The 69,480-nt window shown below is 43.7% G+C and overlaps 6 protein-coding genes, 2 long non-coding RNA genes and 1 pseudogene across 15 annotated transcripts in view; 8 read left to right on the top strand and 1 right to left on the bottom strand.

The window, feature by feature from the left end:
* The first annotated feature begins 18,582 nt into the window (after positions 1-18,582).
* LOC147962906 (phosphatidylinositol 4-phosphate 5-kinase 9-like) lies at positions 18,583-19,927 on the top strand. The gene is made up of 4 exons (XM_087537441.1): positions 18,583-18,792; positions 18,877-19,034; positions 19,178-19,349; positions 19,447-19,927. The coding sequence occupies exons 1-4, from the start codon at positions 18,620-18,622 to the stop codon at positions 19,718-19,720; spliced, it is 777 nt and encodes a 258-aa protein (XP_087393567.1). The 5' UTR covers positions 18,583-18,619; the 3' UTR covers positions 19,721-19,927.
* A 2,529-nt stretch (positions 19,928-22,456) lies between these two features.
* LOC147962905 (uncharacterized) lies at positions 22,457-23,368 on the top strand. Of its 2 annotated transcripts, none has more exons than XR_015612252.1 (4): positions 22,457-22,578; positions 22,663-22,817; positions 22,964-23,135; positions 23,233-23,368. It is a non-coding gene; the product is annotated as an uncharacterized LOC147962905 (long non-coding RNA). The 2 variants fall into 2 exon arrangements; XR_015612251.1 differs by having other exon boundaries at positions 22,663-22,820.
* Positions 23,369-26,082: 2,714 nt separating this feature from the next.
* Positions 26,083-27,478, top strand: LOC125524676 (phosphatidylinositol 4-phosphate 5-kinase 9-like; annotated as a pseudogene).
* Positions 27,479-30,002: 2,524 nt separating this feature from the next.
* LOC147962904 (uncharacterized) lies at positions 30,003-30,919 on the top strand. 2 transcript variants are annotated; one of them, XR_015612244.1, is made up of 4 exons: positions 30,003-30,129; positions 30,214-30,368; positions 30,515-30,686; positions 30,784-30,919. It is a non-coding gene; the product is annotated as an uncharacterized LOC147962904 (long non-coding RNA). The 2 variants fall into 2 exon arrangements; XR_015612243.1 differs by having other exon boundaries at positions 30,214-30,371.
* Positions 30,920-34,086: 3,167 nt separating this feature from the next.
* Positions 34,087-39,585, top strand: LOC125524337 (uncharacterized). 2 transcript variants are annotated; one of them, XM_048689404.2, is made up of 7 exons: positions 34,087-34,417; positions 34,912-34,949; positions 35,109-35,360; positions 35,580-35,691; positions 35,839-35,988; positions 38,089-38,143; positions 39,243-39,585. In XM_048689404.2, exons 2-7 carry the CDS (start codon positions 34,927-34,929, stop codon positions 39,374-39,376), a joined length of 726 nt encoding a protein of 241 aa, XP_048545361.1. In that variant the 5' UTR covers positions 34,087-34,417; positions 34,912-34,926; the 3' UTR covers positions 39,377-39,585. The 2 variants fall into 2 exon arrangements, with proteins under 2 accessions (XP_048545361.1, XP_048545360.1); XM_048689403.2 differs by having other exon boundaries at positions 34,906-34,949.
* Positions 39,586-40,633: 1,048 nt separating this feature from the next.
* On the top strand, positions 40,634-46,751 carry LOC125518672 (uncharacterized). Of its 2 annotated transcripts, none has more exons than XM_087536709.1 (19): positions 40,634-42,062; positions 42,380-42,451; positions 42,530-42,734; positions 42,821-42,905; positions 43,003-43,079; positions 43,152-43,317; positions 43,422-43,503; positions 43,596-43,655; positions 43,805-43,857; positions 43,947-44,113; positions 44,315-44,525; positions 44,863-44,920; positions 45,039-45,095; positions 45,177-45,419; positions 45,528-45,592; positions 45,673-45,729; positions 45,826-45,919; positions 46,093-46,233; positions 46,325-46,751. In XM_087536709.1, the coding sequence occupies exons 1-19, from the start codon at positions 40,719-40,721 to the stop codon at positions 46,505-46,507; spliced, it is 3,420 nt and encodes a 1,139-aa protein (XP_087392835.1). In that variant the 5' UTR covers positions 40,634-40,718; the 3' UTR covers positions 46,508-46,751. The 2 variants fall into 2 exon arrangements, with proteins under 2 accessions (XP_087392835.1, XP_048539453.2); XM_048683496.2 differs by having other exon boundaries at positions 40,636-42,062; positions 43,149-43,317.
* A 2,374-nt stretch (positions 46,752-49,125) lies between these two features.
* LOC125523417 (protein BTR1) lies at positions 49,126-52,807 on the top strand. The gene is made up of 8 exons (XM_048688452.2): positions 49,126-49,287; positions 49,530-49,783; positions 49,946-50,031; positions 50,467-50,606; positions 50,955-51,040; positions 51,722-51,856; positions 52,187-52,245; positions 52,346-52,807. Exons 1-8 carry the CDS (start codon positions 49,242-49,244, stop codon positions 52,476-52,478), a joined length of 939 nt encoding a protein of 312 aa, XP_048544409.2. The 5' UTR covers positions 49,126-49,241; the 3' UTR covers positions 52,479-52,807.
* A 10,169-nt stretch (positions 52,808-62,976) lies between these two features.
* LOC125523053 (phosphatidylinositol 4-phosphate 5-kinase 9) lies at positions 62,977-68,007 on the top strand. 3 transcript variants are annotated; one of them, XM_048688092.2, is made up of 9 exons: positions 62,977-63,240; positions 63,794-65,119; positions 65,550-65,717; positions 65,898-66,063; positions 66,320-66,430; positions 66,606-66,793; positions 66,890-67,050; positions 67,155-67,326; positions 67,431-68,007. In XM_048688092.2, exons 1-9 carry the CDS (start codon positions 63,032-63,034, stop codon positions 67,702-67,704), a joined length of 2,775 nt encoding a protein of 924 aa, XP_048544049.2. In that variant the 5' UTR covers positions 62,977-63,031; the 3' UTR covers positions 67,705-68,007. The 3 variants fall into 3 exon arrangements, with proteins under 3 accessions (XP_048544049.2, XP_048544047.2, XP_048544045.2); XM_048688090.2 differs by having other exon boundaries at positions 62,977-63,249; XM_048688088.2 differs by having other exon boundaries at positions 62,978-63,253.
* Positions 68,008-68,850: 843 nt separating this feature from the next.
* The window catches only part of LOC125523054 (protein FAR1-RELATED SEQUENCE 5), a 5,023-nt gene continuing 4,393 nt past the window's right edge, over positions 68,851-69,480 (bottom strand). For both annotated transcript variants that reach the window (XM_048688095.2, XM_048688094.2), the window contains exons 6-7: positions 69,354-69,421; positions 68,851-69,266 (exon numbers count right to left, since the gene is read on the bottom strand). The gene's annotated coding sequence lies outside the window, so the exon portion shown is untranslated. The remainder of the gene's footprint in view (positions 69,267-69,353; positions 69,422-69,480) is intronic.

Genomic DNA, 69,480 nt, shown 5'->3' with positions numbered 1-69,480 from the left:
TGTCGAGTCTTTTCTTGAAAACTCTCAGCTCACGTGGTGTATACATTCGACCGTTGATGATGGTCGCTCCTCCATTTGTTCCCGAGTGCATTACACCAAAATGTCTAGCACACGGGAACGAAGGAGAAGCGACCCCCACAACAACAGTCGGGATTCTTCGTCCTCTCATATATATATATATATATATATATATATATATATATATATATATATGGTGGAACTCTCCCTCACTGATTCCTCTCTGACATTTGCGACCGTCAGTGATGGTAGCTCCTCCTTTCGTTCCCGAGTGCATTACACCAAATTGTCTAGCACACGGGAACGAAGGAGAAGCTACCCCCACGACAACAGTCGGGATTCTTCGTCCTCTGATATATGGTGGAGACTCGACAGACTTAAAGTCAACCCGAAATATCATTTAATTATCTTTTTAAAAGAGGATTTAGCTGGTCTCACCTCGAGGTCGGAGGGGGTCGGTGACGGGGACGACGGAGGGGATGATGGAGGGGCCGGGGGCTCCTAGATTTCTGCGAAAACAAAAACCCTATAAGCTATCAACTAATCATATGCATACGCCTTGCATAGTGCTCTCCAATTTTAGCATTCAAAGTAGGAGTAGTTTTCCAATTTGAGCATTCAATAAGCAAAATCAAATCGCAAAATAAGGTAGTATTCAAATAAGGATGCATTCAATTATAAGCAAAACTACATCATCTCCATGCGTCCGTATATCGTCGAATATTATCACTAATACACCTCGAATACTATCATACATATAGCATCGCCAGTACAGCTAGAACCGTAGCACCCGACGGGTATCGGCGCGGGCGGTGGACACCCAAAGAGAAGGAACCATCACAGGATCGCTCCAGTGAGATCCCTGAAGAACCTGCCAGGTATTGTCGAACCTGCCCTCCAACGCAACCATGTAGCGACGGACGTGCTCGTCCTCCTCGCTGACACGGTGACGTACCACCTCAGCGGTGTCCAGAAGCCTCGGCACCGTCACTCGCCCACGCGACTGCCACCAAACAAGGATCGGGTCAAAGACGGGCTGGCTCCTCACCAACCTACGCCCCCCGGAAGGTAGCACCTCCCAAAACCAGCCCGGCGGAGCCCAGTCCCGGACATGGCCCCTTTGATCAAGCCGGCCTCCTCCGTCGAGTCGACGACGAGGATGCGGGATAGGCATCGTCGACATCGATGCGGGAATAATTGCTTTAACCATAGTTCAACACGTGCACTAGTGGCACGTATTGACCATAATGTTGAGGAGTTTGATTGTAGATATTGTAATTCTCAAGATCAGTACAAAATCCGACCAGATGATTTTTCTCCTGATAAGTTAACTTGGAGCCATCGGTGTAGTGGGTTTTGTCTACCATGTTCCGCACATTGTTTGAACAATAAAAATAAGTTGTCAATGGAAATAAGTTGTCAACTATTTTGAAATAAACAATATAAATTACTTAATAATTAACTATGTTTGAGAAACTCACATAGCGGTAGAACTGGAGGCGTATCAACAAGGACCCAAATGTCCATATTGTCTTGGTCGATGTCAGGATCACCAAGATCCATGGTGACAAGCATACCCTCATCAAAACCATACATCTTGCAAAATGCTTCCCAATTTTTACAACCAAAATGGGTTACGCTCTCAGCATTATACAGATTTACTTCAAAATCCACATCATGATGGGTCCTTAGGTGAATTTTCTTCGTTTCAAAATTTTCATGGTCTTCAAAATCCATCCTCTCCAAGACATAGCGTCTTGCATGGCATGGGATAAGCTATACTCGAATTGTAAAAGATGAAATTACACATTGAAATATTTGAAGTCGTGCTTAATTACGAAAATAACACTTGTCGCTGTTGCGTACCATTTCAACATCGAAGGTCTCCTCGAGCTTAATGCTAAAGCGCCGATCATCGTTCGGGTGAGGCCTGTCGCACAAACCTCGATCATCGTGGCACCAGCCGCACTCCCCCGGGAGACTTTCGTCGTCCGATGACGACATTTCCTACGTTCATAATTCAAAGATTAAACTTGTACAATTAAATATATGTACTACAAAAACTAAATTAGATAATTATTATTCATCACGGGTTGACTATCGGTTTGTCGAGTCTTTTCTTGAAAACTCTCAGCTCACGTGGTGTATACATTCGACCGTTGATGATGGTCGCTCCTCCATTTGTTCCCGAGTGCATTACACCAAAATGTCTAGCACACGGGAACGAAGGAGAAGCGATCCCCACAACAACAGTCGGGATTCTTCGTCCTCTCATATATATATATATATATATATATATATATATATATATATATATGGTGGAACTCTCCCTCACTGATTCCTCTCTGACATTTGCGACCGTCAGTGATGGTAGCTCCTCCTTTCGTTCCCGAGTGCATTACACCAAATTGTCTAGCACACGGGAACGAAGGAGAAGCTACCCCCACGACAACAGTCGGGATTCTTCGTCCTCTGATATATGGTGGAGACTCGACAGACTTAAAGTCAACCCGAAATATCATTTAATTATCTTTTTAAAAGAGGATTTAGCTGGTCTCACCTCGAGGTCGGAGGGGGTCGGTGACGGGGACGACGGAGGGGATGATGGAGGGGCCGGGGGCTCCTAGATTTCTGCGAAAACAAAAACCCTATAAGCTATCAACTAATCATATGCATACGCCTTGCATAGTGCTCTCCAATTTTAGCATTCAAAGTAGGAGTAGTTTTCCAATTTGAGCATTCAATAAGCAAAATCAAATCGCAAAATAAGGTAGTATTCAAATAAGGATGCATTCAATTATAAGCAAAACTACATCATCTCCATGCATCCGTATATCGTCGAATATTATCACTAATACACCTCGAATACTATCATACATATAGCATCGCCAGTACAGCTAGAACCGTAGCACCCGACGGGTATCGGCGCGGGCGGTGGACACCCAAAGAGAAGGAACCATCACAGGATCGCTCCAGTGAGATCCCTGAAGAACCTGCCAGGTATTGTCGAACCTGCCCTCCAACGCAACCATGTAGCGACGGACGTGCTCGTCCTCCTCGCTGACACGGTGACGTACCACCTCAGCGGTGTCCAGAAGCCTCGGCACCGTCACTCGCCCACGCGACTGCCACCAAACAAGGATCGGGTCAAAGACGGGCTGGCTCCTCACCAACCTACGCCCCCCGGAAGGTAGCACCTCCCAAAACCAGCCCGGCGGAGCCCAGTCCCGGACATGGCCCCTTTGATCAAGCCGGCCTCCTCCGTCGAGTCGACGACGAGGATGCGGGATAGGCATCGTCGACATCGATGCGGGAATAATTGCTTTAACTAAAAAAATAAACTAGTTCTATTAATTTCCTTGCTAAAAATAAACTACTTCTATAGTAAAATAAAGTAGTTTTATTAAATCAACTAGTTCAACTACTAATTAAGCACGTACTATAAATAAAATAAAGTAGTACCTACTAAAAATAAACTACTTCTATATATAGTAAAATAAAGTAGTTTTATTAATTAATCAACTAGTTCAACTAAAAATAAACTAACTTTAAATGCACTAACAGTAGAACTAATAACCTAAAATAAAACTATACAGCCTAAAAATGCTATGAACAAAAAACTATGAACAAAAAAAACTATACAGCCTAAAAATGCTATGAACAAAAAACTATGAAAAAAAGACTATGAACAAAAAACTTTGAACAAAAAAATGCTAAAAATGCACTAACGGATCGGGATGGGAAGGTGCTCACTGGGGGCTCGAGGCAGGACGGTGACGAGGACGACGACGAGGCCGGCGACAATGACGGTGACGAGGACGGCGGGCTCGTGGGGGAGGGGTTACGCGCGTGCGCGGCGATGCCTCGGGGAGGAGCAGCGACGGCGACGGCGAGGACGACGCCGGCGGTGGGTCAGGGGCGTGGCGACGGCGTCGGGGGAGGGGCTCGGGACGGCGACGGCGACGGCGACGACGACGAGGAACGGCCTGGCGGCGTCAGGGGGAATGGGAGTAGTTGGGAAATTTTCACAAGTGCTACCTTATATAGCAAAACCAATGGTACCGGTTCGTGGCACCAACCGGTACCAATGCCCACCTACGGTCCCGGTTGGTGCCACGAACCGGGACCATAGGCCTTGTGCTGGCACGGTGCGGTGGGAAGTTTAGTCCCACCTCGCTAGTTGGGAGGGGCTCGGAGTGGTTTATAAGCTTCGCTGACGCCACCCACTCGAGCTCCTCTCTATTGCAGGCTTACGGTCCTAATCTCTACTTTGCCATGCCTGTTGAGCCTATTGGGCCTTCTGGGGGCCTGAATCCTGGCCCATTGTAGGGTTTCTAGTCGTATTCAGGCCGTGGATGTCCAGTAGGTGGCATTTTTTCCTTTTTTTCTTTTTATTTTTTTATTTCTACTTAAAACTAAACACTTATAGTTTTTTAGTGATTTCTTTTTGCTTTTAGGTCACAAAAATTATAAACTTTCTGTTGGTGCCATTAGTTTTAAAATTTGAATTTTTTTAAATGTATGTGAATCACTAGTTTTATGAATAAATTTACTATAAAAATAAATGCTATTAATGTTTTGAACAAAAAATACTTTGTTAATATAAGTTGCATAAATTTTATATAATTTTAGTTTCAAAAATACTAGAGGTTTATATAAGCTTTTTGGTTGATTCCTTTTGCTATTATAGTTTTATAAAAGCTTTTTAGTTGATTCTTTTTGCTATTGAAGAATATTATAGTTTTATTTTAGTTCATCAAAACAGAATATTTTAATTGATTTTAGTTTTTTAGTTGATCATAACAAATATTATAGTTTTATGCATTTTATTATTTTTCATGCATTTACTGCTTTTTTGAGCTATAAGACCCGGAAATTGAAAAGCATTTCAAATGAACTCCGAAAAGGTTGAAAATTGGCATGGTATCATCATTTCACCCACATAGCATGTGCAAGAAAGTTGAGAGGGTTACGGCAAAAACTATATGCACTTCGTGTACAAAACGGACAATCTCTTTCCAAGTATCAGGGTTTCGGACGAAAGCTCATCTGTTACAAAGGGATTTCATTTTTTTTGAACTTATTTGAACTTCATAGTTTTTCTGTGTTCAAAATGCACCATTCAAAGCCACATCATCAATTTTCAACCCTTTCTGACTTCATTTGTTATTTTCCATGCATTTACTGATTATTTTGAGCTATAAGACCATGAAATTGAAAAGCACTACAAATGAACTCTGAAAAGGTTGAAAGTTGGCATGGTATCATCATTTCACCCACATAGCATGCCCGGTATCAGGATTTCATATGGACATGGATGCACTTCGTGTACAAAACGGACAATCTATTTCGAAGTATCAGGATTTCATACGGAAACTCGTCTGTTACAACAGGCATTTCAAATGAACTACGAAAAGGTTGAGAGTTGGCATGGTATCATCACAATAGTTGTGGAGAGAAAGTCTTCAATTTTTTTCGCTTGTGTGCTTAGCTTATTGCGCCATAACCATGGATAATCTTCATCGTTTATCAGGATGCTTGGGTCAACCTTGACTTTGAAGGGAGGAATTTCATGAAACTTTTCATAATCTTCAGACATGTCTGTCTTGCCCTCCACTCCCACTATGTCCCTTTTTCCAGAAAGAACTATGTGGCGCTTTGCCTCATCATATGATGTATTCGCTTCCTTATCTTTTCTTTTTCTCCGTTTGGTAGACATGTCCTTCACATAGATAACCTGTGCCACATCATTGGCTAGGACAAATGGTTCGTTAGTGTACCCAAGATTGTTCAGATCCACTGTTGTCATTCCGTACTGTGGGTCTACCTGTACCCCGCCTCCTGACAGATTGACCCATTTGCACTTAAACAAAGGGACCTTAAAATCATGTCTGTAGTCAAGTTCCCATATGTCCATTATGGAACCATAATATGTGTCCTTTCCCCTCTCGGTTGCTGCATCAAAGCGGACACCGCTGTTTTGGTTGGTGCTCTTTTGATCTTGGGTGATCGTGTAAAATGTATTCCCATTTATCTCGTATCCTTTGTAAGTCAATACAGTCGAAGATGGTCCCCTGGACAACGAGTACAGCTCATCACAAACAGTGGTGTCACCTCTGAGACGTGTTGATGACCCACAAGTATAGGGGATCTATCATAGTCCTTTCGATAAGTAAGAGTGTCGAACCCAACGAGGAGCAGAAGGAAATGATAAGCGATTTTCAGTAAGGTATTCTCTGCAAGTACTGAAATAAGTGGTAACAGATAGTTTCGTGGCAAGATAAATTGTAACGAGCAACAAGTAACAAAAGTAAATAAAGTGCAGCAAGGTGGCCCAATCCTTTTTGTAACAAAGGACAAGCCGGAACAAACTCTTATAATAGGAAAAGCGCTCCCGAGGACACATGGGAATATCGTCAAGCTAGTTTTCATCACGTTCATATGATTCGCGTTCGGTACTTCGATAATTTGATATGTGGATGGACCGGTGCTTGGGTGCTCTTCTTACTTGAACAAGCATCCCACTTATGATTAACCTCTATTGCAAGCATCCGCAACTACAACAAAAGTATTAAGGTAAACCTAACCATAGCATGAAACATATGGATCCAAAGCAGCCCCTTACGAAGCAACGCATAAACTAGGGTTTAAGCTTCTGTCACTCTAGCAACCCACTAGCACCAATCCTGGACTTTGAGACAAGAATTGGATACAAGAGATGAACTAGGGTCTGGAGATGAGATGGTGCTGGTGAAGATGTTGATGGAGATTGCCCTCTCCCGATGAGAGGAGCGTTGGTGATGACGATGGTGATGATTTCCCCCTCCTGAAGGGAAGTATCCCCGGCAGAACAGCTCTGCCGGAGCTCTAGATTGGTTCAGCCAAGGTTCCGCCTCGTGGCGGCGGAGTCTCGTCCCGAAAAGTTCCTCTTGGTTTTTTCTCATCGAAAGACTTCATATAGCAGAGGATGGACGTCGGAGACCCACCAGGGGGCCCACGAGGTAGGGGGCGCGCCCTAGGAGAGGGGGCGCCCCCCCCCCCACCCTCGTGAGCAGGGTGTGGGCCCCCTGGACTTCATCTTTGGCGAGGATTTTTCTTTATTTATTTTAAGATATTCCATGGAGTTTCAGGACTTTTGGAGTTGCGCAGAATAGGTCTCTAATATTTGCTCCTTTTCCAGCCCAGAATTCCAGCTGCCGGCATTCTCCCTCCTTATGTAAACCTTGTAAAATAAGAGAGAATAGCCATAAGTATTGTGACATAACGTCAAATAACAGCCAATAATGCAATAAATATCGATATAAAAGCATGATGCAAAATGGATGTATCAACTCCCCCAAGCTTAGACCTCGCTTGTCCTCAAGCGAAAAGCCGATAACAATAAATATGTCCTCATGTTTAGAGGTAGAGGCGTCGATAAAAATAAAATACGGACATGAAGGCATCATGATTATTCTCATAACAGCAACATATATAGATTTTTTCATATGATTACTTATGTTCAAGCGATGATCTTTTCACCATGCAAAAGTATGAATCATAAGCCTTATTGGGCTCCAACAAACTATAATCTCAGTCATCGAAACAATTGCAAATTATCATAACATCGGAAAGATTCTATGTCAGAGCTTAAAAGCAAGTCCACATACTCAACTATCATCTAGTCCTTCATAATTGCTAACACTCACGCGATACTTGTGGTTACGGAGTTTTAATCGGACACATAGAAAGATAGGGGCTTATAGTTTTGCCCCACAACCTTTTACCTCAAGGGTAATGTCAACAATAATGGTTCATGCTCCCCTACATCCAATTATATATATATATATATATATATATATATCATGTTCTTTCCAACATGCTAAGCTTGCCAAAGGATAAAATGAAAAAGAAAAGGTGAAGATCACCATGACTCTTGCAAAAGGTAGAAGATAATAATAAAAGATAGGCCCTTCGCAGAGGGAAGCAAAGGTTGCCATGCGCTTTTATGGTTGGATGCACAAAATCTCAATGTGAAAGAACGTCACTTTATATTGCCCCTTGTGATGTGAACCTTTATTATGCAGTCCGTCGCTTTTATTACTTCCACATCACAAGATCGTATAAAGCTTATTTCTCCCACACCAATCAATCATACATATTTAGAGCAATTTTTATTGCTTTGCACTGATGACAACTTACTTGAAGGATCTTACTCAATCCATAGGTATATATGGTGGACTCTCATGGCAAAACTGGTTTAAGGGTATTTGGAAGCACAAGTAGTATCTCTACTCAGTGCTGAGAATTTGTCTAGCATGAGGGAGAAAGGCAAGCTCAACAAGTTAGAGGATCCATGACAACATACTTTGTCTCCCGAACCCGTAGGGTCTACACACTTAAGGTTCGGTGACGCTAGGGTTGTGAAGATATGTATATGCAGTAACCCGAATATTGTTCGGAGTCCCGGATGAGATCCCGGACGTCACGAGGAGTTCCGGAATGGTCCGGAGGTAAAGAATTATATATAGGAAGTGTTGTTTTGGCCATCGGGACAAGTTTCGGGGTTATCGGTATTGTACCGGGACCACCGGAGGGGTCCCGCGGGCCCACCGGGTGGGGCCACCTGTCCCGGGGGGCCACATGGGCTGTAGGGGGTGCGCCTTGGCCTATATGGGCCAAGGGCACCAGCCCTACTAGGCCCATGCGCCTAGGGTTTCCATGGGAAGGAGTCCCACTAGTGGAAGGCACCCCGAGGTGCCTTGGGGGGAGGGAAACCTCCCCTGGGCCGCCGCACCTAGGAGATTGGATCTCCTAGGCTGCGCACCACCCCCCCTTGGCCCTCCTATATATAGTGGGGGAGAGGAGGGACTTCATACCCCAGCCCCTGGCGCCTCCCTCTCTCCCCGTTACGTCTCCCTCTTGTAGCATAGGCGAAGCCCTGCTACTGTGACGCCCTGCATCCACCACCACGCCGTCGTGCTGCTGGATCTTCATCAACCTCTCCTTCCCCTTGCTGGATCAAGAAGGAGGAGACGTCTCCCATCCCGTACGTGTGTTGAACGCGGAGGTGCCGTCCGTTCGGCGCTGGTCATCGGTGATTTGGATCACGTCGAGTACACCTTCCTCATCCCCGTTCTTTGAACGCTTCCGCGCGTGATCTACAGAGGTATGTAGATGCAATCCGATCACTCGTTGCTAGATGAACTCCTAGATGGATCTTGGTGAAACGAGTAGGAATATTTTTGTTTTCTGCAACGTTCCCCAACAGTGGCATCATGAGCTAGGTCTATGCGTAGTTCTCCTTGCGCGAGTAGAACACAATTTGTTGTGGGCGTAGATTTGTCAACTTTCTTGCCGTTACTAGTATTTTCTTGCTTCAGCGGTATTGTGGGATGAAGCGGCCCGGACCAACCTTACACGTACGCTTACGTGAGACCGGTTCCACCGACTAACATGCACAAGTTGCATAAGGTGGCTGGCGGGTGTCTGTCTCTCCTACTTTAGTTGGAGCGGATTCAATGAACAGGGTCCTTATGAAGGGTAAATAGAAGTTGACAAATCACGTTGTGGCTTTAACGTAGGTAAGAAGACGTTCTTGCTAGAACCCTAATTCAGCCACGTAAAACTTGCAACAACAATTAGAGGACGTCTAACTTGTTTTTGCAGCAAGTGGTTTGTGATATGATATGGCCAAAGTTGTGATGAATGATGAATGATCTATATGTGATGTATGAGATGTTCATGCTATTGTAATAGAAATCACGACTTGCATGTCGATGAGTATGACAACCGGCAGGAGCCATAGGAGTTGTCTTTATTCTTTTATATGACCTGCGTGTCATTGAGAAACGCCATGTAAATTACTTTACTTTATTGCTAAACGCGTTAGCCTTAGTAGTAGAAGTAAGAGTTGGCGAGCAACTTCATGGAGACACGATGATGGAGATCATGATGATGGAGATCATGGTGTCAAGCCGGTGACAAGATGATCATGGAGCCCCAAGATGGAGATCAAAGGAGCTATGTGATATTGGCCATATCATGTCACGTTTATTATTTGATTGCATGTGATGTTTATCATGTTTTGCATCTTGTTTACTTAGAACGACGGTAGTAAATAAGATGATCCCTCATAATAATTTCAAGAAGTGTTCCCCCTAACTGTGCACCGTTGCGACAGTTCGCTGTTTCAAAACACCACGTGATGATCGGGTGTTTTATTCAGACGTTCACATACAACGGGTGTAAGACAGATTTACACATGCAAACACTTAGGTTGACTTGACGAGCCTAGCATGTACAGACATGGCCTCGGAACACAGAAGACCGAAAGGTCGAGCATGAGTCGTATAGAAGATACGATCAACATGAAGATGTTCACCGATGTTGACTAGTCCGTCTCACGTGATGATCGGACACGGCCTAGTTAACTCGGATCATGTAATACTTAGATGACTAGAGGGATGTCTAATCTAAGTGGGAGTTCATTAATATTTTGATTAGATGAACTTAATTATCATGAACTTAGTCTAAAATCTTTACAATATGTCTTGTAGATCAAATGGCCAACGTAGTCCTCAACTTCAACGCGTTCCTAGAGAAAACCAAGCTGAAAGACGATAGCAGCAACTATACGGACTGGGTCCGGAACCTGAGGATCATCCTCATAGCTGCCAAGAAAGATTATGTCCTACAAGCACCACTAGGTGAAGCTCCCGTCCCACAGAACCAAGACGTTATGAACGCTTGGCAGACACGTGTTGACGACTACTCCCTCGTTCAGTGCGGCATGCTTTACAGCTTAGAGCCGGGACTCCAAAAGCGTTTTGAGAGACATGGAGCATATGAGATGTTAGAAGAGCTGAAAATGGTTTTTCAAGCTCATGCCCGGATCGAGAGATATGAAGTCTCGGATAAGTTCTTCAGCTGTAAGATAGAGGAAAATAGTTCTGTCAGTGAGCACATACTCACTATGTCTGGGTTACATAACCGCTTGTCTCAACTGGGAGTTAATCTCCCGGATGATGCGGTCATTGACAGAATCCTCCAGTCGCTTCCACCAAGCTACAAGAGCTTTGTGATGAACTTCAACATGCAGGGGATGCAAAAGACCATTCCTGAGTTGTTCTCAATGCTGAAATCAGCGGAGGTAGAAGTCAAGAAGGAACATCAAGTGTTGATGGTCAATAAAACCACTAAGTTCAAGAAAGGCAAGGGTAAAAAGAACTTCAAGAAGGACGGCAAGGAAGTTGCCGCGCCTGGCAAGCAAGCTGCCGGGAAGAAGCCAAAGAATGGACCCAAGCCCGAGACTGAGTGCTTTTATTGCAAGGGAAGCGGTCACTGGAAGCGGAACTGCCCTAAGTACTTAGCAGACAAGAAGGCCGGCAAAACAAAAGGTATATGTGATATACATGTAATTGATGTGTACCTTACTAGTGTCCGTAGTAGCTCCTGGGTATTTGATACCGGTGCAGTTGCTCACATTTGTAACTCAAAGCAGGGGCTGCGGAATAAGCGGAAACTGGCAAAGGACGAGGTGACGATGCGCGTCGGGAATGGTTCCAAGGTCAATGTGATCGCCGTCGGCACGCTACCTCTATATCTACCTTCGGGATTAGTTTTAAACCTTAATAATTGTTATTTAGTGCCAGCTTTGAGCATGAACATTGTATCGGGATCTCGTTTAATTCGAGATGGCTACTCATTTAAATCTGAGAATAATGGTTGTTCTATTTATATGAGAGATATGTTTTATGGTCATGCTCCTATGGTGAATGGTTTATTCTTTATGAATCTCGAACGTGATGCTACACATGTTCATAATGTGAGTACCAAAAGAAGTAAAGTTGATAATGATAGTCCCACATACTTGTGGCACTGCCGCCTTGGTCACATAGGTGTCAAACGCATGAAGAAGCTCCATACAGATGGACTTTTAGAGTCTCTTGATTATGAATCATTTGACACGTGCGAACCATGCCTGATGGGTAAAATGACCAAGACTCCGTTCTCAGGAACAATGGAGCGAGCAACCAACTTATTGGAAATCATACATACTGATGTGTGCGGTCCAATGAGCGTTGAGGCTCGCGGTGGCTATCGTTATGTTCTCACCCTCACTGATGACTTGAGTAGATATGGGTATGTCTACTTAATGAAACACAAGTCTGAAACCTTTGAAAAGTTCAAGGAATTTCAGAGTGAGGTTGAAAATCAACGTGACAGGAAAATCAAGTTTCTACGATCAGATCGTGGAGGAGAATACTTGAGTCACGAGTTTGGCACACACTTAAGAAAATGTGGAATAGTTTCACAACTCACGCCGCCTGGAACACCTCAGCGTAACGGTGTGTCCGAACGTCGTAATCGCACTCTATTGGATATGGTGCGGTCTATGATGTCTCTTGCTGATTTACCGCTATCTTTTTGGGGCTATGCTTTAGAGACTGCCGCATTCACTTTAAATAGGGCTCCGTCGAAATCCGTTGAGACGACACCGTATGAATTATGGTTTGGGAAGAAACCTAAGCTGTCGTTTCTAAAAGTTTGGGGATGCGATGCTTATGTCAAGAAACTTCAACCTGAAAAGCTCGAACCCAAGTCGGAAAAATGCGTCTTCATAGGATACCCTAAAGAAACTGTTGGGTATACCTTCTACCTCAGATCCGAAGGCAAGATCTTTGTTGCCAAGAATGGATCCTTTCTAGAGAAGGAGTTTCTCTCGAAAGAAGTAAGTGGGAGGAAAGTAGAGCTTGATGAAGTATTACCTCTTGAACCGGAAAATGGCGCAACTCAAGAAAATGTTCCTGAGGTGCCTGCACCAACTAGAGAGGAAATTAATGACAATGACCAAGATACTTCTGATCAAGCTCCTACTGAAATTCGAAGGTCCACAAGGACACGTTCCGCACCAGAGTGGTACGGCAACCCTGTCTTGGAAATCATGTTGTTAGACAACGGTGAACCTTCGAACTATGAAGAAGCGATGGCGGGCCCGGATTCCGACAAATGGCTAGAAGCCATGAAATTCGAGATAGGATCCATGTATGAAAATGAAGTATGGACTTTGACTGACTTGCCCGTTGAACGGTGAGCCATAGAAAATAAATGGATCTTTAAGAAGAAGACAGACGCGGATGGTAATGTGACCATCTATAAAGCTCGACTTGTCGCTAAGGGTTATCGACAAGTTCAAGGGGTTGACTACGATGAGACTTTCTCACCGGTAGCGAAGCTAAAGTCCGTCCGAATCATGTTAGCAATTGCCGCATTCTACGATTATGAAATATGGCAAATGGACGTCAAAACGGCATTCCTTAATGGTTTCCTTAAGGAAGAATTGTATATGATGCAGCCGGAAGGTTTTGTCGATCCTAAGAATGCTGACAAGGTGTGCAAGCTCCAACGCTCGATTTATGGGCTGGTGCAAGCATCTCGGAGTTGGAACATTCGCTTTGATGAGATGATCAAAGCGTTTGGGTTTACGCAGACTTATGGAGAAGCCTGTGTTTACAAGAAAGTGAGTGGGAGCTCTGTAGCATTTCTCATATTATATGTAGATGACATACTTTTGATGGGAAATGATATAGAACTCTTGGACAGCATTAAGGCCTACTTGAATAAAAGTTTTTCAATGAAGGACCTTGGAGAAGTTGCTTATATATTAGGCATCAAAATCTATAGAGATAGATCGAGACGCCTCATAGGTCTTTCACAAAGTACATACCTTGATAAGATATTGAAGAAGTTCAATATGGATCAATCTAAGAAGGGGTTCTTGCCTGTGTTACAAGGTATGAAATTGAGCTCAGCTCAATGTCCGACCACGGCAGAAGATATAGAAGAGATGAGCGTCATCCCCTATGCATCAGCCATAGGTTCTATTATGTATGCCATGCTGTGTACCAGACCTGATGTAAACCTTGCCGTAAGTTTGGCAGGAAGGTACCAAAGTAATCCCGGCAAGGAACACTGGACAGCGGTCAAGAATATCCTGAAGTACCTGAAAAGGACTAAGGAAATGTTTCTCGTTTATGGAGGTGACGAAGAGCTCGTCGTAAAGGGTTACGTCGACGCTAGCTTCGACACAGATCTGGATGACTCTAAGTCACAAACCGGATACGTGTATATTTTGAATGGTGGGGCAGTAAGCTGGTGCAGTTGCAAGCAAAGCGTCGTGGCGGGATCTACATGTGAAGCGGAGTACATGGCGGCCTCGGAGGCAGCACATGAAGCAATATGGGTGAAGGAGTTCATCACCGACCTAGGAGTCATACCCAATGCGTCGGGGCCGATCAAGCTCTTCTGTGACAACACTGGAGCTATTGCACTTGCCAAGGAGCCCAGGTTTCACAAGAAGACAAGGCACATCAAGCGTCGCTTCAACTCCATTCGTGAAAATGTTCAAGATGGAGACATAGAGATTTGTAAAGTACATACGGACCTGAATGTAGCAGATCCGTTGACTAAACCTCTCCCTAGAGCAAAACATGATCAACACCAGAATTCCATGGGTGTTCGATTCATCACAATGTAACTAGATTATTGACTCTAGTGCAAGTGGGAGACTGTTGGAAATATGCCCTAGAGGCAATAATAAAAGCATTATTATTATATTTCCTTGTTCATGATAATTGTCTTTATTCATGCTATAATTGTGTTATCCGGAAATCGTAATACATGTGTGAATAACAGACACCAACATGTCCCTAGTAAGCCTCTAGTTGACTAGCTCGTTGATCAATAGATAGTCATGGTTTCCTGACTATGGACATTGGATGTCATTGATAACGAGATCACATCATTAGGAGAATGATGTGATGGACAAGACCCAATCCTAAACATAGCACAAGATCGTATAGTTCGTTTGCTAGAGTTTTCCAATGTCAAAGTATCTTTTCCTTAGACCATGAGATCGTGTAACTCCCGGGTATCGTAGGAGTGCTTTGGGTATACCAAACGTCACAACGTAACTGGGTGACTATAAAGGTAGACTACGGGTATCTCCGAAAGTGTCTGTTGGGTTGACATGGATCAAGACTGGGATTTGTCACTCCGTATGACGGAGAGGTATCACTGGGCCCACTCGGTAATGCATCATCATAATGAGCTCAAAGTGACCAAGTGTCTGGTCACGGGATCATGCATTACGGTACGAGTAAAGTGACTTGCCGGTAACGAGATTGAACGAGGTATTGGATAAAACTAGACCCTTTCTGAAACTTCAACACAAAATGACCCCAATCTGAAGTTTTCTCCTAAATTGGCCCCTTTTTGCATGACGCCTGGTGCTGGGGCGCCATGCTAGATAGCATGATGCCCCGGGCTAGGGCGCCAGTTTTGTCAAATATTTTTAGATTGGGGTCATTTTGTGTTGAATTTTGCCAGTTTCGTCCATTTTCACTCTTAAGGTACAACCTTGAAGTGCTATGTATTTGTGCACATGATCGTTGGTATTGAGTTTACTTAATTGAATGTTATTTGTATGTGTTATTGGAACAGATTTTTCGCTTGTATCTTTGTTGTTCTAAGGCCCTGCGGTACCTGGGATCTCCTTGATCAATCAAGGAGGAGGTGAAGTGCATGGACGCATGGAAGGCTACATCCAAATGTGGTGATAGTAAGGATTAGTATTGTAGCCAAAAGCAGCTCCCTGGGACCTTGAGGTGCAGTCATTAAACATCTAATGCGTTGGTCTAGAGAGATCCTTAATGATAGGTAACTCTGTGATATGGTAAGGGCATTGGTTTGACAACAGACTCATGATGCATGATGTTGATCATCATTATGTTATTTGACGCATCCCTCATATCTACATGTTGAGAACACGTCATAGCGGTGTCTACCATGACTATGCTGGAAATCAAGACAAGATCCTCAGTGCATGTATATGCTTGTAAGTAAAATCCCCATGCCCTAGCCTATTTCTGTTAGAATAATCTGAAACACGTAGACGATCCACCGAGGAGTAATCACAGAAGGCACGACGCCGAGATTTGTTAACGTCTCAGCCACGATTTGGTTGTTGTACACCTGGACTCGAGAGGCCCACTTGGCCAATCCGCACGCCCGTGTTGTTGCTCTGCCTTGGCCCGGTTTGCGAGCCATCTCACGCGTGTGACCTAGAGCTGCCACTTCGATCTAGTTGCAATCTTGTCTTCTCCCGAGCGCTGCCATGTATATATGCACTTGCCGCTGCCACCTGCTATTGCTCCCGATTGCTTTACACACAATGATCTCTGATCGCTGCCGACATCCAGCACAAATGTCGTGCCCATCTGCAGCCGATCCCCATCGCTTTCCTCTGGATCAACAAACTGCAACCTCTTGATCTTGCAACCTTGCTCCGATACCACTAGTTAGAATAATCCAAGGCACGTAGCCGGTGTTTGGTGAACCTCGATAAGAAATTTCGGAGTCGTATTTCGTGTGATTGATTGGTCCTCGGCTGATCCACTACGTGCCTTAGATTATTCTAGCAATTTCCATACAATTATTTTCTCTCTTAAAATTTGACTTCAGTCAACTCTAATATGCATACTAAATAAAAACGGATGGAGAACAAGACTAGCCTAGCATAGACAGTCAGATATAGTACATAGGTTCGTGTACCGCACAGTGGAGTACTATATCTTTTCATGCAGTGATCTACATAGATGCGTGTCGGCATGTGTTATGAGAGTGGTTTTTCTACCATACATGATGATGATATGTAGGGCAGTGGCAAGCGCTAGCAAAAAGAAGGCACTTTGTGGAGGAGGCATCCACCTTTTTCTTTTCCTTTGGCTTTTGATATTCAATTTAATGATTATTTTGAATCAAAAGTTTAAATTATTATTATTATTTGCATATTTGTGTTTTTTGTTACAAGGACTTTCAAATAAGATTCAATATGCGTACACGTTGACGAGCTTTAAGAAATACGAGTGTTCCATGTTAAAAAAAAACTTTCTTAAGTTTCAAATGTTTAAACTTGGTACGAGCGAACAACTAAACCTTAGCTTAAACAAAAACTTGAATCTTTGCGTGCCCTCGTGCGAAATCCAATGACTTTGCGGACCGCTAGCAAAAGCAGGTCATGGCCCATTCAGCCCATAGCAAATACAGTTGGAATTGAGAGTAGTACTAAGGGGCATTTCCTATTCCGCGCTTCAGGCGCCCGTAACTGTATAAACTGCAATGGGCGCACACCCTCGCTTCGCACTAGGCCGGTCCATTTGCCTTCTTTTACCGTTTAAACTTCCTAAAAAAAGTGATGGCTAGGGACCACGATAAAACTGGCGACCTCATCATTAGAAGGGAAGGGCAGCAACCACCAGGACACTCACCCGCTAGCGCACATTTAATTCGTTTTTTCCTTTTTTTTCAGTCTTCAATTTGGCTTCTTCTTTTTCTTTTTTTTCTTGTCCTTTTTTTGTTTCTTAAATGCACACTTCTTTAAAAAATCGTGAACTTTTTTACAAAATCAATGTTTTCAATTAGATGAAACATTTTCAAATTCGTTGAACTCCTTCTCAATTTTTGATGAACTTTTTTCCAAATCTGATGATTTCATTGTAAATTCGACGAACTATTTTTCAATTAGATGAACTTTTTTTCAAAATCGAAGAATTTTGTCAAATCTTATTATTATTTTATTTGTAAAATTTTCAATTAGATGAACTTTTTATTTTTTCTAAAAAAAGAAATTCAACTTTTTTTAGACAAAAAAAGAAATTCAACTGCAATCGAGCGAACCAGGGGGTATAAAATGCGATCGAGCACTCGGATATACATGGGCCGGCCCACCAGCATTGGTGTGTGAGCACCAGGGAGCTTCCTGGCACCAGAAGCGCCGAATAGGAGCACCCAGACTGGGGTGTGAGGATAAAAATGGTGGGCTTTGCTTTGTCCTGCCTGCTCAGATTTGGTGATGTAGCTCCATCACTGATAATGTGTACGGTCCACCATCAAAAGTTTTTTTTTTGCGCGGGTCCACCAAAAGTTACCTAGAAATTCATGCTATGTGTTTCACGTTTGTTTTGTTTTGGTTACACAAGGTATTGTTTACCTTATTTGTGCTTTTTTCTTATTATATCAGTAAATGAAAAGGGTATCATAATTTTGGTTGTATATCGACAAGATCCACATGTACAAAAGTCCATCTCTTTATGGACGGTAGGTCCATACACGCTAGCACTCCCTTCATTCCAAAATCATTGTTTTGATTTGAGTACAACTTTGGATTAAAGTTAATACAAAATTGAGACACTTATATGAGGACAAGCAAGTATATTGTATGCATGGTAGAAAGACACTACTCTTTGTCTGACATGTAGGTTGGGTAAGAATCTAACAGAGAGATCCGATGACATTAAGAGAAGAAAGAAGGGAGCGGTCACGTCGATCTTCATATTTTTGTGAATTTCACTAAGGCCGGGAGAGAGAGAGAGCATGTGCGTGTGCACTGTGCAGCATCTACTGCTTTATTCAATGATTAATTTTGTCGGAAATCCGTGCCAAGTTTGCTGTTATTAGTTAGATGTCATATTAGATAATTGATGTTATTTTTGTTTGAAATAATGACTAATGTTGAACCATTTGTTTTGATTGTTTGTATTTGCAGTTCCTGTTTGTAGTGATGGGAAACATGTTCTACACAGAACTTAGAGTCCATCGAAGATTTGATTTGAAAGGTTCATCTTTGGGCCGCTCAAATGAAAAAATTGAAATTGACGTGAACACGACATTTAAAGACTTAGATCTGAACTATTCATTTCATCTCGAGCCTACTTGGAGGGATGCTTTGCTTAAGTAAGCATTCACTACGAATGACAAAAATGTATTGCCATGACTAGTTTTGAGTTAACAACCATGTTTAATTCTTGTTCTATGTAGGCAGATTGGGACCGACAGCGAGTTTCTTAGGAATCAGGGTATAATGGATTACAGCTTGCTTCTTGGTCTGCATTATCGTGCTCGTCAAAGCCTAAAAAGAGGAGCATCATGCCATGAAAGTCTTGTGCCAGACAAACTGGCCATTCTTACAGAAGGTGGTAAGCACTATGCATGCATATTTTCGTCGGGCATATATATTACTTTTATGTAAATCCTCGAAGTATTGAGTCAATAACATGTCATTTACAATAGCAATGTGTTGGTTAATTGTTGCTAATGTTGGAGGTGGTGATTAATGTAGGTTCCATGGAGGAAAAAGCATCTTGTAACTATCGTGAAGGGTTGGTTTTGGTGCAAAGAGGTAGCGACCAAAAGGGTGAAATCGTTGTTAGCCCTCACATATGGGGAAGCCCACTGGGTTTGTCGTCTGCTTGTTTTGAGGAAGTGGATCTTCTGATTCCATGCACAGCAAGGTCATTCATTAATTTATGTTAGTCAATTCTCATGTTCTAGTTCTAATGTTATTTGTGAGTTCAATAGATGATTAATTTTTTCTCTCAAATTGGATAGGCTGCCAATCCAACTAGGGGTGAACATGCCCGCAAGAGCAGAGAAACAAGAAGAAGATGGCAGCAAATCGCTCTGCCAAGTATATGATGTGGTACTCTACATAGGGATCATTGATATTCTCCAAAAGTATAACATGAAGAAGAAGATTGAGCATGCATATAAGTCCATCAAGTATAAGTACAACCCCTTGTCAATATCTTCTGTTAAACCACAATTCTACTCAGAGCGCTTCCTCAAGTTCATTCACACCGTCTTCCCTCAAAACTCTAGCTAGTTACAATCTAACACATGATTCATCTTTCCTTCCTTCTCCTCCGCAAGGAAAATGTAGAAACAAAACCATCAAAGGAAACATCTTTGCTTTCTGTTGATGTACATGTGTATGATATGGACTAAGAGTGTTGTATGCAATGTATCAAAGCATGGTTTTGACATAGGATTTAAGACATTATAAAACATATGAAGGGAGTAACCATTCTTCCATTCCATGATTATGACAATTCCTTATAGCCTTTTTCATGCGATCCCACACAAGCGCTGGTAGCTCATGATCTTCTTGCTTAAAATTTGTTATCTGTGAATGAAGTTGCATAACCTTTGCAGATTGAAAAAAATTAGATAAAAAGTTACTACAACAATCAGTCCATGAGGTTATATTACCTCTAGGAAAATCTAGAAGCCATATTTTGCTTTTCCTCTCAAAGAGAAAGGAAAAAGATGCAACTTCAAAACGTCAGGATCATAATCCTTTATGCGTGTCATGTTAGACAACAAATGAATACTGACATCCTCAGAAGCAGAGCCTCCAAATTGGTCCTATTGAACCATATAGACTAGTTTTGGTTTTATCTCATACTCAATGGCAGGAACATCAGGTTGTGAAATTGGTTCATGCATGAAACTATTGCTAGGAGTAGCAAAGCTGCCAAGATTACGAGCCATGGTAATATTTTTGGGGTATTTTACTGACAACACTTGCAACAAAAAATTAAACTAATTACTAAAATACAAACTCTAACACAAAGACTAAGCACACAAATCCTCCACAACAACGGCACTAGAAAAAGGTTTGATTAGTCCGTTTAGTGATCCAATAAAGGAGCAAAAAGAATTCTCGCCTTTTTCCCGGAGGTAACCCCGAGGTATCGAACCCATGAGAGGGCGGTGCCCTTTAAGTCAGGGGTTTCTAACAAGCTTTTGCAAGAGAATTAAATTCCAGCTTTTGACCGGATCGGAATCAACTTGACACTAGAAACACTTATAATAAAAGTAGGCATGTGTATGAGGACTTATGCTTACAACCATATGTTTGCGGCGGGACCATTATGATCTTAATTTGTATCCTAGAAGTCATCCATAGAGCTGTGCTTGCTATGTATCGAAGTGGGGTATGTGTCCAAACTACATCTTGACCGACATGTGTCATGCATCAAGAGTTAGTTGTCCAACCGAAGGCCCTACCCGTCACGCATGGTTGCTTAGGTAATTAAGATAAAAATCGGACAAAAGCATTGGGCGTTTAATGACTACACCTCTTGTATCCCCAGAGATAGAGATAGGATCTGTTTTACCGTACTAAACCTTTCTGTCACTTGTGTTCAGAATAACACATCACGGTCTCCCTACTCTTAGCCTCTCCATGGCTCGTTCTCCATGATCTTGGGTACCTATAGGGGCGAAGAACATGAACGAGACAAGAGACAACCACGAAGCAATTTTATGTTACACATATGAGACGTTGAGTCAAAGTACTTCCACCGACCCCTCCAACAAATACATTGGATTACAGGGATGTGCCTCAACCCATGACCTTACCGAACTACTCACACATGGAAATCGGATCACACGAAGAAATCATTGAAGAACACATCATGAAGATTGATTCATTGATAATATGTCTTACAGTAGAAGCCAAATGTGATACACAATTACAAGGTATGGCTAGATGATGCTTGTAATCTGCGTTGGTATTTTTCCGAAGATGAGAGGATAATGCAACACAATAGAGGGAAGTATTTTCCTCAGTTATCAATCCAGTAGGAGAACCAAGCAACACTATATAAACAACACCTGCGCACAAACAACAAAAACTTGAAACCCAACGCGTAAGAGGGGTTGTCAATCCCTCAACGGTATTGAGATAAATTAAATTGTATAGGTTTTGATAAATATATCTAACAAAAATACAAAATAAAATAAATAAAGAAAAATTGCAGCAAGATATATGATAGGAAATAGACACGGGGGCCATAGTTTTCACTAGAGGCTTCTCTCAAGAAAATAGCATACGGTGGGTAAACAAATTACTGTTGGGCAATTGATAGAAAAGCGAATAATCATGACGATATCCAACGCAATGATCATGTATATAGGCATCAGGTCCAAGATTACTAGACCGACTCCTGCCTGCATCTACTACTATTAGTCCATACATCGACCGCTATCCAGCATGCATCTAGTGTGTTAAGTTGATGGAAAACGGAGTAATGCAACAAGTATGATGACATGATGTAGACGAGGTAAACTCACGTATGAACAAACCCCATCTTGTTACCCTTAATAGCAACGATACGCGCGTGTCATGTCTCTTTCTGTCACTGAGATTGAGCACCGCAAGATGGAACACATCACAAAGCACCTCTTCCCATGACAAGATAAATCAATCTAGTTGGCCAAATCAAACCAATAAGTCGGAGAAGAAATACGAGGCTATAACAATCATGCATAAAAAAGTTGAGCAAAGACTTGAATAATATTCATGGATAGAACTGATCATAAACTCATAATTCATCGGATCCGAACAAACCCTAAACCGCAAAAAAGAGTTATATCGAATAGATCTCCAAGAACATGGAGGAGAATATTGTATTGAAGATAAAAACGAGAGAAGAAGCCATCTAGCTACTAACTACGGGTTTAGGGTTTAGGGTTTAGGGTTTAGGGTTTAGGGTTTAGGGTTTAGGGTTTAGGGTTTAGGGTTTAGGGTTTAGGGTTTAGGGTTTAGGATTTGAAAGGTTCATCTTTGGGCCGCTCAAATGAAAAAATTGAAATTGACGTGAACACGACATTTAAAGACTTAGATCTGAACTATTCATTTCATCTCGAGCCTACTTGGAGGGATGCTTTGCTTAAGTAAGCATTCACTACGAATGACAAAAATGTATTGCCATGACTAGTTTTGAGTTAACAACCATGTTTAATTCTTGTTCTATGTAGGCAGATTGGGACCGACAGCGAGTTTCTTAGGAATCAGGGTATAATGGATTACAGCTTGCTTCTTGGTCTGCATTATCGTGCTCGTCAAAGCCTAAAAAGAGGAGCATCATGCCATGAAAGTCTTGTGCCAGACAAACTGGCCATTCTTACAGAAGGTGGTAAGCACTATGCATGCATATTTTCGTCGGGCATATATATTACTTTTATGTAAATCCTCGAAGTATTGAGTCAATAACATGTCATTTACAATAGCAATGTGTTGGTTAATTGTTGCTAATGTTGGAGGTGGTGATTAATGTAGGTTCCATGGAGGAAAAAGCATCTTGTAACTATCGTGAAGGGTTGGTTTTGGTGCAAAGAGGTAGCGACCAAAAGGGTGAAATCGTTGTTAGCCCTCACATATGGGGAAGCCCACTGGGTTTGTCGTCTGCTTGTTTTGAGGAAGTGGATCTTCTGATTCCATGCACAGCAAGGTCATTCATTAATTTATGTTAGTCAATTCTCATGTTCTAGTTCTAATGTTATTTGTGAGTTCAATAGATGATTAATTTTTTCTCTCAAATTGGATAGGCTGCCAATCCAACTAGGGGTGAACATGCCCGCAAGAGCAGAGAAACAAGAAGAAGATGGCAGCAAATCGCTCTGCCAAGTATATGATGTGGTACTCTACATAGGGATCATTGATATTCTCCAAAAGTATAACATGAAGAATAAGATTGAGCATGCATATAAGTCCATCAAGTATAAGTACAACCCCTTGTCAATATCTTCTGTTAAACCACAATTCTACTCAGAGCGCTTCCTCAAGTTCATTCACACCGTCTTCCCTCAAAACTCTAGCTAGTTACAATCTAACACATGATTCATCTTTCCTTCCTTCTCCTCCGCAAGGAAAATGTAGAAACAAAACCATCAAAGGAAACATCTTTGCTTTCTGTTGATGTACATGTGTATGATATGGACTAAGAGTGTTGTATGCAATGTATCAAAGCATGGTTTTGACATAGGATTTAAGACATTATAAAACATATGAAGGGAGTAACCATTCTTCCATTCCATGATTATGACAATTCCTTATAGCCTTTTTCATGCGATCCCACACAAGCGCTGGTAGCTCATGATCTTCTTGCTTAAAATTTGTTATCTGTGAATGAAGTTGCATAACCTTTGCAGATTGAAAAAAATTAGATAAAAAGTTACTACAACAATCAGTCCATGAGGTTATATTACCTCTAGGAAAATCTAGAAGCCATATTTTGCTTTTCCTCTCAAAGAGAAAGGAAAAAGATGCAACTTCAAAACGTCAGGATCATAATCCTTTATGCGTGTCATGTTAGACAACAAATGAATACTGACATCCTCAGAAGCAGAGCCTCCAAATTGGTCCTATTGAACCATATAGTCTAGTTTTGGTTTTATCTCATACTCAATGGCAGGAACATCAGGTTGTGAAATTGGTTCATGCATGAAACTATTGCTAGGAGTAGCAAAGCTGCCAAGATTACGAGCCATGGTAATATTTTTGGGGTATTTTACTGACAACACTTGCAACAAAAAATTAAACTAATTACTAAAATACAAACTCTAACACAAAGACTAAGCACACAAATCCTCCACAACAACGGCACTAGAAAAAGGTTTGATTAGTCCGTTTAGTGATCCAATAAAGGAGCAAAAAGAATTCTCGCCTTTTTCCCGGAGGTAACCCCGAGGTATCGAACCCATGAGAGGGCGGTGCCCTTTAAGTCAGGGGTTTCTAACAAGCTTTTGCAAGAGAATTAAATTCCAGCTTTTGACCGGATCGGAATCAACTTGACACTAGAAACACTTATAATAAAAGTAGGCATGTGTATGAGGACTTATGCTTACAACCATATGTTTGCGGCGGGACCATTATGATCTTAATTTGTATCCTAGAAGTCATCCATAGAGCTGTGCTTGCTATGTATCGAAGTGGGGTATGTGTCCAAACTACATCTTGACCGACATGTGTCATGCATCAAGAGTTAGTTGTCCAACCGAAGGCCCTACCCGTCACGCATGGTTGCTTAGGTAATTAAGATAAAAATCGGACAAAAGCATTGGGCGTTTAATGACTACACCTCTTGTATCCCCAGAGATAGAGATAGGATCTGTTTTACCGTACTAAACCTTTCTGTCACTTGTGTTCAGAATAACACATCACGGTCTCCCTACTCTTAGCCTCTCCATGGCTCGTTCTCCATGATCTTGGGTACCTATAGGGGCGAAGAACATGAACGAGACAAGAGACAACCACGAAGCAATTTTATGTTACACATATGAGACGTTGAGTCAAAGTACTTCCACCGACCCCTCCAACAAATACATTGGATTACAGGGATGTGCCTCAACCCATGACCTTACCGAACTACTCACACATGGAAATCGGATCACACGAAGAAATCATTGAAGAACACATCATGAAGATTGATTCATTGATAATATGTCTTACAGTAGAAGCCAAATGTGATACACAATTACAAGGTATGGCTAGATGATGCTTGTAATCTGCGTTGGTATTTTTCCGAAGATGAGAGGATAATGCAACACAATAGAGGGAAGTATTTTCCTCAGTTATCAATCCAGTAGGAGAACCAAGCAACACTATATAAACAACACCTGCGCACAAACAACAAAAACTTGAAACCCAACGCGTAAGAGGGGTTGTCAATCCCTCAACGGTATTGAGATAAATTAAATTGTATAGGTTTTGATAAATATATCTAACAAAAATACAAAATAAAATAAATAAAGAAAAATTGCAGCAAGATATATGATAGGAAATAGACACGGGGGCCATAGTTTTCACTAGAGGCTTCTCTCAAGAAAATAGCATACGGTGGGTAAACAAATTACTGTTGGGCAATTGATAGAAAAGCGAATAATCATGACGATATCCAACGCAATGATCATGTATATAGGCATCAGGTCCAAGATTACTAGACCGACTCCTGCCTGCATCTACTACTATTAGTCCATACATCGACCGCTATCCAGCATGCATCTAGTGTGTTAAGTTGATGGAAAACGGAGTAATGCAACAAGTATGATGACATGATGTAGACGAGGTAAACTCACGTATGAACAAACCCCATCTTGTTACCCTTAATAGCAACGATACGCGCGTGTCATGTCTCTTTCTGTCACTGAGATTGAGCACCGCAAGATGGAACACATCACAAAGCACCTCTTCCCATGACAAGATAAATCAATCTAGTTGGCCAAATCAAACCAATAAGTCGGAGAAGAAATACGAGGCTATAACAATCATGCATAAAAAAGTTGAGCAAAGACTTGAATAATATTCATGGATAGAACTGATCATAAACTCATAATTCATCGGATCCGAACAAACCCTAAACCGCAAAAAAGAGTTATATCGAATAGATCTCCAAGAACATGGAGGAGAATATTGTATTGAAGATAAAAACGAGAGAAGAAGCCATCTAGCTACTAACTACGGGTTTAGGGTTTAGGGTTTAGGGTTTAGGGTTTAGGGTTTAGGGTTTAGGGTTTAGGGTTTAGGGTTTAGGATTTGAAAGGTTCATCTTTGGGCCGCTCAAATGAAAAAATTGAAATTGACGTGAACACGACATTTAAAGACTTAGATCTGAACTATTCATTTCATCTCGAGCCTACTTGGAGGGATGCTTTGCTTAAGTAAGCATTCACTACGAATGACAAAAATGTATTGCCATGACTAGTTTTGAGTTAACAACCATGTTTAATTCTTGTTCTATGTAGGCAGATTGGGACCGACAGCGAGTTTCTTAGGAATCAGGGTATAATGGATTACAGCTTGCTTCTTGGTCTGCATTATCGTGCTCGTCAAAGCCTAAAAAGAGGAGCATCATGCCATGAAAGTCTTGTGCCAGACAAACTGGCCATTCTTACAGAAGGTGGTAAGCACTATGCATGCATATTTTCGTCGGGCATATATATTACTTTTATGTAAATCCTCGAAGTATTGAGTCAATAACATGTCATTTACAATAGCAATGTGTTGGTTAATTGTTGCTAATGTTGGAGGTGGTGATTAATGTAGGTTCCATGGAGGAAAAAGCATCTTGTAACTATCGTGAAGGGTTGGTTTTGGTGCAAAGAGGTAGCGACCAAAAGGGTGAAATCGTTGTTAGCCCTCACATATGGGGAAGCCCACTGGGTTTGTCGTCTGCTTGTTTTGAGGAAGTGGATCTTCTGATTCCATGCACAGCAAGGTCATTCATTAATTTATGTTAGTCAATTCTCATGTTCTAGTTCTAATGTTATTTGTGAGTTCAATAGATGATTAATTTTTTCTCTCAAATTGGATAGGCTGCCAATCCAACTAGGGGTGAACATGCCCGCAAGAGCAGAGAAACAAGAAGAAGATGGCAGCAAATCGCTCTGCCAAGTATATGATGTGGTACTCTACATAGGGATCATTGATATTCTCCAAAAGTATAACATGAAGAAGAAGATTGAGCATGCATATAAGTCCATCAAGTATAAGTACAACCCCTTGTCAATATCTTCTGTTAAACCACAATTCTACTCAGAGCGCTTCCTCAAGTTCATTCACACCGTCTTCCCTCAAAACTCTAGCTAGTTACAATCTAACACATGATTCATCTTTCCTTCCTTCTCCTCCGCAAGGAAAATGTAGAAACAAAACCATCAAAGGAAACATCTTTGCTTTCTGTTGATGTACATGTGTATGATATGGACTAAGAGTGTTGTATGCAATGTATCAAAGCATGGTTTTGACATAGGATTTAAGACATTATAAAACATATGAAGGGAGTAACCATTCTTCCATTCCATGATTATGACAATTCCTTATAGCCTTTTTCATGCGATCCCACACAAGCGCTGGTAGCTCATGATCTTCTTGCTTAAAATTTGTTATCTGTGAATGAAGTTGCATAACCTTTGCAGATTGAAAAAAATTAGATAAAAAGTTACTACAACAATCAGTCCATGAGGTTATATTACCTCTAGGAAAATCTAGAAGCCATATTTTGCTTTTCCTCTCAAAGAGAAAGGAAAAAGATGCAACTTCAAAACGTCAGGATCATAATCCTTTATGCGTGTCATGTTAGACAACAAATGAATACTGACATCCTCAGAAGCAGAGCCTCCAAATTGGTCCTATTGAACCATATAGACTAGTTTTGGTTTTATCTCATACTCAATGGCAGGAACATCAGGTTGTGAAATTGGTTCATGCATGAAACTATTGCTAGGAGTAGCAAAGCTGCCAAGATTACGAGCCATGGTAATATTTTTGGGGTATTTTACTGACAACACTTGCAACAAAAAATTAAACTAATTACTAAAATACAAACTCTAACACAAAGACTAAGCACACAAATCCTCCACAACAACGGCACTAGAAAAAGGTTTGATTAGTCCGTTTAGTGATCCAATAAAGGAGCAAAAAGAATTCTCGCCTTTTTCCCGGAGGTAACCCCGAGGTATCGAACCCATGAGAGGGCGGTGCCCTTTAAGTCAGGGGTTTCTAACAAGCTTTTGCAAGAGAATTAAATTCCAGCTTTTGACCGGATCGGAATCAACTTGACACTAGAAACACTTATAATAAAAGTAGGCATGTGTATGAGGACTTATGCTTACAACCATATGTTTGCGGCGGGACCATTATGATCTTAATTTGTATCCTAGAAGTCATCCATAGAGCTGTGCTTGCTATGTATCGAAGTGGGGTATGTGTCCAAACTACATCTTGACCGACATGTGTCATGCATCAAGAGTTAGTTGTCCAACCGAAGGCCCTACCCGTCACGCATGGTTGCTTAGGTAATTAAGATAAAAATCGGACAAAAGCATTGGGCGTTTAATGACTACACCTCTTGTATCCCCAGAGATAGAGATAGGATCTGTTTTACCGTACTAAACCTTTCTGTCACTTGTGTTCAGAATAACACATCACGGTCTCCCTACTCTTAGCCTCTCCATGGCTCGTTCTCCATGATCTTGGGTACCTATAGGGGCGAAGAACATGAACGAGACAAGAGACAACCACGAAGCAATTTTATGTTACACATATGAGACGTTGAGTCAAAGTACTTCCACCGACCCCTCCAACAAATACATTGGATTACAGGGATGTGCCTCAACCCATGACCTTACCGAACTACTCACACATGGAAATCGGATCACACGAAGAAATCATTGAAGAACACATCATGAAGATTGATTCATTGATAATATGTCTTACAGTAGAAGCCAAATGTGATACACAATTACAAGGTATGGCTAGATGATGCTTGTAATCTGCGTTGGTATTTTTCCGAAGATGAGAGGATAATGCAACACAATAGAGGGAAGTATTTTCCTCAGTTATCAATCCAGTAGGAGAACCAAGCAACACTATATAAACAACACCTGCGCACAAACAACAAAAACTTGAAACCCAACGCGTAAGAGGGGTTGTCAATCCCTCAACGGTATTGAGATAAATTAAATTGTATAGGTTTTGATAAATATATCTAACAAAAATACAAAATAAAATAAATAAAGAAAAATTGCAGCAAGATATATGATAGGAAATAGACACGGGGGCCATAGTTTTCACTAGAGGCTTCTCTCAAGAAAATAGCATACGGTGGGTAAACAAATTACTGTTGGGCAATTGATAGAAAAGCGAATAATCATGACGATATCCAACGCAATGATCATGTATATAGGCATCAGGTCCAAGATTACTAGACCGACTCCTGCCTGCATCTACTACTATTAGTCCATACATCGACCGCTATCCAGCATGCATCTAGTGTGTTAAGTTGATGGAAAACGGAGTAATGCAACAAGTATGATGACATGATGTAGACGAGGTAAACTCACGTATGAACAAACCCCATCTTGTTACCCTTAATAGCAACGATACGCGCGTGTCATGTCTCTTTCTGTCACTGAGATTGAGCACCGCAAGATGGAACACATCACAAAGCACCTCTTCCCATGACAAGATAAATCAATCTAGTTGGCCAAATCAAACCAATAAGTCGGAGAAGAAATACGAGGCTATAACAATCATGCATAAAAAAGTTGAGCAAAGACTTGAATAATATTCATGGATAGAACTGATCATAAACTCATAATTCATCGGATCCGAACAAACCCTAAACCGCAAAAAAGAGTTATATCGAATAGATCTCCAAGAACATGGAGGAGAATATTGTATTGAAGATAAAAACGAGAGAAGAAGCCATCTAGCTACTAACTACGGGTTTAGGGTTTAGGGTTTAGGGTTTAGGGTTTAGGGTTTAGGGTTTAGGGTTTAGGGTTTAGGGTTTAGGGTTTAGGGTTTAGGGTTTAGGATTTGAAAGGTTCATCTTTGGGCCGCTCAAATGAAAAAATTGAAATTGACGTGAACACGACATTTAAAGACTTAGATCTGAACTATTCATTTCATCTCGAGCCTACTTGGAGGGATGCTTTGCTTAAGTAAGCATTCACTACGAATGACAAAAATGTATTGCCATGACTAGTTTTGAGTTAACAACCATGTTTAATTCTTGTTCTATGTAGGCAGATTGGGACCGACAGCGAGTTTCTTAGGAATCAGGGTATAATGGATTACAGCTTGCTTCTTGGTCTGCATTATCGTGCTCGTCAAAGCCTAAAAAGAGGAGCATCATGCCATGAAAGTCTTGTGCCAGACAAACTGGCCATTCTTACAGAAGGTGGTAAGCACTATGCATGCATATTTTCGTCGGGCATATATATTACTTTTATGTAAATCCTCGAAGTATTGAGTCAATAACATGTCATTTACAATAGCAATGTGTTGGTTAATTGTTGCTAATGTTGGAGGTGGTGATTAATGTAGGTTCCATGGAGGAAAAAGCATCTTGTAACTATCGTGAAGGGTTGGTTTTGGTGCAAAGAGGTAGCGACCAAAAGGGTGAAATCGTTGTTAGCCCTCACATATGGGGAAGCCCACTGGGTTTGTCGTCTGCTTGTTTTGAGGAAGTGGATCTTCTGATTCCATGCACAGCAAGGTCATTCATTAATTTATGTTAGTCAATTCTCATGTTCTAGTTCTAATGTTATTTGTGAGTTCAATAGATGATTAATTTTTTCTCTCAAATTGGATAGGCTGCCAATCCAACTAGGGGTGAACATGCCCGCAAGAGCAGAGAAACAAGAAGAAGATGGCAGCAAATCGCTCTGCCAAGTATATGATGTGGTACTCTACATAGGGATCATTGATATTCTCCAAAAGTATAACATGAAGAATAAGATTGAGCATGCATATAAGTCCATCAAGTATAAGTACAACCCCTTGTCAATATCTTCTGTTAAACCACAATTCTACTCAGAGCGCTTCCTCAAGTTCATTCACACCGTCTTCCCTCAAAACTCTAGCTAGTTACAATCTAACACATGATTCATCTTTCCTTCCTTCTCCTCCGCAAGGAAAATGTAGAAACAAAACCATCAAAGGAAACATCTTTGCTTTCTGTTGATGTACATGTGTATGATATGGACTAAGAGTGTTGTATGCAATGTATCAAAGCATGGTTTTGACATAGGATTTAAGACATTATAAAACATATGAAGGGAGTAACCATTCTTCCATTCCATGATTATGACAATTCCTTATAGCCTTTTTCATGCGATCCCACACAAGCGCTGGTAGCTCATGATCTTCTTGCTTAAAATTTGTTATCTGTGAATGAAGTTGCATAACCTTTGCAGATTGAAAAAAATTAGATAAAAAGTTACTACAACAATCAGTCCATGAGGTTATATTACCTCTAGGAAAATCTAGAAGCCATATTTTGCTTTTCCTCTCAAAGAGAAAGGAAAAAGATGCAACTTCAAAACGTCAGGATCATAATCCTTTATGCGTGTCATGTTAGACAACAAATGAATACTGACATCCTCAGAAGCAGAGCCTCCAAATTGGTCCTATTGAACCATATAGACTAGTTTTGGTTTTATCTCATACTCAATGGCAGGAACATCAGGTTGTGAAATTGGTTCATGCATGAAACTATTGCTAGGAGTAGCAAAGCTGCCAAGATTACGAGCCATGGTAATATTTTTGGGGTATTTTACTGACAACACTTGCAACAAAAAATTAAACTAATTACTAAAATACAAACTCTAACACAAAGACTAAGCACACAAATCCTCCACAACAACGGCACTAGAAAAAGGTTTGATTAGTCCGTTTAGTGATCCAATAAAGGAGCAAAAAGAATTCTCGCCTTTTTCCCGGAGGTAACCCCGAGGTATCGAACCCATGAGAGGGCGGTGCCCTTTAAGTCAGGGGTTTCTAACAAGCTTTTGCAAGAGAATTAAATTCCAGCTTTTGACCGGATCGGAATCAACTTGACACTAGAAACACTTATAATAAAAGTAGGCATGTGTATGAGGACTTATGCTTACAACCATATGTTTGCGGCGGGACCATTATGATCTTAATTTGTATCCTAGAAGTCATCCATAGAGCTGTGCTTGCTATGTATCGAAGTGGGGTATGTGTCCAAACTACATCTTGACCGACATGTGTCATGCATCAAGAGTTAGTTGTCCAACCGAAGGCCCTACCCGTCACGCATGGTTGCTTAGGTAATTAAGATAAAAATCGGACAAAAGCATTGGGCGTTTAATGACTACACCTCTTGTATCCCCAGAGATAGAGATAGGATCTGTTTTACCGTACTAAACCTTTCTGTCACTTGTGTTCAGAATAACACATCACGGTCTCCCTACTCTTAGCCTCTCCATGGCTCGTTCTCCATGATCTTGGGTACCTATAGGGGCGAAGAACATGAACGAGACAAGAGACAACCACGAAGCAATTTTATGTTACACATATGAGACGTTGAGTCAAAGTACTTCCACCGACCCCTCCAACAAATACATTGGATTACAGGGATGTGCCTCAACCCATGACCTTACCGAACTACTCACACATGGAAATCGGATCACACGAAGAAATCATTGAAGAACACATCATGAAGATTGATTCATTGATAATATGTCTTACAGTAGAAGCCAAATGTGATACACAATTACAAGGTATGGCTAGATGATGCTTGTAATCTGCGTTGGTATTTTTCCGAAGATGAGAGGATAATGCAACACAATAGAGGGAAGTATTTTCCTCAGTTATCAATCCAGTAGGAGAACCAAGCAACACTATATAAACAACACCTGCGCACAAACAACAAAAACTTGAAACCCAACGCGTAAGAGGGGTTGTCAATCCCTCAACGGTATTGAGATAAATTAAATTGTATAGGTTTTGATAAATATATCTAACAAAAATACAAAATAAAATAAATAAAGAAAAATTGCAGCAAGATATATGATAGGAAATAGACACGGGGGCCATAGTTTTCACTAGAGGCTTCTCTCAAGAAAATAGCATACGGTGGGTAAACAAATTACTGTTGGGCAATTGATAGAAAAGCGAATAATCATGACGATATCCAACGCAATGATCATGTATATAGGCATCAGGTCCAAGATTACTAGACCGACTCCTGCCTGCATCTACTACTATTAGTCCATACATCGACCGCTATCCAGCATGCATCTAGTGTGTTAAGTTGATGGAAAACGGAGTAATGCAACAAGTATGATGACATGATGTAGACGAGGTAAACTCACGTATGAACAAACCCCATCTTGTTACCCTTAATAGCAACGATACGCGCGTGTCATGTCTCTTTCTGTCACTGAGATTGAGCACCGCAAGATGGAACACATCACAAAGCACCTCTTCCCATGACAAGATAAATCAATCTAGTTGGCCAAATCAAACCAATAAGTCGGAGAAGAAATACGAGGCTATAACAATCATGCATAAAAAAGTTGAGCAAAGACTTGAATAATATTCATGGATAGAACTGATCATAAACTCATAATTCATCGGATCCGAACAAACCCTAAACCGCAAAAAAGAGTTATATCGAATAGATCTCCAAGAACATGGAGGAGAATATTGTATTGAAGATAAAAACGAGAGAAGAAGCCATCTGGCTACTAACTACGGACTCGTAGGTCTGTGGTAAACTAGTCACGCGTAATCGGAGGGGCAACAAGGATGATGAAGAAGCCCTCCGTGATGGCAGAGTGCCAGAAAATGCCTCTAGATTGGATCACGTGGTTCTGTAACTTGCGGCGGCGACTCCCCTAGTTTTTTTTTTGGGATTTTAGAGTAATATTTATAGAGGCCGAGGTAGGTCAAGGGGGTGCCTAGTGGGCCCATTCAATGAAAAGAAATATATGTGGGATCGAATGGGTCAGTATGGGTCAGGTCAGATGTGGCGGACGGGCTCTCATATCCGGCTTATATTTGGGATGGACGGCTTATATTTGGGATGGACATAAGAAATGCAGGCCGGTTGTTTTTCGTGGAAAGGGAGATGCTTTTAAGACTTGCATTTGGTAAGGAAACGCCCCCTGCCCTGGATTCATTCATTCATTCATTCTCCCCCTTTCCCCTCCTCCCTTCCTTCCTACCTACCTAATCCTTCCTTCCTTCCTAATCCTTCCTAATCCTCCCATCCATCCCCATCCCCATCCAAAGCTAGCTAGGGTTCCGCCCTCCCATCCCCATCCCCATCCCCGCAGCCGTCGCCTCCTCTCCTCTCCTCTTCTCTTCTCTCCCCGCCGCCGGCCAACGAGATCCAGCCAGCGAGCGAGATCCGACCGACCGACCGACCGACGCCTGCAGGCAGAGGCAGATCGAGATCGCCGCCTCCGCCGCCTGGTAAGAAGCTCAAGGCTCCTCGCCGCCTCGTTGGATCCCCTCCCCTCCCCTCGTTGGATCCACTTCCAACCGATTCTTGTTATTAGATTTATTATTATTATTTCGATCGATACTAGCTAGATCTGGAACTAACTAGTGTATGATTGATTGATTGATTGATTGATTTATAATGGTTGGTTGCCTCCCTCTCTCCCCTATAAACACTGATTTATCTGGGCTCATTGCTGTGGTGCATTGATTGATCGATATTAGCTAGATCTGAAACAACCTAAGATTTCATTCATAATATGCTGCTGCTGCTGCTGCTTTTATTATATTTATTACCTATCTAACTAAGATGTAATCTACCTAAGATAAGATTTGCTCGCTCATCTTGTCTTGTCCTGCTTGCTGTACATCTGCCTCTGCTCTCTTCTCTTCTCACTGCTTACGCTCTTCTTCTTCTTCTTCTTCTTCTTCTTGCTGTTTGATTGATTCATTCATGTCAGGTTCAGCCACGAGACCGCGACATGTCGCACTCCAACCAAGTAAGGTCAGTCCACTTCACTTCATTTCATTTCTCCCCTCCCCTCCCCTACCCTAACAGCAGAGAGACCATCACATCTCCCCTAACAGAAACATGCTCCAATTTATCTCTTATCAGTTTCGTCATCTATTCTTGTCCACAGTGTAACAAAAATGTTGTTTTCAGGTACACCGCGCGCTCCATCACTCCCCCCGCCGACAGGGACAGCGGTTCCAAGTCACCCCCACCCAGGAGGCGCGCCGCTTCCAAGTCGCCTCCCCTGCCCCCTCCCCCCCCTTTTCCTCCCAAGGGGGTGCGCACCATCTCGAGGTCGCCACCACCTACTAGTACAAGACGCAGCGTCTCGAGGTCCCCTCCGCCAAAGAGGCGTGGCAGGTCCAGGTCAAGGTCCAGGTCCAGGAACAGGAGCCGCTCCAGGCAAGTCCAAGTCGGTTTCATGTTTATTTCTTCATTTTGCTTGTGATGGTGGATAATGCTGCTTGCTTCTGATGATGTGTTACATACAGTATGTACATAGCTGGTCAAAAACAATAGTTACTTAATGATGTACATCATCACAAAGATACCGATATTGACATCGGTCGGTTCTCTTCTCCTAATAATATGTATGTATGTATGTATGTATGTATGTTTCAGGAGCAGAGATAAAGACGATGTGAGGAATCCTGGCAACAACCTCTATGTCACTGGACTGTCCACACGGACGCAAGAGACTGACCTCGAGAAGTTCTTCAGTAAAGAGGGCAAGGTACCCTTACTCTCTCTGCGCTCTGCTTTCTTCCTTCATGCCTGATGCCATCTGCGAAGATGCTTCTCCTTTTATCTGGGATGGGACTGCTTGTTTATTGCGTGAATCTTATGCCACTAACTAATGCACCATGTGGCAAAACTGCAGGTTAAAGACTGCCGTGTCGTTATAGATCCTCGTACGAAAGAATCACGTGGCTTTGCGTTCGTCACCATGGAGAATGTTGAGGATGCAAGGCGCTGCATCAAGTACCTGCACCGTACTGTCCTTGAAGGCCGCCTCATCAGTGTGGCAAAGGTATAACAAACTTGTCTGCGTGTAACAACCTTGATGCTAACTTGTGTTACACAACCATCTTCTTCTTCTTCTTCCTTTCATTTGCATATGCGTTTAAGCTACTTCTTGTTACCAGGCAGTCATAGCATATATGTAACGATCATGTCTTACACTTTAGCTCTCCTACCCCCAAATTTCTGGGCCAACTTTATCTGGGAATAAGCCACACATCCTAGGACGTAGTTTACAAGTTAAGAAGTCAATAGTTCAACACCAGAATGAGACCATTACTGACCTTCCTTTTATGTCGGTCGCTTTCTAGTCTTCAACAAAATATATCTCGATCTCTAACAGCTTTTATACATATCAAAACCTTGACCGATGTGGTTATGTACTCGGTCAAGTGTCCCTGAAAAATCTGCCAGAGTAAATTGATTCTTAGAAACACCCATATCCTTTTGAGCAGTAAGGTACTTCTTGTTACCAGGTACAAGTAGTAAAATATGAGTCCCATGGAGATCCTGACTTACATTTTAGCTTTTCTACTGCCAAATTTCTGGTCAACTTTATCTGGAAATAAGCCACACATCCTTAATGAGGACATAGTTTACAAGTTACTAACTATTGATTTCAGTACCATAATGAGGCCATTGCAGACCTTTCTTATGTCTTCCACACAGTATACCTTGGACATTTTGTTTTGTAGTGCATATCAAAACCCTGACCAGTTCTGTATCTAACATCTTGTTTCAACTAGCCAGTGTCCCTGAAAATCAGCCAGAGTAGGAGTAATTCCTATAAACACTGATTTATCTGGGCTCATTGCTGTGGTGCATTGGCTATGCTATATATATGTATATATATTGGGGTGTCGTTAACATTTTCAGTGCAGGAAATGAAAAAGTACATCTTGTTTCTGTGCTCCTTTGCTTCTTTCTTTTTTTGTGCTGATTTCCACGACCATACAGCTTCCACACTGCTGGGCTAGCATTAATTCTAGTCAGTGTTCTGTGTAGAATTATTGAACTAAATGCTGGCTGCACCCACCTGTTGGTTTGTACAACCTCTTCTTCAACCTTACAATCTGTTGCCTCTCGAATCTCCATCACCCTCACGAGCATCGCCATCACGCTCGTGATCATCGCCATCACCCTCATGATCAGCGCCTACTACGCTGTCTGCACCGACTTCGAGTGAGAGCATGGCTCGGAACGGTGCACTGCTACGCGTCAACGCCGACCGATCGAGCACCTCATTCTGGCGATCTTGGAGTGAGAGCGCCGCTCTCAAGGCTGCACTGCTACGCGCCACCACCGACCGACCGAGCACCTCAAGTCATCCTGGCGATCTTGGAGTGAGAGCGTGGCTCTCAACGCTGCACTGCTACGCGCCACCACCGACGGACCAAGCACCTCGAGTCATGCTGGTGATCTTGGAGTGAGAGCACGGCTCTCAACGCTGCACTGCTACGCGTCACCACCGACGGACCAAGCACCTCGAGTCATGCTGGTGATCTTGGAGTGAGAGCATGGCTCTCAAATGCTGCACTGCTACGCGTCGCCACCGACCGACAGGGCACCTCAAGTCATTCTGGTGATCCTGGAGTGAGAGCGCGGCTCTCAAGGCTGCACTGCTACGCGTCACCACCGACCGACAGGGCACCTCAAACCATTCTGGTGATCCTGGAGTGAGAGCGCGGCTCTCAAGGCTGCACTGCTACGCGTCACCACCGACCGACAGGGCACCTCAAACCATTCTGGTGATCCTGGAGTTAGAGCGCGGCTCTCAAGGCTGCACTGCTACGCGTCACCTCCGACAGACCGAGCACCAGAAGTCATTCTGGTGTTCTTGGAGTGAGAGCGTGGCTCTCAACGCTGCACTGCTATGCGTCACCACCGTAGACCTCCTCGTGTTTCGTGTAGCTACTGTGGTACGTGGTACTACATTCTTGGAGCTACGGTGGTAAGTGTAGCTGGTGTTGGATGTCTTCAGCGCGCCTTCCGTCAGGACCAATTTGATGCACATTTTGTTCATTGCCTCGAGTAAAATTATTTATCAATGCAGAATGATTATGATCCATGCATTTGAATTCCTATTCGCTAATGACCTTGTGAATTGCAGGCAAAGAGAACTCGTGAGAGGACCCCTACCCCTGGAGAATACTGTGGTCCGAGAGGTATGCATGGAGACTCCCGCGGTTGCATTTGAAATAGATGCTTTGCTTCCTGTTATTGATATTTTTTCTTGTCTGGATTATTATAGCACGAGTTTCTTGTACTTGCCTTTGCTTTGATTAGATTCCTAGGCAGCATTTGGAGTAGCTTATTATCCCACGGTTGACTTTAGCCAACACGATGGGCTGTGTATTGTTAATTCTCCAGTGGTGTCATGTTAGATTAATTCACAGCATTGTTGTTCCTCATGGTTCACTGGAACACTTTTTTCCTGTCACCAGACCAGAGGTTTTATAGTATGAACATTGTATGGCTGTCTTGTTTTACACGGACTGGAGATTAGTTAGTCTCCTGGGAAGGACGGGATGCCAAGATTGCGGTGTGTAGCAATCTGGTTAGATGATTTGTACTGCGGTTGTCTGATCTGTCTTGTAGCATGATTTTTTTAATTTTTTTACTTGCCGTGGCTGTGCTCAGATTCCTATAGTTTAGAGAAGCTTATTATTATATGATTAACTGGAGATTAGTTTACTGTAGTATCGTTGCTCTTGGTTCACTAGAGCACTTTACCAGTTGTCACAGGTTTTAGTATGAAGAATGTGTCTAGCAATCAGATAAGAAGATATGTTATTGAATTTTTGTATTCTGTACTTGGCATGTGGTCTGATAAGATAGATGCTTTCCGTCCCGTCCTGTTGGTGATATATATTTTGTGTAGGTTGCTGATCTCTTCTTGTACTTGACATGGCTTTGCTCAGACAGATTCCTTGCTAGCATCTATCTGGTTTAGTTTACCTGTGGCCACTAGCTAGCATGATTGGTCGTGCCGTGGATCTTTTTTTTATAATGTCCACTTGCATCATTCATTCTAGATCCATTCATCACCCTTGTTTCACTCGAGCACTGCGCCAATCATCTTTAGTAAGTATGAACGGACGTTGATGCATATATAATATTTTAATTTGCGGCTGTCTTACCGTGTTTTATGTACATACATATACATACACTCTACATTAGCCTGCAGCAGGATATTACTCTTAGGGGAGGGCAGTTTTTGGTTACATGCATCTAATCCGTCCGGATTTGTGTGCATGCATGCAGGCGGGCGCTCCCGAGTGGAACCGCGGAGGAGCCGTTCTCCACGCCGTTCCAGCAGGTCGTCAAGGGACCGCTCGAGGTCGCCCTCCACAAGGAGGGATAGAGACAGGGACAGCAGGGACAGGAAGCGCGACTGAATGAAACAAGAAGAAAATGATGATGCTAAAGGGAGGGAGGGATCACATATCGCCGCGAGTATGAATTGTGTATTGGATTGTAGTATGGTTGCTGAATGAATGAATGTTTGATGAAGGACTGTAGTATTTCTGCTGGAGGCTTTAGATAAAGCTCATCTGTCTGTCTGTCTGTTTTATCAATCAGAGGATTTCCCTAACATTTCTTTTTAGCTTCTGTGTCATCTATATGCGGTGAAGGCGTATTTATTTCGTGTTTTTATGGATTCTCGCTATCGAAACGTCTATTTGGTTGTATGAGCTACTTGTATTGGCTGGATGCTAACAATATTATTATTATGTCTGCCCACAAATTTGAATTTGTGTCGACCGTTGCTTAAGCAGTTTTGTTAGTAAAGAGTATCTTAGTCCTCTAAAATACTCCTCGTGTCTCATAATATAAAAACGTACGTTTTCGACGCTACTTTGACACTAGTGTAGTGTTAGAAATACTTTCTCTTACATTATGAGATAGAGGGAGTATAGTACTATATACACCCGATGTAAAGATCGTAGAAAGAAATATAAGAGCGTTTAGACCACTACTTTAGTAATTTAAGTGCTTTTATATTTTCACTTTACTTTAGGAGGGAGTATAAAACATCTTTTTGATCACTAACGTAGGTAAAGAAAAAAAAACCCTTTTGGAAGCCATGTTTGTATCACATCCACTGGGCTAGACCACATATGGAACTAGTTTCAGGGTTGGGGATTCAACAACTTTTTTATTTTGACAGAAAGACTTTCATAACTAGCTAGCTTTATTAAATTCAAATACTAACACTTATGTCATTCGCTGCTTAAAATGTATAGATGAAATCGATCAACCACAAATAGAATAAGGAACGCCCTTGACAAGCTAGCACATTAGCTACCATATTAGACTTTCAGTCACCAACGTTCGTTCAACGGGAGGAAGCTTCTCCAACACCCCTCCTCCTCCCCCCAAGGGTGACCCCCGTCTCTCTTTTCATTGACTTTCCTCCCTCATCGCTTATCCTGGCAGCCGCGCCTTGGACAATAAATGTTTTGACAAAGCGACACGCCATCTCCGCCTTGCACCTGGACGCGAAAACGGCACGCTCCGCACCGCGTCACTGACACGCGGTCCCCGACCCTACTTGTCGGTGGCGGGGGGCGGGCGGCGAGTGGGGCTGCGTGCGTTTTCGGGAGGAGGGAGGGACGGCGTGCCGTTTCGTCGAAAACCCTAGAAACACGCGATAAATTGAAGGGCGCGGATCGAGAAAGCCAGTTTGTGCCTCCATTTTCCAGTTCATCCAGTTCAAAGAAAAGAAAAGAAAAAAAAATGGAATCTTTGGTTCAAAAACAGAATCCTTTGCATCCATCCATGTCTTCCATCCATCTTTTCCCCTCCTCGTATTCAATTGAATGCGCCACCGATCCCACCGCCGCCGCCGCCGCCGCCTCCCCCATCCCGTCGGGGCCGGCGGATTCGGTCTGCCCTAGCCCTAGCGCCGCCGCCGCCTCCCCCATCCCGTTGGGGCCGCCGGACTCGGCCTGCGCTAGCCCTAGCGCCGCCGCCTCCCCCATCCCGTCGGGGCCGCCGGATTCGGCCTGCCCTAGCCCTACCACCGCCGCCTCCCCCATCCCGTTGGGGCCGCCGGATTCGGCCTGCCCTAGCCCTACCGCCGCCGCCGGCATGGACGACTTCGTGCTCCGGTCCGGCGTGCGCGTGGGGCTGAAGCGCGAGTTCGCCTTCGCCATCGCCTCCCAGGCCGCCCTCGCCCCCTCCCTCGGCCGCACCCGCTCCTCCCGTTCATCCGCCGCCGCCGCCGTCCTCTCCCCGCCGACCACCAAGCCCAATCCCAAGCCCTCCCGCTCCTCCAAGCGCTCCCGCCCCTCGGACTCGGCGCCCGCCAAGCGCGCCCGCTCGCGGCCCCCGGATCCGGACCCCGCCGCCGCGGATCCGCCGCGGGATCCTCCTCCTCCCCCCGCCGGCGCCGGCGCCCGCGCGGATGTGCCGGCTGACGCCCCGTTCTCTGCCATCGCAAACGGGCCCCAACTGCCTCCCGCCGCCGCCACGCCCACCGCCAACAGGCCCCAGCCGCCTCCCGCCGTCGCCGGGGATGAGCCGGTGCTCGCCCTGTTCGCCGCCAACGCGCCCACCGCAAGCGCGCCCCAACCGCCTCCGCAGCAGCAGCAGGAGGCCTTCTTCATCCCGCCGGAGACGCCGCCCCGGCGGGTCACCCGCTCCATGCTCTCCCAGCCCGCCGCCTCCCCTGCCCCCACCGCCGCCACCGCTCCCCCACAGCCAACCAGACCCAAACCCAAACACCAACCCAAGCCCATGCTCAAACCCAAGCAGGAGCCCGTGGACGAGCCCACCGACCACCTCCAGCCCTACCCCGGGGGACTTGCCGGAGGCGTAGCAAGCCCGGCGTCGCCCCGCCGCTTCACCAGGTCGCTCCTGCAACAGGTCAAACAGCCAGTGGACGACGGCGACAACGACGAGTCGGGCACCACCACCGCCAGCAGCTCCCCGTCGCCCTCCCCCAAGAGCACCAAGCGCGGCGCCAGCCTCAAGGCCAAGTCCGAGGGGCCAGATGGAATCCCCAAGAACCTCAGGGAGCTCTTCGCCACCGGCTTGCTCGAGGGCCAGCCCGTCAACTACTTCATGAACAAGGGGAAGGTAAAAATGCACATCCTTCTTGCTAGTTCAGTCAGTATGCATTTCAATCAGTTATCAAAGGATTCAGCCAGTAATTTAACATGTTTGGGAGGACATGGTTCTAACAATTCGATACAACTCAGACAGTATGTGCATTTTGGTAATAATGAAATGAAACCGAGCATCCGATTCGATTGTTACACATACCAACATAGCTCTGGACCTGGAGATACGAGTAGCACTTCCTCTTTCTAATCCTAATAATGTTAGTACTACCTGGTTCCATTTCACTGCTGCTGTAAATTTTGATCTGGAATTTGTTTCTGCTCTCGTTTCAGCGACCAGTACTTCGTGGAGTCATCAAAGACACGGGCATATTGTGCTCTTGCACTTCATGTAAAGGCCGAAATGTAAGTAGTCCCCTTCTGCTGTAACACCAATTTGCCATGCCATATGCCAATATCCGACCAATCTGCCATGGCTTGCAGGTCGTTTCGCCTTTTTATTTCGAGGTGCATGCCGGGAGCCATAAAAAGCGCCCCTCCGATTACATTTTCCTGGAAAGTGGAAATACTCTGCATGATGTATTGAGGGCGTGCACAGATGCGACTGTAGACACACTGGAATCTGCAATACTGGGAGCAATAGGCCCGGTGCCTAAGAAGAGGACAGTGACATGCCAGGACTGCAAAAGTGAGTCCCCTCCCTCCACCCTGATCATCCAAACCAAGCTTTCTTTCATTTGATGCTGTAACTTTGGCCGATGTCTTATCTTTTAGGTTCGTTTAAAACTTTCCGCGCTGGAAAATTTGCTTCCTTCTGTGATACATGTCTGGAGTCTAAGGAAGCTCAGAGCACCGCAAGGTAATGTCTGTGATACTATATAGTTGGCCATGTGATTATTCCAGTTTCTCTTCTTCTTCTCCGCTTATAGACCATTGTTTCTACTGCTGGTATTTAGGCCGAGAGGACGGCCACCAAAGAATCTCTCCCCAGGAACGAAAACCACAAGCGCAGCAAGCCCAACTTCATCATATGGTAGGGCACCTAAAAACACCAAGTCCGACTTCATCTGGCAGGGTTTCTAAGAATTTCTCTTATCTCCAGGAGCGAAGACTACACGTGCAGGAAGTCCAACTTCATACGGCAGGGTGCCTAGGAATTTCTACCCAGTAGCCAAGACAATAAGTGCAGCAAGCCCAACCTCATCTGGCAGGGTGCCTAAGAATTTCTCCCCAGGATCCAAGCCTACAAGTGCAGGAAGAATCACAAGAAAGTAGGCTCTGCTGCTTATCAAACTACTTTAGCTTTCTTTCTCCTCGAGTTCATCATCTCATTTTTTTTTTGTTGCTCTATATTATATGTTGTTGCATGCTGCAGGGACCATGGCTTGCACAAGTTGGTTTTCATGAGTGGTGTTTTGGCGGAGGGCACAGACGTCGGCTATTATGTCCAGGGAAAGGTTTACTTCTTATGCAACTTGTTTCTTCAGCCACTCCGGATAAATAAATATTGTATTGTTGTTATTAATACTGTTATTGACTAACATTCTAGAGGTTGCTGGATGGCCACATAAAGGAACATGGAATCTATTGTTATTGCTGCAATACAGTGGTAAAATTACCGCCCCTTCATTCCATTAGTTTAGTTTAGATACATGAAACAACTCAGTCAAGGAGTCAGCCTGGACTTCTAATTAGCTAGTTCCTTTATTTATGCTACTACTGAACCTGACCAGAAATACCGTTGTGCTGGATGAACAGGTTAGCCCTTCACAGTTTGAAGGCCATGCTGGCCGAGCTGCTCGGCGCAAACCGTGAGTTTATTATATTCTTGTAACGATGTATTCTGCTGGGCCCTGTTGTTCATACTCTCAATTCCCTTCGCTAACACTACTGCATGCAGTTACCACAACATATACATTTCCAATGGCGTTTCACTACATGAGCTGTCGGTTTCTCTTTCAAAAGGCCGAAAACCTTCAGAAAAGCAGAACGATGACTTATGCAGCATCTGTTCAGATGGCGGGGAGCTGCTTCTTTGTGACTCCTGCCCGAGAGCTTTTCACAGAGGTAACATCATTCATTATGCACCTATATATTATATGCCTAGCCACTAGGGGATGCATGTTTCCCAGTTAAGCCAACTTCCGTTCTTCTTGGGTATTCATTCGGGCATGCGACCATCCAGATATTTGTTTTGATGTATTTACCATAGCGATTTAGAGTGTCAAAAGGCCCCTCACCACTGGTTGTCTTGATTATTTATTGCAGAATGTGTTGGCTTGTCTTCTGTACCGAAGGGAGCTTGGTGTTGCCGGTATTGTGAAAACAGGCAACAGAGAGAAAGTTATTTGGCATACAACAACAATGCAATAGCCGCTGGGAGGGTTGATGGAGTTGATTCCATCGGACAAATATTTACGCGGTCGATCCGTATTGCCACAGCACCTCAGGGTGCATTTGGTGGATGCGCATTGTGCAAGTAAGTGTCCATCCATCACCCTTGTATCTTCAAGTTGTTGTTCATTATCTTTCCAATACAGCAATACGTAGAACCAATCGACCATGTGAAACTATCCTCCACAAGCAAAGGAATTAGGTAAAATTGATATCAAATTTCCTTTACGGAGTATGGACTGCTGGAGTTATGCAGTCTTAATATCTGAATATCAACTTGAAAGTTACAGAATGATTTCACTGGATTCTAAGTCTCACTGCATCTGATCTAGGATTCAGGATACTCACCTGTTATTTAACTATATGCTGTCCATTTGGCTCTCTGATGCTCCAACAAGCCTTTTCGTCTTTCGGTTTTGCAGGCAACATGATTTTGGCAAAAAGAAATTTAGTGAACGAACTGTGCTGCTCTGTGACCAAGTAAGTTGACCAATCACATCCATCCATGATATGCCCGTATTGAGCTGCCATCCTGTTTTTTAGCTGCGGCAATCTCATTTTGTGATAAACTGTCAACTGTATGTTGCTATTTGTTCAGTGTGGGAGGGAATATCACGTTGGATGCCTGAAAGAACACAACATGGCTGATTTGACGGTGATCTCCCTAGCCCGATATGTTACTTAAAAGTTTGCATCATAAGAACGAAGAAGTATATTAATGGGTTAACTGCTGCAGGCATTGCCCGAGGGAGCATGGTTTTGTTCCACTGTATGTGTGGAGATCTGCGAGGCACTGAAGGACCTGGTCAGTCGTGGAGCGGAACCTGTTCCTGCCGTGGATGTTGATCTCATAAAGAAGAAGCGCGCGGAGAAAGGTTTGAATGACGATGGCGACCTTGATGTTAGATGGAGGGTTTTGAGGGACAAAAGTTCAGAAGATAGTAAAGTGGTGCTGTCCAAGGCGGTTGGTATTTTCCATGTAAGTTGCCGTGGCTTCTTAAGTTTCCGTGTGCAACCAAACCAATGATACATCCTCCTAGCCTAGTTATGGGTGGTGTGGGCTAATTTTTCTAATGCACTTTTGCAGGAATCATTTGATCCTATCATCCAAGCTGGGACGGGGCGAGACCTGATTCCAGCCATGGTCTATGGGTATGCCATTTACGCGTACCATACTTGAGCGTAAGTTGCAGGCACAAGACACCTAAGTCGTATGATGTTTCTTGTTTCAGGAGGAGCGTAAGGGATCAAGATTACACAGGGATGTACTGTGCGGTGTTAACTGTCGGGTAAACTTTTTCTTTTTCTTTTTCCTCTGGGTGTTGCATTTGGCAAAAGGAAAATGGTAGCCTGAACCAACTGTCGGGTTGTGTTGATGGATGCAGCAAGACGGTGGTTTCTGCTGGACTCTTCCGTGTCATGGGCAACGTAGCCGCGGAGCTCCCCTTGGTCGCGACGAGCAGGGATAACCAAGGCTTGGTAAGTCGATGTCTATTATATTGTATTATCCGTGTAAACAAGTGATGCCTGTTTGGCTGTTTGTAGCCAAAAGAAGGGGGAAAAAGAAGAAGCCTACCTAGAGCAGTAAACCAAGCAAGTAATAAAGCTCAAGGTGAACCAACTAATGACTGTGTGAGCATGCATGCATGCAGGGGTACTTCCAGGCGCTGTTTGCGTGCATCGAGCGGCTGCTGTCGTCCCTCAAGGTGAAGCACTTTGTGCTGCCGGCGGCAGAGGAGGCGGTGTCGATCTGGACGCAGCGGTTCGGGTTCGGCACGATAACCCAGGACAAGGTGTGCCTTTTGCAGTCGTCCTCTGTCATGTCACGCTGCGTTGGTAGATACAAGGGAGGTTGATGGCTAATGTGTGTGTGGTGTGTTGCAGCTGCTGGAGCACCTCAAGGGCGGGCGACCGACGGTGTTCCACGGCACGTCGACCCTGCACAAGCCTGTCCCGGTGGCTGAGGCGGAGGCGCGGGTGCCTGAGGAGGAGGAGGAGGAGGAAGCGCCGGTGCCCGAGGAGAAGTCGGAAGAAGAGCCGGTGCCGGTGCCGGCGGCCTTGGAGTGAGGAGGAGGAGGAGGAGCTAGGAGGAGTTGTTTCTCTTTATTTTGGGAGGGGGGAGGATGGATTTGTAATGGTGTAATGTAGAGACAGAGACAGGGATTTTCCTTGATTTTGGTTTGGTTTGGTTTGGTTTGGTACTGCGCTGCGCTGTGGTGTGCAGCTAGTCCAGTCTAGTTCTAGTAGGATATGGATATGGTGTGGGTTTTGTTGAAGGGTGGTATGGTATGGTAGTGGTGGATTTATGTTTGATCCTTCCTTCCTTCCTTGTGTGCTTGCTGTTACTGTTAGTTAGTTAGGCAGAGGCAGAGGCAGAGGAAGAGGAGGAATGAATTCAGTGAGAAGCATCCATCAGAATTTAAGGAACCCTACATGCATCAGAAGCACTTCCTTCTAGTATTAATTTGAGGAGGAATGAAACAAATCATATTCTTCAGTACATGTGCATACAAAAAGAAGCCAATCTACCTTGTCTAACATTACAATTTCACATTAACCCATTTCATTTGGCTAGCAATATTTATTTATAGCATCTAACATTCTAGTTTTGACCATTCTAATAACAAGCACTAATATCATTCGAATTGCTGCATCTCTACTATCATTCTAGTGTTCATCTTGAGAATTCCAGCAGCCCATTTGAGTTTTCTTGTGCCTTGACCACATTCAATAAGTGCTACGTACGTACTAGTCAATACCAGAAGAGCAAATCTCACAAAAGTTTCTCTCATGCCATTGCCACCAGCGCCAAAGTCTTTAACTTAATGTCATGCTCAACTTCTTTAGTGACTAGACTACATGGGACAAGAGATTTGTAATCCAATTCTGTCAACCACTAATGAACTAAGAACATTTAAAAAAAGAGAGAAAGAAATCCTACTAATAACTAGATTAAATCACACAAGGAAGCAACAAAAGAGAAACCACTTTGACTCATACTATACAACAATGTTGATTAAGCCGCTCAACTCCCTACCTCCGTAAAGTAAAGACATACTATAAAGAGCATTTACATCACTAGGGGCCATTGATCCAGATGTGTGGCCTGGGCGGCGTCGAACAACTCCTCCTCGCTCAGGAACCAATATGTTGAGCGGAGCAACCAAGGCCGGAATCGGAGGTGGATGGCCGCGGGCGGGTTGCTTGGTCCTGCTTGATCTGGTGTGGTAGGGCCAGGGTAATATTGACCACCATGAAGACCACGGTGGCCGTTGCCTGGGCCCCAAGAGTGATAAACTCCAGCCCTGTGTCGCCAGATCAAGCAGATGGACGGATTTCCCGTCCGATGGAACGAACTTTCAACTCATAATATAAAAACGATGGCAGAGATGGAACGAACAAGTGCAGAGGCAATGTTGTGCAGGTTTATCTCTGCCATCTTTGCTTTCTTGTTAGAGGCTAGTGTGGCTGGTAACATGTAAGAAAACTTGTGTCATTGATAGTTGGGCAAAGCCCTTTATATACAAGCAAGGCAAGGATTAGCGCCTCAATTTGAGACGTGCCTGTCCGGCATCGACAAGGCGTTTTGGACCACTAATAACTGTATTTATGCTAATCCTAATCCTAATGACGGTTCGCTCTTTTCCTTTGTACTCCATCCGTTTTTATTTACTTCGCATATTAGTTTTGGTCAAAGTCAACCTTTATAAAATTTGACAAAGTTTATAGACAAAAATATTAACATGTACAATAACAAATTAATACCATTAGATTCATTATTGAATGTACTTTTGCATGATATAGATTTGTTATGGTAAATGTTTACATTCTTTTCTATAAACTTGGTTAAACTTTACGAAGTTTGACTTCAGTCAACTCTAATATGCGGAGTAAATAAAAACGGAGGGAGTACAAACAAAAAATGGGTGCTTTGGTCTCGAAGCTGCGACCCAATGCATTCCGATCGATCGTCACTGTCATTGGCCTGCAATTACCTACACTGAAGCTGCAGAACCGATCGATCGCGTACGTTTTGGCTTGCAAAGTTTACATCAATATACAATCAAATGTGAGAGCATTTCTACATCAACCAACCAAATGTTAGACCAACTCTATCTGAGTCAGACTTATGGCCTCGGTCGTCGCTGAAATAACCATATATGCCGAGGGTCAAAATGAAACTCTAGCATAGTCGCCATAAAATTATGTTATGGAGCTCGCTTCATAAATGGGCATCATATGGAGCTTGCTCCATACCCCAATCTCGCCCTCCAGTGCGAGAGGGAATTTAATTTTCACCTTCCCTCTCCTCACACCATAAATGGTTTTTCAACATCTCAGCACCTATGCCTTCGGAATATTTCACGCCCGACGAACGGAGCACCCACTTTCTCGATAATGGCGCTTCCCCTCATCAACAAAACAGTTTTGTTGATGAGGGGGAGCCTTGGCATGGAGACGAACCTTGGCATGGAGGAGGCCGCGCGCTCATCATCGCAAACGGATGTACGCGGACGCACGCCATCCACGGCAAACCTCGCCGCACGCATTGGAGGGCGATGATTTATACTTGCATAAAAAAAAGCAAAAAAAAGCAAAAAAGCACTGGTTGATGTGCCGCTGACATGCGGGGCCCGCTCCTCTGCTGGCCGGTCTCATCTGGTTTTTGTTTTGGTTTGCATCTTTGGACTTTGGAGGCGAAAGAGGGAGACAAGCAAGCAAGGAAAAGACGCCACCTTTGGGCTTTTTTCCCTCCCCTGTTCCATTCCGTCCGTCCTCGCCGTCGCCGTCGGCCGTCGCCATGGGCTCCTCCCCGCCGCCGGCCACCGACGACGACCGCTACCAAGGTACCTCCTCTCTCCCTTTCTTCTCCGACAAGAACAAGCCTGGCGAGCCGAGCCCCCTCCCGCTCCGACGATGCCCTCCTCGACGAGAGGAGAGAAGCCGCCGACGTCGGAGCAGAGGCATTCCCCGCCCTCTGCTCTGCTCCGACGAGGGTTTTGCGAGGGGTTTACTTACTTGAAATCCAAATTAATCTCCAATCTGTCTGTCTGTCCATGGGATGGGATGGGATGGGATGGGGCCGCAGACCCGATGTGGGAGAGGCGGACGCACGCGAGGATCCTGGTCCGCGACGCCGACGCCGGCCGCATCATCGGCAGCGCGGGGTCCTCCATCGCCGCCATGGAGAAGGAGGCCGGCTCCGGCGCCCGCATCACGCTCTCCGGCAGGGACCAGATCCTCGCCGGCACCGACCGCCGCGTCGTCTTCCTCTCCGGCCCCTTCCGCGCCGTCATGGACGCCGCCGACCTCCTCCTCCACAAGATCCCCCCCCGCTACCAGGTACTGCAGTACCCAAACTAACCAGTCGAATCTTCCTTCAGGCTAGGCTCCTCTGTACTGTAAACAAACAAAAGGCTCAACATTTCTTTCTTGAGAGTTTTAGTTACAGTCGATGATTCAGAGACTCCAATCCAATCCAATCCTCTGATGTGGTGGTTGCAGGGCGAGCAGGCGGACAACACGGTGGTGCTGGTGGTGCCCTACGCCTGCTGCGGCGCGCTCATCGGCAAAGGAGGGACGCTCATCAAGTATGCTCTCCTCTGTTTTTTTTCCCCTTCCTCTTTGAATCATTCATTCAGAGGGATGATCCTACCAGTTTGCACCACATTGTTTGTATCATCTTCATCTGATTGATTGATTGCCCGCTGCCGCTGCCGCTGTGGACTTGTGTATTTTGGATGATTGTTTGGAATTCTCATCTCTGTGTATCTGCTCCAACATTATTACTACAGTATTGTATTTCACACTTGTTGAGAGCAGAGGTGGTTTTAGCTTGCGTTTACTATTTGGAATATATATGTATATATTAGCGTGTATCTCAATCTGGGACGGACTGGGAGCATAAACAGGGGCATGCATGTTTCCTCTTCCCTTTTTTAATTTCATTTCTACTCTATATTTCTCACATGTTCCAAGTTTGATGATGATGATGATATCTGTTTTCTTCATCATCTAACTACTAGGTGGTTAGCTCAAGAGTCAAATGCTGGCATCACGGTCTCACACCACCGACTCTGCTACGGTTTCAATGACAGACTGGTTAACATCACCGGGCGCTTGGAACATCAGCTGCAGGCCATATTCCTTATACTCTCCTACCAAAGTACATATCACCTTTCATTTCTCTCTTGTTTTATCCATTCCATTGCCTGCTACTCAGTTCGTTGCATCTCTTCTCTCTGCCTTGTTGAGCCATTTTTGGTTTATTACTGGATTACTATCTGTCTATCAACAGATCAATGGCTTGCAGCAGTAAGATAAGATGGAACCTGAGAAACACGTCGCTTCCTGATCGTTTCTGCCATGCTTTCGTATCAACATGATCGATCGATTAGTATATATTATTACAGTTTGCTGCATTGAGCTGCTAGCTACTAGACTAGTTCATATCACATTGCCTTTTGCAGTAACTAGTAATTGGCTAATCACATTTCTGAAATGAAATACTCAGGCGTTGGTTTTCCACGTTGTCATGTTTCAAGTGTTGGGTGTGACGGCGATGCTCAAGATGAGCATGTCGAGAGATACCACAGCAGGGTAAGTCATCCTTGTCCAACTGAAATACACCTACCTTTACATGCTGTGATCCGGTCACCCCTTAATCTGGACTGCCCTCTCTTCATGCAATGCATAGTTGGTCCATTCAATGAAGCTTCTCGGTACATGCTGTCTTGTTAACAAGTGTCTAGTGTACTTGTCTAGTGGTCAGAGACAGCAGTAACATATGTCTCTTATTCTGTCGAAAAGAAAAGGGGGCCGGCTCTCTTCTCTATTGTTGCTCTTATTCTGTTGTAATGTTACCTTGATTTTCTGTGACAAGGTAATCAATGTTAAATGGACAACCTTTCCATGCAGACAATTATATAGTCCTTCGTTACTATAGTGTTGTAAAATATGGTAGGTCCACCACCCTCACTACTGTCTCTCGCTAGTTTATTTGATTGATGCTTCATGAATCAGAAAATGTAAAGCATGTGCCGGCTGTTATATTGGCCTAGAAGAAATATGAAATATTGGCAGCAAGTAATTTATTGGCAGAATAAGCTGAAATGAAACCGTTGGCTTGACTCCAACCAAGGTTACTAATATGATTTAAATATATGCAAATCGTGTGCCTGCCCTTGTCCCTTTTTTCTTCATATATCATCATCATCATTCAGGGACCTTGCAAACCCAGTTAACCAACTGAACCATCTTCTTCTCCTTGGATTCCTCCAGCCCGACACTCCCGTGGGGTCAGCTGACGTCGACGACGGCAGAGACGTACAAGGGACTCTGACCATCGCTGTCGCGAGTGAGTATGTGGGCGCCGTCATTGGCCGTGGTGGGAGGGTCATCAAGGAGATCCAACAGGTATGATGCATATACGATTGCCTGCATCATCGAAACGCAACCCTAGTTTCATGGCAGGGACAAGCTTTTTCGGACTGAGGGAGTACATGAGTCACTGCCATTACTCTGGTCCTATATATACATACGGTGAGGGTGTGCTCGAGTGGAGCGAGTAAACCGAGTTTGATTGCATTGAGAAGAAGAGGGCGGTGGACGCCTGGGTACTGAGTACTGACTGACTGACTGCAGAGTAGTGTTTTGCCTAATAACTGCCGGTGATGGTTTGGAATGAAGAATTGAACGGATCTGTTTCGGCTAATAACTGTCTGTGGGTGATGGTTTGGAATGCAGGCTACGGGCGCGTTGATCACGGTGTTCAAGGGGAAGTTCTTACCTGGGATGAGGGAAAGGTGGGTGGGCACCAACAACGGCATGTTTTGGTCAGTGTTACACCTGTTACCTGCCTGTGTATGTAATCTGACTTGCAATGCATGTGTGTGTGGCATGCAGGGAGGTGGTGATCAGCGGGACGCGGGAGGCGGTGGATGCCGCGGAGGCGATGATCGCGGAGCACATCTCGTACGCCATGGATCGCCGCGGACGGAAGCAGGGTGGCGAGGGGAGGAGGCCTTCCCTTTTGTGAAGCCAGTGGAGTAGGCTCAGCAGGAGCAATGCAGCAAAGCAGAGCAGAGCATAGAAGTGGTAGTAGAGCAGGAAGGAAGGAGATGTTGCAGAGTAGTGTTTTTTTGGTGGGTTGCGTTGCGTTGCGTTGCGTTGCTGGAAACGAGTAGTTAACTAGCAGCAAAAATGACTACTATTGTACTTGGGAGGGGTTTGATGAAACAAACCCAAGCCAAGACAAGCAAAGATGAGAGGATTTTTGAACTGAAACAATTAATTTGTTGCGCGGTTGGATGGCCCAATCAGGATTGGACTAGTGCTGATGCATGAGAATTTTGGTTGGTGAGATCATTTGTTTTTGTTGTTGGAATAGAGTTTTGCGTAATCTCACTTCATCTCATCTCATATGGTTTTCATAGTACAATCTTAATTGCTTTACTTTACATGAAGAAGAAGAATGAATGCAAATTATTGTAGTTTATTTGTAGTTTATTTGTCTACCCTAACCCTCATTGTAATTCTAGCCAGGAGAATGAATGCAAATTATTTGTCCAGTTTCTAGCTTAAATCTTTATAATCTGGATATTATATTTCCCAGCCAACTAGCTAGATATAATTAGGATTATAACTTTAATCTGTCTCCCACTGCGCAATTCAAGGCGGACCAATGAGGGCGATGAATGAAAATTAAATTCCTGTTCTCAACACTTAGGTGCATTATTTGTGTGTCTTTCCTTTAAACGTACATCGATCCCCTTGACATGACATTTATTTTACTAGATGGTTTGTCTGCTCTACACCACATCTCGTACTAATATTTTTCTGCATCAGTAGAAGAAAACATTCCATCACTTAATCTCAATAATTTTCTATTGGGTGCAGAAATGACTTTATATCGTACATAAAATGTTTCTCATGTGAGCATGATTCAACTCAACAAGCCAAGCTAAACTTGCTTGACTTGCAGATTTTTTTCAGCCAAGCACTCGAATGAGATCACCTGTTAACAAGGATGCCCAAGAAGAATCTGCCACTATTGCCGTTGCTGATGAGCATATATATGGGTGCCAATAAGTTATTGGTCGTGGTGGAAGGATTGTCAATGAGATGAGCAAGGTATTCTTGTTCATCATCACAAACTGCAGTCAAGTAACACTTTGTTTTTTTCTGATTCCTGTGCTCATTGCCCTCATCACAAACTGCAGTCAAGTAGCATCCTGGGAATCTAATCTTGTTTTTGGACCAACTTGTCTCTCTAGAGGTGTTGCGTCCTAGCTACTAGATGATCGAGTTGTGTTAAGGAAGGATGGTCTTTGTTTGGGTTACTGTCGTCATCTTGTCCTATATATATGCGGTGCTTAACTAAAGCAAAGTCACTTGCAGCAAGAAGAGGGTTGTTCCTTGTGAACACATTATATGGCACCATATGGGTTTTCTATTTATTTATTTATTTAAGCTTGCACCAATATAATTGGAAGGAATTGAAGAAACTGGAGTAGTGTCACGCGCGCGTACGAAGGCAGAAGGTTAGTAGTTTGTCAGTCATATGATGTGTTGGGTTTGTTTGGTACGAGGAAGGAACCCGTTAAGAGTCATACAGTGCAGCGCGTAGCTTAGTGGGGCCGATTATACGTGAGTCGCCTGAATTATCATTTTTGGATACGTCGATTTTCTTGATCATTGGATTAAGATTTAACGGCCGTCCTTCTTTCTTCTTCCTCCAGCCTTTTTCCTCCTTTATAAACTGTTGCTCGTACCACAAAATTGACTTACTCAAAAATTTGCGAATCCATGCAACTTACGTATAGCTATTAATTGTACGTATAGCTTAATGGGGTTGATAGCACTCAACACAACATATGGTATCTATACTTTGGTTTTATAGTTAGTACAAGTACTTATTCTCTTGGCTAGCTTTACTAGCTCCGATCACCTGCGTGCAAAAGATATACCACTATCCGACTATCTAGCTTTTCAATCAGCTTTTTCTAGTAAAAGAAAGAGAGTCTCAGATTACTTACATATGTACCATTATTATGCACGCACGCATGCATGGTGATTTGTTAGCTTTGTTTCTTGCGAGGCGATACAAATATCGACCGGTTAATAAGTTGTGTGCTTGTAGTTGGCACTTGGCAGCCAATATAAAGTAAAGCAAGGAAGTGTAGGTGTATGGTATGTTGTAGTTGCATGCAAATGGGAGGAGAAATATACCTATATTTTGCTATATGGCTTGATCAAAGCGACGAAGGTTCCCTGCTACTTTCTTTCCGTTACAGACTGCTGCAGAGGTAGGGAATATATTCTACTGCACGTGAATTTGCTAGCTACGTACTACTACATCAAATCAAGTACAGTGCGTGGCGATCGATCGTGCCCCGTGCATGTGTGTACGTGACTTTTGATGCTCAAGCTAGCGTTGTACTTGTACGTACATCGTCCTACTTAGGATTTGAATTTGGAGCCCTTAGGACAGGTGAGAAGGTGACTCAGAGTTAACCGAGAACAACCAACCAAGAGAGCCCTCACCGTGGTCGACGCATGAGACCGCGCGCGAGCTATAAGTGTACCCATGTCCTTCTCTCGTGAAAGGTGTTGTAGTTTTGACATTAAGGTTTGATGTTAAGACCTAAAGGATAATAATTAAGTACTCCCTCTCTGTCAAAATGTAAGACGGTTTTAAATACTATTTTTTTTTGAAACAGAGGCAAAAGATTTGCCTCTTTTATTAAATAAGGGAGGTTTTAAACACTATGACAGTGTCAACAAACATGTCTTATATTTTGATACGGAAGGAGAATATAGGGTAACAACCGGGAGGCGTACATATATACGTAGATATATGTGATATGTGAGCTAGGTAGTAGTATGCAGGAAAGGAAAGAAATTTGAACTATCGATGGAAAGAGAGATACGAAATATAGCTACTACGTGGTACTTTAGCTAGTGCAGCATGCACTTTAGATTTAGGCTTTCTTCTTATTTTCCTTTCGTGTTTGCACTTGGGGATTAAGCTAGCTAGCGTGCGTGCGTACATGTATGAATCCGTCCATGCATGATGCATCTTTCGGCTCAGCGCCTGAAAAGAAAAGAAGATAGACCACTATCGGTCCCAACATGTATAATGTATGTTACCTAAATCTTGTTGATGGTATGAATTATTAGATTGATTTTTTTCCGGTTGCAAAGTTCGTTGGCATGGCACGACACCTGGTAAAGTAAAATAAATTCTCAAAGGAAAAAACTAAAGTAAAGTAGGGGATTTTACACTATCCGGGCCGAAATGGGGAACCAGTTGGATGAAAAATTCAGTCCGGACAAATAGGGGCGTAATGTGGATCCCCTTGGAGATGCCCTTAGCTACCTTTAGCACGCCTGAAAAGATACACCATCAAGTGTCAATCCATCTTTTCTTTTTATGTTTTGGACTAAAATGTCAATCAATCGTGTTGATAACAAAATAAAAGGCAGGTCATATAACACGTATGCATTGGCATAATTTACATGCTTGTAGGGCACATCCACACATGACCCAGATCATGACCACCCCCACCATTAAGCTTGTAGGGTAGGGACAGCTGTCAATGGAAGGTGGCTTCGGGTTGATCGATGTACTCTTTTTGTCAGACTTTGTTGTACTCCCTCCATTCCAAAATATAGTGCGCCCGCGCTTCCCGAGATCAAACTTTGACCATAAATTTAACGAACAAGACCGATTGCGGCGGGAGAAAAAGTTACATAATTAAAAACTTCTTTCGAATACAAATTCACTGATATAACTTTTGTTCCCGCCGCAATCGGTCTTGGTAGTTAAATTTACGGTCAAAGTTGAAGCACGGGGATAGAGGAAGCATTACATTGTGAAATGGAGGGAGTATAATTCAACAAAAATGGCTGCGTGTACCTTTTTTATGCGGACGCCAGGGGTCTCAACCTCCCTTTTCAAAGAAGAAAATGCATGCATTGTGCATGGTCAAAAGATTGATGAGCTATTTATATGCTAGTTGGGAGTAAAGTATATAAAGCGTACTGTTAAGTCGTAGTTGTATGCAACTCAAAAGGCAGGAAAGCGATCGAGGAGAAATGTACCTAGACTAGATGGAGGCTATCTAGTGAGGCCGTTGGCTAGTCGATCTGGAAAAAGAGGAAAGTCGAATGATCCGTGTCATCATACGATCGACATATAGTATCTATACTTTGGTTAGCTAGTTTGTACTAGTATATGTTCTGGATTAGTTTTATTTGCTCCATTGCCTCCATACAAAAGATATACCACTACAGTTCACACTATCTATATAGTGTCAACTTTGTTGATAAGATTTATTTTCTTTTTTTATAAAGAAGAAAGAAAGTCAGATTGTATATGTACAATTATTATGCACGTACACACGGTGATTGGTGATAGATTTGTTTTGCTTTTTGTGCGTGGCGATTAAAAGACGTATTGGTTAATTACTTATGTGCTCGTAGTTGGCAACCAGTATATATAAAGTAAAGTAAAAGTAGGGCAGCATATGGTGGGATGTAGTTGCATGCAAAAGGGAGGAGAAAACATACCACCTATCTAGCTATATATATATATATATATATATATATATATATATATATATATATATATATATATATATATATATATATATATATATGGGTTGATCAAAGCGAAGGTTCCTTGTTTCTTTCTTTCAATTATTTACGTAGAGATTGGAGCAGTGGAAGGAATATATTCTACTACATGTGAATTTGCTAGATACGTACTACAGCAAATCAATCAGGTACAGTGCATGTCAGTCGATCGTGCTCGTTCTCGTGCATGCGTGTACGTGACTTTTGATGCTCAAGCTAGCGATGTACTTGCACGTACCTCGTGGAGTCGTGCTCGTACTACTTACGACTTGAAATTGGAACCTCAATCTATTATCTATTGATAATAGTAGTACAGAAGATAATTGCCTGGTTTATTAGTGGAAAAACGAACGAAAATTGGTACAACACGCCCAGAAGACACAACACCTCAGTTGACCTGGCTACACACAAAGACCGACACACTATTAAAGAGGGGACTCCCTCGAGAGCAACGGTTATTGTCATCACTTCTCTCGAGCAAAGCGACTCCGACTTCACCATGGCGGACCAACCAAGAGCCCTCACCGTGAATGTCAAACATACATATGCGCACATGTAACGTGACAGGAGAGATATTCATGAGATAGTTTAGGAGGTAGTTTAGGCGCATCTTATCTTGTGTTGTAACTAACCCTATCTCCCCCCTTCTCTTTCTCTCCAAGATGTATCTCTGATTCTCTCCAACCAAACCATTTATACGCTATCAGGGTTATTGCGCCCCTGCTATGTAACATGCAACACGTCGCCCAAGATAGGGTAAGACGTTTTCGCGAATCGCACAGAAGATGCACGAGATCTCTATTGACCTATGTCAAACAGCCAGCCAGGCGCGTCGAGGACTACCTAGGCAGCTCTGGCTCCGCCCGCCCTCGATGCAAGATGTAAGTGTCCAAGTCTTCCCCTTTTGAAAGGTGGTGTAACCATGAGATAAAAGTTTGTTTTTAAGACCTAAAGAATAAAACTATGTAATGGTATTTGCTAACAACATAGAGACGCACATTTGTGATATGTGAGCTAGGTAGCATGCAGGAATGGGAAAAAGTGTGAAGGGTCGAGGGAAAGAGAGATAGGCACTAGGTACTTTAGCTAGTGCAGCATGCATTTTAGCTTTAGCCTTTCTTCTTCTTCTCTTTTCCTTTGTAATTGGGGATTATGCTTAGCTAGTGCTAGTCTGTACATGTATGGATCCGTCCATGCATGATGCATCTTTCGGCCGAGCGCCTGAAAAAAGATAGACCACTATCGATCCATTCATCCATCTATATGTTATGCAAATCTTGTTCATAAGAAGAAAAAGGGTTCACAAAAGTCATGCAAGTCAGATTATATATACGTACACTCGCAATATGCAGTATGAATGATTGATTGCTTTTCTAATTTTCATGTTGCAAAGTTCGTTGGCAGATGGCACCCAGCCGGTAAAGTAAATAAAATTCTCGAACGAAAAAGATAGTAAAGTAAAGTAGTGCATGGGTGTTGCATCGTAGTAGGTTGTATCCTTTTGTTTTCCCTGATCTGTTATACAACTAGGAAGTAGGAACAGAAAGAAATGCAGATGTAATATGCATGTTCTACTCTACTCAGGTCGGCTCGATCACGTCCGTGGGTTCAAAAGGCCGGCCCAGTTACTACTACAAGTGTACTCCCTCCGGTCCTTTTTAGTTTGCATATAAGATTTGACTGAAGTCAAGCCTCGTAAAGTTTGATCAACTTTATAGAAAAAAGTACCAACATTCATAATTTGAAATCAATATTAATAGATGTGTCATGACTTAAGGTTTCATATTGTATAACTTTAGCATAACAGATGTTGATATTTTTTCATATAAATACGGTCAAACTTTGTGAAGTTTGACTTCAGAGAATTCTAATATGCAGAGTAAAAAGGACCGGAGGGAGTACAACCACAGTTACTTTTCTACTTGTATCAGTCGATAATTGATTGAGTTGTGTATGTAGGATATTGATGTATAGATATTCGTGGGTGGGAGAAGATCAATTCAGGGTAGCAGGAAACATGTATTGATTGATGTATGCTGGTGCCAGGAGCTCATCACTCACTTGGATACGTTGCAAAAAAAAAAACCGTAGTACTATGTGTATACGTACATATATAGGGAACGTACGTACTACACATGTCGGAATAAACGGCCAGGGCCAGTAGGCCTATAAATAAACCGGATCCCGTTTAAGCTCGCTCACTTATGGTCACAGTTCAATAAAGTTCTTTTCGAGCTAGCAAAAACCTAAATAAATAAATGGGACTTGCAGGCGTCGTTTATTTGCCATTAATTTACGCCAGACATATATGGGATGGATTGGATTGCGCCTGGCCCTGCTGCATGCATCACATGGCGCCTCTTCTCTCCAAATTATTTTTGTTTTGCTTTTTGTCATGTGCAGATGGATCGATCAAGCAGTTGCTGCTTTAATAAATAAATAAAGTAAATACATAAACAAAAGAGATTTTGTTCGAGGGAGCAAATTGTCCTGTCACGTTCGACCACTAGCCACCGAGCTGACAGCCATCAACACCAAGATATAAAACACAAGCAGGCTGAATTATATTAGAGCAAAGCAGAGATGTCTCTCTTCTTCTTGTTGAATTGGTGGTGGTGGTGATGGCGGCACGTTCATATGCATGCTGTGAAGGTTACTGTATTTGTTCTGGCATATATAGCTTTATTAATTTGCTCAATCGCCTGCATGCAAAACATATACCGTTATCAGACTATATATGTAGCTTGTTGATAAGATTTTTTTTCTTAAAAGAAAGAAAATCAGATTATATTTACCATTATTATGACGTACGCACGTTGATTGGTTTAGTTTAGTTTTCTGGCAAGGCAATTAAAATTGAGTAGTTAGTTTTTTGTGGAAAACTTTGAGTGGTTAGTTGATTAGTTATGTGCAGGTAGTTGGCAACCAGTATGTATATAAAGTAAAGTAAAGTAGTGTAGGTGTATGGTGGGGTGTAATTGCATGGAAAGGGAAGGAGAAATATACCTGCCTAGCTACCTATTATATGGGCAGACAAGGAAAGGTTCTTTGTGTCTTTCTGCTGTTTACATGGTAGGCAGCGAATATATTCTATTCCAGCTCTACATGTGAATTTGCTAGTTATGTACCACGTACGTACAGATGGCGGCCAGGAGGAGCTTGGTCGGTCCGGAAAACATTTGATTTATTCATTTTCAATCATGATAGTACAACAAACACTAGAAATAATAAAAATTACATTCAAATTCATAGACCACCTTGCGATGACTACAAGCACTGAAGCGAACCGAAGGCACACGACTATCATCGGTCCTCCCTCGCCGGAGCCGACAAAATTTGTTGTAGTAGACAGTCGGTGCATCCTTGCATGATGCATCTTTCGGTTGAGTGCCTGAAAAAGATAGATCACTATCCATCGATCCATCTATATGTTACCTAAATCTTGTTGATAACTAAGAAGAAAAGGGTTCACAAAAGCCAAATAAGTCAGACTATATATGTGTGCGTGTACACTCCCAATATGCATTATGAATAATTGATTGTTTTTCCTTTCCTATTGCAAAGTTGGTTGGCATGGCATGCCACCCAGACGGTAAAGTAAAGAAAGGAACTAGAAGTAAAGTAGTGCATGTGTTGTATCATAGTAGTTGCATCGCTCAAAGGAAAGGGGAGATACATGGCACACCCCCGGGTTCAGGCGTGGGTAATGGTCGCTCAAACCCATACCGTCTCAATATTTTCTGCACAAACTTATACCCGTACCCGCACTTCGGGTTTCAAACTATTCTCATACCCGTACCTGGCCGGGTGCGGGTAATACCTCTGGTAAATATACCCATCTCGGCCATCTTACTCAATTCACACTTCATCATGTATTTTTCAGCATTTCCACATAAATAGAATATTTTAGCATGTATACTTCAACATTTGTCAGCACATAGTATACCACATTTTAGCATTTCAGCACATATATATATCACAATTTGTTGTGCTATGGAATAAAAAGAATGGTATTAATTTTCCGAAAAAGGGTTTCCTCCCGCTTTATATTATAAAGCCATCGACCAAGCATCCAACACAAGAGTACAGGTACCAAACAAGTCAACAAGTCATGCTGGGGGCATAGCGAAACAAGCCCCAAAAAAGAATGATATTAATTTTCAGAAAATGATAGAAATAAGCACGAATTAGATGGCACTAGACAATATTAAATTATATTCAAGAATGAGTAGCTTGTAAGTGAACTTTTTAGAGACACATTCACATCAGTTCTTTCTTCTTTTCCCCATTACAAGACAAACAAGAGGACTATTCTTTTTATTCAAGATACTTGTGTAGCCCCTACTTTGAAATGATCGAGTGAAGGAGACTATATAATAAGATCAACACAATCAGAGATAAAATCATAGATTCATAAAACAAATATCAAGATATTTAAACAAGATCACGCACATGAGCAAGGGAAGGGGATTTTGGGTCGAGGATAGCTGCCGCGTTAGCCAGATAAAGCGGCTTTTTTTTTGGATGACACATGAGACATACCTATTTTTCTCAAACTATTGCCTCAATAGAAGTTTTACCCGACAGGTTTATGGGTTACGGTTACCCATTGCCATGTTAAGGTCATAAGTACGCAGTGGCATCGATCGGTCGTCCAAAGCTTCCTTGATCTTTTTTCTTCCCTGATCATACAACTAGCACTACTTTTGTACTTGTATCAGTTGAGTTGTATGATTAGTACGTCCAGCACATGTATGAATTACCGGAGCAGGAAAAATATCGTTAGAGAATCCAGGGCCGGGCGTCTCAAAACACCTGGGCGTGCCGTCCGGTCATAAAAATTTGATCTACCCGGGGCCCTTAAATCGGCCTCGAACGCCTGGACGAATCGACATCTCTCATATCCAACCCAAATCTAAGACAAATATAGAGGCCCGTGCACGCCCACCATGTCGGACTGACGGTCGAATTCCATACGAGAACACACTCTGAAACCCGGCGGTCCGAAGCTCATCTCCTCCGTTGGACTGATGGTGTTGAGTGATGTCGCACAGGTGGAGCACATAGTGCCCTAGCACGGCAATTTAACTGACCACCGGCACCGAAACCCTACCCGTCCACTCCTCCTCTCTCATCAGCCCCCGCCGCCGTTTTCCACTTGTCGTCCGCCATCAGTAGTAGCCATGACAGCACGCCGTCGGGTAAGGAGCTACCTATATCTAACATCGGAGCGCCGACTTCAGCTTCTTGAGCAGATCTGGGCAAGGCGCGAAGCCCGGATCGCCGCGAGGCTACCTCCAAACACAGTGTATTCCGAGGAGGAGCATGACAGGGGTGAGGCAGATCTGCAGGCAATCCTCGATTCGCTCCAGTCGGAGGCGAAGGCCAACCCCATAACCCACAAGAGGTGCCGTTGCCGGATGCTCGTGTATATGAATAAAGAGGAGCCGGAGCCCTCGTACGCGCCTATCTACCCAGCGTCTGGCATGAAATGAAGGTATCTCGGACAAGAAAGCGTAGTGGCTAGCGTGATGCGTGCATGTAGAATTTTATTTGCATGGATTGTAATTGTCCGCGGCTCTTGGCTCACCCCCGTCAAAGGTGGTGAGCGTGTGAAGGAAAGAAATGCCAGGAAACACATCCACACGTGAAGAAAGACAAGAGGGTGGTCACATGGGCGCCACGTGGAAGTGGGCCCCTCTGCTCTGCTTTATTATTTTTTGTTTTTGTCTTTTGGCATGTGCATGCAGATGGATCCATGGAGCGGTTGCTGCTTTAATAATACTCCCTCCCTCCCTCCCTTGAAAAAATATATATAAGTGTTTTAGTTCAAACAAACAAAGGTAGTGTAATACTCTAGCATATAAGTAATAATAAATTGATAACATGATGAGATGTTGTTGGAGGTATGGAATTATTTGGCTTGTCACGCTCGTTGGCCGTCGACCTCATATGAGCTGCTTCTTCTTCTTCTTCTTCTTCTTCTTCTTCTTCTTCACAGTCACAGCATATATAAGAGAAGAGAAGAGCAGAGCAGAGCAGAGCATAGCACACAAGGAAGCAAGTAAGGAAGGAAGGAAGGAAGAAGGCCGGTTGCCGTTCCCACGCCGTCACATTCCCCGTCCGTCGCTCTTCCTTCTTCCTCCCGTGGCTGGCTGTATGTATGTATGGTAGGTATGTGTCCTTTTCATTCCCCTACCCTGTTCAATTCCTCACCTGCTCTCCTCTTGCTCATGTCTCTCTCTCTCTCTTTCTTTCTCATGATAGAGAGAGAAAGAGAGAGAGTACGGATGCATGGATGGATCCTTCCTCCTCGCTCAACATAATCTGATCCAATCTCCAGTCCAATATAATCTAATCCAAGCTCAGCATTTGTATTCTTCTTACTACTATATATATATATATATATATATATATATATATTATTGCTCTCACGAATGATGAATGAATGAATGAATTAGCACTGCCACTCCAATTTGCCAGGCCGGCCATTAGTAGTAATCATACTCTACTAGTCACAACCACCACCATGACAACTAATCACACTCTACTAGTCAGTTCTTGATTTGATACACCACCATGAATCGGCCGGCCAGCCAGCGCTGCAAATCATAACCACCACCAGCAGCAGCTCATTCTTGATTTCTTATCCTGCCTGTATGCAAACTGTATAAAAGCTCTGTAACAGTTTCTTTCTTTCTTTCTTTCTTTCAGTTGCAACAATGCTCTTTCATCTTCATCTTGTACATCAAAGGCCAACAACATGACAGCCCCTGCTGCCAGCAACCACCTTCTTCACCCAACAACAGCAGACCCATCCCAGTCCCAGCCCAGCTTCAGAGCAAACTCAGCAGCAGGCCTCGGGGTCAGAGAGATCACGCTACCCAATGGCGACGTCTACTCCGGCACGCTATCATCATCATCACATTCGCAGCAGGTGCCCGAGGGCACGGGCCGCTACGTCTGGGCCGCCGGCAGCTGCTGCGTGTACGAGGGCGGCTGGAAGAGGGGCGCGAGGCACGGCCATGGCAGAACCCTCTGGCCCTCCGGGGCCGTCTACGAGGGCGACTACTCCGCCGGGTTCATGGACGGCCAGGGGACCTATGTCGTCGCCGGCCCCTGCACCACCAGCTCCTCTTCATCATCATCATCCTATAACTACAAGGGGCAGTGGAAGCTGGACCGCAAGCACGGCCACGGCCTCCAGACGTACCCCAACGGGGACACATTCGAGGGCTCCTGGGTGCAGGGCCACATGGAGGGCCATGGCTGCAGGTACACCTGGGCCAACGGCAACACCTACGTCGGCACCATGAGGAACGGCACCATGTTCGGCAAAGGGGTGCTCACATGGAGCGCCACCGGGGACTCGTTTCAGGGGAACTGGCTCGACGGCGCCATGCACGGCTACGGGCTCTACACCTGGGAGGACGGCGGGTGCTACCTCGGGACGTGGACCAGGGGACTCAAGGATGGAAAGGGCACATTCTATCCTAAGAACTGCAGAGTTCCTGCCAATCACCAGCTCTACATCGATGATCTGAGGAACAGGGGCGTGCTGCCTGATGACATGTCAACAAATGTCCTTGAGCCGCAGCACACCTCCTCTTCTTCCTTTGACACGAATCAAGAGCCTGCTGCTGCACCAGCACATCTTAACAAGTCCTGGAGAAACTTGAGCTTCGAGCGGCCTCCGGTAAAGAAGCCGTCTCTGCAGAGGCGCTGGAGCATCGGAGTGGCCATCGACAAGATCATCAGCGCTCATGAGCCAATAAGTGGTGCAGGTTCTGAAACACAAACACAACAAGGGTCTGACCAAAACATGGCTGCTTGTTCTAGCCTGCCGATACTGGAAAGGGAGTACGCGCAGGGCGTTCTCATCAGCGAGGTCGTGCTGAACAAGAGCTGCCTGGAAGACTCGTCCAAGAAGCTGAGCCGTCGGCAGAGCAGGGCGGCCAAGGATGTCAAAAGGCCAGGGGAGATGATAATCAAAGGGCACAGGAGCTATGATCTGATGCTCTGTTTACAGCTTGGAATCAGGTAATTATGCATATATATTTCAAGGCATCTGCCTAATCTGAATTTTCAACGACCTAACTCCTTGTCTGCATTTTTTGTTCTACTAGTTGTCCCATTCTACTTATATATATGCGGATTGTGACATACATAGCATATAGCAAGTTGCCAACATACCATACCCCCCATATATAAGAGCACCAAACTGGTTCATCTACTTTCTTTGACCAAACTAGCTCTGAATTTTCCGAGTCATGGAAAGATGGCGGCTTTTCATGCCCTCATGTTAAAGGTGCCACTATGCTATAGATAGATAGAAACTGGCAGCTAATTCATTGTTCCTGACACCCAACATGAGAGTGTCTTGTTGAATACCTTACTGATTTAGTTTCTTATGGTCAGTAAAAGGTCGTTATATATCTCATGTGATTATATATATATACTACTCACTCAGGTACACGGTTGGGAAGATTACGCCGATTCAGAAGCGTCAAGTGCAAGCCTCTGATTTCGGCCCCAAGGCTAGTTTCTGGATGAACTTCCCCACAAAAGGAACACGGCTTACTCCTGCGCACCGTGCTGTCGATTTTAAGTGGAAGGACTACTGTCCGGTGGTCTTCAGGTTCCTTGTGCTTCTGTCCCAGTTTTACTTTAAGTGGAGTATACTTTATGCTGTTGCAGTCTCCCTGAACCTTCTTCTATGATACTACAGCTTAAGTACAATTTGAATTCTCCGAGAAATACTCAACACTGTTTTCTACATAACAGGACTGACTTCTTGTTAGTGTTTGATTACCTACAGAAATTTGAGGGAGATGTTCAAGCTTGATACAGCAGATTACATGATTTCCATTTCTGGAAGTGACGCGCTTAGGGAGCTGTCGTCTCCTGGAAAGAGTGGAAGTATGTTTTTCTTATCGCAAGATGACCGCTTCATGATCAAGACTCTTCGCAAATCTGAAGTGCAGGTTTCTGAGTTTTATGATTTTATATGTTGGTTAATTGGTATCTGGTTAACTGACATATATAGACCAGGCACTTTATATAAACTGGTGATTCCTTACCTGGCCTAACACTAACAACATGCTGTCATAAGGAAAATATATATCTGAGCCAGTTTCCTATTTCACTTATTGATTCATATTGAATCAAAGCTGTCCCTTAGTTCATCTGTTTACATCTGCAACTTGGGTTTTTCCTGACATGCATGATATTTGCTTGTAGGTTCTTTTGCGTATGCTTCGAGACTATTACCGCCATGTCCATACTTATGATAACACACTCGTGACTAAATTTTTTGGCCTCCACCGGGTGAAACCTTCCAGCGGGCAAAAGGTAGGTTAGGTAATGACAGTAAACGACTGTTGTTGCTCAATTAAAAGGGTTACAGATATTACTGTGAAAAGCTTCAGCCTCAGCCATAAAAAAGGATTTAGTTGTCATATCCGATAATTAATTCTTTTTTGGTTGATATTCAAATAACTGTTGGTTTTATTGTTTGTATCTGCAGTTCAGATTTGTAGTGATGGGCAACATGTTCTGCACACAACTTAGAATCCATCGAAGATTCGATTTGAAAGGTTCATCCTTAGGCAGATCTACTGACAAAGTTAAAATCGATGAGAACACGACGCTCAAAGACCTGGATCTGAACTACTCATTTTATCTCGAGCCTTCTTGGCGGGATGCTTTGCTCAAGTAAGCATCTTCTCCCCGAAAAAAAGCAGCTTATCCTCATGACCAGTTTTCCGTGTGACACCCATACCCATGTTCTCTTCTTCTTATTATGTGTAGGCAGATTGAGATCGACAGCGAATTTCTGAAGAATCAGGGCATAATGGACTACAGCTTGCTTCTTGGTTTCCATTACCGGGCTCGCCAAAGCCTTGTAAGAGGAGGGTCATTGCCTGAAAGCATTTTGCAAGATAACAAACTAGCCGTTCTTTCGGAACAAGGTAATTAAGCATGAAACTGTATCTCCATTCCTCTGAATAAGTTGCCCAATTAACCCATTTGAATTGCTTACTTTTTGCTTGGTGATGTGACGGCGGTAATGCAGATGCCATGGAGGATGATTCCGCCTATAACTACCGCGAAGGGCTGGTTTTGGTGCAGCGAGGCAGCAACCAAGATGGTAAAGTCGCAGTCGGCCCTCACATAAGAGGGAGCCGCCTGCGATCATCGTCTGCTTGTTACGAGGAAGTGGATCTCCTGCTTCCAGGCACAGCAAGGTTCATCAATCAATTTATTCTGTTACTGTTGGTCAATTCTCATGTTCTTCCAATGCTAATGTATGATGGACTGGAATGACTGAATCTGTTGTCAAATCGGGCAGGCTTCAGATCCAGCTAGGGGTGAACATGCCGGCGAGAGCAGAGAAACAAGAGAAAGACGGCGGCAAATCGCTCCGTCAGGCGTACGACGTGGTGCTCTACATAGGGATCATCGACATCCTGCAGGAGTACAGCATGAGGAAGAAGGTGGAGCACGCCTACAAGTCCATCAAATACAACCCCCAGTCGATATCGGTCGTGGAGCCCCGCTTCTACTCGGAGCGCTTCCTCAACTTCATCCGCACCGTCTTCCCAGAAAACTCACCCAACCAATAAATTCATTCATCTTTCCTTCCTTCTTTCCTTGTCCCCAGCAAGAAAAAATGCAACAGAAAGATCCAAGGAAATGTGCTCTGCTTGCTACATTGCTGTCCATGTGTGTGGTTTGAGATGGTTGGAAGCAAAAGCAATGTGTGTATTTTGTCAAAAAGCAGCATTGACAAAACTAGTCATGACTAGCAGTGAGTGCTCCATTATGCATGGATGTGGTTTGGGTTTTCTGCCACCCCACTATACATAGATGTGACACGTGTCTGTTACCCAAACCCATCCATACATCTGTCATCTGCTACTGGCTTATCTACTGGCTCTTTTTTGTTGTGATGAACAGGAGCTTAGCTAGTGGGGTTAATTAGGTGAGATGATGACATGAACCCATGACTGATACGATATCTCATATCAATCGTGTCAAATGCCGCCTCGCCTATAAATTGTGTCCATGTCTCGAGCCGATCACAACACCAAAACATAGTCACTCACAATGGCCACCACCAGCAAGCAGGCTCTAGCTCTCGCTGCTCTCCTGATCCTGCTCACCGGCACCCACCTCACTGCCGCCGCAAGAGCCCCGGTCGCTGTAACCGGCATTGGCGTTGGAGGAGGTGGCTACGGTGGAGGAGAAGGCGGTGGAAGCGCCGGTCATGGTTACGGCTACGGTTCAGGCTATGGAGCCGGTCATGGCTATGGCTATGGCGGCAGCATTGGTGGTGGTGGTGGTGGCGGCGGTGGGCATGGGGGTGGCGGTGGTGGAGGTAGTGGCGACATGGGCTCAGGGTACGGTTCTGGTTATGGCAGTGGTTATGGCTCCGGTTACGGTGCTGGCGGTCAAGGTGGTGGGGGAGGTAGTGGAGGAGGAGGAGGCGGTGGATCCGGCTATGGCAGTGGCGGTGGCTATGGGTCTGGGTACGGAGAAGGCTATGGGTCAGGCGGTGGCATGAACGGTGGAGGTGGAGGGGGCGGCGGTGGAGGGGGAGGTGGTGACGGCGGCAGTGGTGGCTTTGGGCATGGAAGCGGTGGAGGCTATGGTTATGGCAGTGGAGGTGGAGGTGGCTACGGTGGCGAGCATGGCCACTGAGCATCATCTATAGCAGTCAGTTGTTACCACTGTTTATAAACAGAAATTAAAGCCGGTAACAGAGAAGAGAAGAATAAACATGGTTGGTGACTAGGCTTGTGTAGATCAGCCATCCTGAGATGCATGCATGCATGTTAATGATTATTGCCACCATACTGTATTGATAAGATGAAATAAAGCTTATTCGGTTTGAATTCTGATTTCTACTTTTCTATCATGCATTGCATACTACTACCACTACATACATACACACACCAGAGAGCTTTTCCACATGCAAGGTGACGAGCATACCATCCATGTGTAAGTAGGTTACGCGCCATCTCCAATCCTCATCCAACTTCACCCATTTTTCTTCAAGAAGGTTGGAATTCACCTTCTCCTCTTCCATCCAGAAAATTTTTATCAACCATCGCAGCCCGCTGAAATCCTCAACAAGATCCTCTGCATCACAAATTGCTTCTGATGTCCAAGCGATCACACTTTCCTGTGATCAATTTTACAAACATCCAGCAAAGAGATTTTACAGTTAAATCATTGGCAGACAAAGATTTCAAAAGCATATGTAGAGTACCTGCCACATCCCCCAGCTATGAAGTCAAAGTCAACCTTGGCTGAAATCATAATTCACGCACCACTAACCTGCACATGAAGCTATTTTTTTTAGACAATCAGAGAAGATACCCGATGGCATGCCTTGA

The sequence above is a fragment of the Triticum urartu genome, chromosome 7A (assembly GCF_056163025.1).
Source record: "Triticum urartu cultivar PI428250 chromosome 7A, HENAU_Tu73, whole genome shotgun sequence".
Lineage (NCBI taxonomy): Eukaryota > Viridiplantae > Streptophyta > Magnoliopsida > Poales > Poaceae > Triticum > Triticum urartu.
This window is presented reverse-complemented; position numbering and strand designations above follow the sequence as displayed.

What these genes read in the sequence shown, in the direction of transcription:
- LOC147962906 (XM_087537441.1), top strand. Translation starts at nt 18,620, where the DNA reads ATGGGAAACATGTTCTACACAGAACTTAGAGTCCATCGAAGATTTGAT. An exon ending in TGGAGGGATGCTTTGCTTAA is followed by an intron (nt 18,793 to 18,876) that starts GTAAGCATTCAC and finishes TGTTCTATGTAG; the next exon opens with GCAGATTGGGACCGACAGCG. An exon ending in CTGATTCCATGCACAGCAAG is followed by an intron (nt 19,350 to 19,446) that starts GTCATTCATTAA and finishes CAAATTGGATAG; the next exon opens with GCTGCCAATCCAACTAGGGG.
- LOC125524337 (XM_048689404.2), top strand. Translation starts at nt 34,927, where the DNA reads ATGTCGCACTCCAACCAAGTAAG. An exon ending in TCGCACTCCAACCAAGTAAG is followed by an intron (nt 34,950 to 35,108) that starts GTCAGTCCACTT and finishes TGTTGTTTTCAG; the next exon opens with GTACACCGCGCGCTCCATCA. An exon ending in TCTTCAGTAAAGAGGGCAAG is followed by an intron (nt 35,692 to 35,838) that starts GTACCCTTACTC and finishes GCAAAACTGCAG; the next exon opens with GTTAAAGACTGCCGTGTCGT.
- LOC125518672 (XM_048683496.2), top strand. Translation starts at nt 40,719, where the DNA reads ATGGAATCTTTGGTTCAAAAACAGAATCCTTTGCATCCATCCATGTCT. An exon ending in ACAACATGGCTGATTTGACG is followed by an intron (nt 45,096 to 45,176) that starts GTGATCTCCCTA and finishes TAACTGCTGCAG; the next exon opens with GCATTGCCCGAGGGAGCATG. An exon ending in ATTCCAGCCATGGTCTATGG is followed by an intron (nt 45,593 to 45,672) that starts GTATGCCATTTA and finishes TTCTTGTTTCAG; the next exon opens with GAGGAGCGTAAGGGATCAAG.
- LOC125523417 (XM_048688452.2), top strand. Translation starts at nt 49,242, where the DNA reads ATGGGCTCCTCCCCGCCGCCGGCCACCGACGACGACCGCTACCAAG. An exon ending in AAAGGAGGGACGCTCATCAA is followed by an intron (nt 50,032 to 50,466) that starts GTATGCTCTCCT and finishes TCTAACTACTAG; the next exon opens with GTGGTTAGCTCAAGAGTCAA. An exon ending in TTACCTGGGATGAGGGAAAG is followed by an intron (nt 52,246 to 52,345) that starts GTGGGTGGGCAC and finishes TGTGGCATGCAG; the next exon opens with GGAGGTGGTGATCAGCGGGA.
- LOC125523053 (XM_048688090.2), top strand. Translation starts at nt 63,032, where the DNA reads ATGAGCTGCTTCTTCTTCTTCTTCTTCTTCTTCTTCTTCTTCTTCACA. An exon ending in TTCGCAAATCTGAAGTGCAG is followed by an intron (nt 66,064 to 66,319) that starts GTTTCTGAGTTT and finishes ATTTGCTTGTAG; the next exon opens with GTTCTTTTGCGTATGCTTCG. An exon ending in TGGCGGGATGCTTTGCTCAA is followed by an intron (nt 66,794 to 66,889) that starts GTAAGCATCTTC and finishes TATTATGTGTAG; the next exon opens with GCAGATTGAGATCGACAGCG.